At 36.1% G+C, this 72,089-nt stretch overlaps 2 protein-coding genes and 1 pseudogene across 2 annotated transcripts; 2 read left to right on the forward strand and 1 right to left on the reverse strand.

Annotated features, from left to right (window-relative positions):
* Positions 1-21,971: 21,971 nt before the first annotated feature.
* LOC113332446 lies at positions 21,972-26,391 on the forward strand. Its single transcript, XM_026579241.1, has 8 exons — positions 21,972-23,331; positions 23,488-23,579; positions 23,856-23,963; positions 24,180-24,831; positions 24,913-25,097; positions 25,473-25,541; positions 25,659-26,288; positions 26,371-26,391. Exons 1-8 carry the CDS (start codon positions 21,972-21,974, stop codon positions 26,389-26,391), a joined length of 3,117 nt encoding a protein of 1,038 aa, XP_026435026.1.
* A 16,799-nt stretch (positions 26,392-43,190) lies between these two features.
* Positions 43,191-47,248, forward strand: LOC113278877 (annotated as a pseudogene).
* A 927-nt stretch (positions 47,249-48,175) lies between these two features.
* Positions 48,176-48,650, reverse strand: LOC113333252 (blue copper protein-like). The gene is made up of 2 exons (XM_026579977.1): positions 48,473-48,650; positions 48,176-48,351 (listed from the first exon to the last, which is right to left on the reverse strand). The coding sequence occupies exons 1-2, from the start codon at positions 48,648-48,650 to the stop codon at positions 48,176-48,178; spliced, it is 354 nt and encodes a 117-aa protein (XP_026435762.1).
* Positions 48,651-72,089: the final 23,439 nt, after the last annotated feature.

The raw sequence follows: 72,089 nt of genomic DNA on the forward strand, positions 1-72,089 counted from the left end.
CCTTTTACGAGTTTTACTTGTTTTTGAAGAAAACAAAAATCTAACTTGATTTGCAAGCATCTTGTCCTATAATACAACTCGAAATTCTGTTTTAAAAACACACAAGAAGCGACCATCTTTCCGTCTTCTTTTCTTCAACTTCTTGCTTTTGTGACTTTGTGGTATTTTAATTTCCATCCATGTTGCTGAGTTCGAAGAGAGGGTAACTTGTGTTTTGCGAACTCAAGTTATATCGGGCAGTCTTATCCTGGAAAAATACATTTTTCAACCCATGCGGTATACGCGTATACCATACACCAAGTTCCTCTTCTACTCGGATTTATTTTTGGCGGGTTTCCTTTAGGAAATTAATAGTGAATATAATATTTTTAAGAGTTTTATTTTTTGGTAAATCCTTTTACGAGTTTTACTTGTTTTTGAAGAAAACAAAAATCTAACTTGATTTGGAAGCATCTTGTCCTATAATTACAACTCGAAATTCTATTTTAAAAACACACAAGAAACGACCATCTTTTCGTCTTCTTTACTTCATCTTCTTGCTTTTTTGAGTTTGTGGCGTTTTAGTTTCCATCCCCGTTGCTGAGTTCGAAGAGAGGGTAACTTTCCTTGTGATAACTCAAGTTATATCGGGCAGCCTTTTATACTGGAAAAATACATTTTTCAACCCATGCGATATACGCGTATACCATGAACCAAGGTTTTCTTCTACTCGGATTTATTTTTGGCGAGTTTTCTTTAGGAAATTAATTCCAAAAATATTTTTAAGAGTTTTATTTATGGGTAAATTCCTTTTACGAGTTTTACTTGTTTTTGAAGAAAACAAAAATCTAACTTGATTTGCAAGCATCTTGTCCTATAAATACAACTCGAAATTCTATTTTATAAACACACAAGAAACGACCATCTTTCCGTCTTATTTACTTCATCTTCTTGCTTTTTTGAGTTTGTGGCGTTTTAGTTTCCATCCCCGTTGCTGAGTTCGAAGAGAGGGTCACTTTCCTTGTGCTAACTCAAGTTATATCGGGCATTCTTATCCTGGAAAAATACATTTTTCAACCCATGCGATATACGCGTATACCGTACACCAAGCTCCTCTTCTACTCGGATTTATTTTTGGCGAGTTTTCTTTAGGAAATTAATTCCAAAAATATTTTTAAGAGTTTTATGTATGGGTAAATTCCTTTTACGAGTTTTACTTGTTTTTGAAGAAAACAAAAATCTAACTTGATTTGCAAGCATCTTGTCCTATAAATACAACTCGAAATTCTGTTTTAAAAATACACAAGAAGCAACCATCTTTCAGTCTCCTTTTCTTCATCTTCTTGACTTTGTGAGTTTGTGGTGTTTTACTTTCCATCCCCGTTGCTGAGTTCGAAGAGAGGGTAACTTGCGTTGTGCTAACTCAAGTTTTATCGGGCAGTCTTATCCTGGAAAAATACATTTTTTAACCCATGCGATATACGCGTATACCATGCACCAAGTTCCTATTATACTAGGATTTATTTTTGGCGAGTTTTCTTTAGGAAATTAATTCCAAAAATATTTTTAAGAGTTTTATTTATGGGTAAATTCCTTTTACGAGTTTTACTTGTTTTTGAAGAAAACAAAAATCTAACTTGATTTGCAAGCATCTTGTCCTATAAATACAACTCGAAATTCTATTTTATAAACACACAAGAAACGACCATCTTTCCGTCTTATTTACTTCATCTTCTTGCTTTTTTGAGTTTGTGGCGTTTTAGTTTCCATCCCCGTTGCTGAGTTCGAAGAGAGGGTCACTTTCCTTGTGCTAACTCAAGTTATATCGGGCATTCTTATCCTGGAAAAATACATTTTTCAACCCATGCGATATACGCGTATACCGTACACCAAGCTCCTCTTCTACTCGGATTTATTTTTGGCGAGTTTTCTTTAGGAAATTAATTCCAAAAATATTTTTAAGAGTTTTATTTATGGGTAAATTCCTTTTAGGAGTTTTACTTGTTTTTGAAGAAAACAAAAATCTAACTTGATTTGCAAGCATCTTGTCCTATAAATACAACTCGAAATTCTGTTTTAAAAACACACAAGAAGCGACCATCTTTCCGTCTTCTTTTCTTCAACTTCTTGCTTTTGGGACTTTGTGGTATTTTACTTTCCATCCATATTGCTGAGTTCGAAGAGAGGGTAACTTGTGTTTTGCTAACTCAAGTTATATCGGGTAGTCTTATCCTGGAAAAATACATTTTTCAACCCATGTGATATACCCGTATACCATACACCAAGTTCCTCTTCTACTCGGATTTATTTTTGGCGGGTTTCCTTTAGGAAATTAATAGTGAATATAATATTTTTAAGAGTTTTATTTTTTGGTAAATCCTTTTACGAGTTTTACTTGTTTTTGAAGAAAACAAAAATCTAACTTGATTTGGAAGCATCTTGTCCTATAATTACAACTCGAAATTCTATTTTAAAAACACACAAGAAACGACCATCTTTTCGTCTTATTTACTTCATCTTCTTGCTTTTTTGAGTTTGTGGCGTTTTAGTTTCCATCCCCGTTGCTGAGTTCGAAGAGAGGGTAACTTTCCTTGTGATAACTCAAGTTATATCGGGCAGTCTTTTATACTGGAAAAATACATTTTTCAACCCATGCGATATACGCGTATACCATGAACCAAGGTTTTCTTCTACTCGGATTTATTTTTGGCGAGTTTTCTTTAGGAAATTAATTCCAAAAATATTTTTAAGAGTTTTATTTATGGGTAAATTCCTTTTACGAGTTTTACTTGTTTTTGAAGAAAACAAAAATCTAACTTGATTTGCAAGCATCTTGTCCTATAAATACAACTCGAAATTCTGTTTTAAAAATACACAAGAAGCAACCATCTTTCCGTCTTCTTTTCTTCAACTTCTTGACTTTGTGAGTTTGTGGTGTTTTACATTCCTTCCCCGTTGCTGAGTTCGAAGAGAGGGTAACTTGTGTTTTGCGAACTCAAGTTATATCGGGCAGTCTTATCCTGGAAAAATACATTTTTCAACCCATGCGGTATACGCGTATACCATACACCAAGTTCCTCTTCTACTCGGATTTATTTTTGGCGGGTTTCCTTTAGGAAATTAATAGTGAATATAATATTTTTAAGAGTTTTATTTTTTTGTAAATCCTTTTACGAGTTTTACTTGTTTTTGAAGAAAACAAAAATCTAACTTGATTTGGAAGCATCTTGTCCTATAATTACAACTCGAAATTCTATTTTAAAAACACACAAGAAACGACCATCTTTTCGTCTTCTTTACTTCATCTTCTTGCTTTTTTGAGTTTGTGGCGTTTTAGTTTCCATCCCCGTTGCTGAGTTCGAAGAGAGGGTAACTTTCCTTGTGATAACTCAAGTTATATCGGGCAGCCTTTTATACTGGAAAAATACATTTTTCAACCCATGCGATATACGCGTATACCATGAACCAAGGTTTTCTTCTACTCGGATTTATTTTTGGCGAGTTTTCTTTAGGAAATTAATTCCAAAAATATTTTTAAGAGTTTTATTTATGGGTAAATTCCTTTTACGAGTTTTACTTGTTTTTGAAGAAAACAAAAATCTAACTTGATTTGCAAGCATCTTGTCCTATAAATACAACTCGAAATTCTGTTTTAAAATCACACAAGAAGCGAACATCTTTCCGTCTTCTTTACTTCATCTTCTTGCTTTTTTGAGTTTGTGGCGTTTTAGTTTCCATCCCCGTTGCTGAGTTCGAAGAGAGGGTAACTTTCCTTGTGATAACTCAAGTTATATCGGGCAGCCTTTTATACTGGAAAAATACATTTTTCAACCCATGCGATATACGCGTATACCATGAACCAAGGTTTTCTTCTACTCGGATTTATTTTTGGCGAGTTTTCTTTAGGAAATTAATTCCAAAAATATTTTTAAGAGTTTTATTTATGGGTAAATTCCTTTTACGAGTTTTACTTGTTTTTGAAGAAAACAAAAATCTAACTTGATTTGCAAGCATCTTGTCCTATAAATACAACTCGAAATTCTGTTTTAAAAATACACAAGAAGCAACCATCTTTCCGCCTTCTTTTCTTCAACTTCTTGACTTTGTGAGTTTGTGGTGTTTTACTTTCCTTCCCCGTTGCTGAGTTCGAAGAGAGGGTAACTTGCGTTGTGCTAACTCAAGTTTTATCGGGCAGTCTTATCCTGGAAAAATACATTTTTTAACCCATGCGATATACGCGTATACCATGCACAAAGTTCCTATTATACTAGGATTTTTTTTGGCGAGTTTTCTTTAGGAAATTAATTTCAAAAAAATATTTTTTTAAGAGTTTTATTTATGGGTAAATTCCTTTTACGAGTTTTACTTGTTTTTGAAGAAAACAAAAATCTAACTTGATTTGCAAGCATCTTGTCCTATAAATACAACTCGAAATTCTGTTTTAAAATCACACAAGAAGCGAACATCTTTCCGTCTTCTTTTTTTCAACTCCTTGCTTTTTTGACTTTGTGGTATTTTACTTTCCATCCATGTTGCTGAGTTCGAAGAGAGGGTAACTTGTGTTTTGCTAACTCATGTTATATCGGGCAGTCTTATCCTGGAAAAATACATTTTTCAACCCATGCGATATACCCGTATACCATGCACCAAGTTCCACTTCTACTAAGATTTATTTTGGGCGAGTATTATTTAGAAAATTAATTCCAAAACATTTTTTTAAGAGTTTTATTTATAGGTAAATTACTTTTACGAGTTTTACTTGTTTTTGAAGAAAACAAAAATCTAACTTGATTTGCAAGCATCTTGTCCTATAATTACAACTCGAAATTCTATTTTAAAAACACACAAGAAACGACCATCTTTCCGTCTTCTTTACTTCATCTTCTTGCTTTTTTGAGTTTGTGGTGTTTTACTTTCCATCCCCGTTGCTGAGTTCGAAGAGAGGGTCACTTTCCTTGTGCTAACTCAAGTTATATCGGGCATTCTTATCCTGGAAAAAATACATTTTTCAACCCATGCGATATACGCGTATACCATGAACCAAGTTCTTCTTCTACTCGGATTTATATTTGGCGAGTTTTCTTTAGGAAATTAATTCCAAAAATATTTTTAAGAGTTTTATGTATGGGTAAATTCCTTTTACGAGTTTTACTTGTTTTTCAAGAAAACAAAAATCTAACTTGATTTGCAAGCATCTTGTCCTATAAATACAACTCGAAATTCTGTTTTAAAAATACACAAGAAGCAACCATCTTTCAGTCTTCTTTTCTTCATCTTCTTGACTTTGTGAGTTTGTGGTATTTTACTTTCCATCCCCGTTGCTGAGTTCGAAGAGAGGGTAACTTACGTTGTGCTAACTCAATTTTTATCGGGCAGTCTTATACTGGAAAAATACATTTGTCAACCCATGCGATATACGCGTATACCATGCACCAAGTTCCTCTTATACTCGGATTTATTTTTGGCGAGTTTTATTTAGGAAATAAATTCCAAAAAATATTTTGGTAAGAGTTTTATTTATGGGTAAATTCCTTTTACGAGTTTTACTTGTTTTTGAAGAAAACAAAAATCTAACTTGATTTGAAAGCATCTTATCCTATAAATAGAACTCGAAATTCTGTTTCAAAAACACACAAGAAGCGACCATCTTTCCGTCTTCTTTTCTTCATCTTCTTGCATTTGTGAGTTTGTGGTGTTTTACTTTCCATCCCCGTGGCTGAGTTCGAAGAGAGGGTAACTTGCGTTGTGCTAACTCAAGTTATATCGGGAAGTCTTATCCTGGAAAAATACATTTTTCAACCCATGCGATATACGCGTATACCAAACACCAAGTTCCTCTTCTACTCGGATTTATTTTTGGCGGGTTTTCTTTAGGAAATTAATTTCAAAAAAATATTTTTTTAAGAGTTTTATTTATGGGTAAATTTCTTTTACGAGTTTTACTTGTTTTCGAAGAAAACAATCATCTAACTTGATTTTCAAGCATCTTGTCCTATAAATAGAACTCGAAATTCTGTTTTAAAAACACACAAGAAGCGACCATCTTTCCGTCTTCTTTTCTTCATCTTCTTGCATTTGTGAGTTTGTGGTGTTTTACTTTCCATCCCCGTGGCTGAGTTCGAAGAGAGGGTAACTTGCGTTGTGCTAACTCAAGTTTTATCGGGCAGTCTTATCCTGGAAAAATACATTTTTCAACCCATGCGATATACGCGTATACCATACACCAAGTTCCTCTTCTACTTAGATTTATTTTTGGCGGGTTTTCTTTAGGAAATTAATAACAAATATAATATTTTTAAGAGTTTTATTTTTTGGTAAATCCTTTTACGAGTTTTACTTGTTTTTGAAGAAAACAAAAATCTAACTTGATTTGCAAGCATCTTGTCCTATAATTACAACTCGAAGTTCTATTATAAAAACACACAAGAAACGACCATCTTTTCGTCTTCTTTACTTCATATTCTTGCTTTTTTGAGTTTGTGGCGTTTTACTTTCCGTCCCCGTTGCTGAGTTCGAAGAGAGGGTAACTTGCCTTGTGCTAACTCAAGTTATATCGGGCAGTCCTATCCTGGAAAATACATTTTTCAACCCATGCGATATACGCGTATACCATGTACCAAGTTCCTCTTATACTCGGATTTATTTTTGGCGAGTTTTCTTTAGGAAATTAATTTCAAAAAAATATTTTTTTAATAGTTTCATTTATCGGTAAATTCCTTTTACGAGTTTTACTTGTTTTTGAAGAAAAAAAAAATCTAACTTGATTTGCAAGCATCTTGTCCTATAAATACAACTCGAAATTCTGTTTTAAAAACACACAAGAAGCGACCATCTTTCCGTCTTCTGTTCTTCAACTTCTTGCTTTTGTGACTTTGTGGTATTATACTTTCCATCCCTGTTGCTGAGTTCGAAGAGAGGGTAACTTGTGTTTTGCTAACTCAAGTTATATCGGGCAGTCTTATCTTGGAAAAATACATTTTTCAACCCATGCGATATACCCGTATACCATGCACAAAGTTCCACTTCTACTCGGATTTATTTTTGGCGAGTATTATTTAGAAAATTAATTCCAATTTTTTTTAAGAGTTTTATTTATGGGTAAATTACTTTTACGAGTTTTATATGTTTTTGAACAAAACAAAAATCTAACTTGATTTGCAAGCATCTTATCCTATAAATACAACTCGAAATTCTGTTTTAAAAACACACAAGAAGCGACCATCTTTCGGTTTTCTTTTCTTCATCTCTTGCTTTTGTGAGTTTGTGGGGTTTTACTTTCCATCCACGTTGCTGAGTTCAAAGAGAGGGCAACTTGCGTTGTGCTAACTCAAGTTATATCAGGCAGTCTTATCCTGGAAAAATACATTTTTCAACCCATGCGATATACGCGTATACCATGCACCAAGTTCCTCTTCTACTTGGATTTATTTTTGGCGAGTTTTCTTTAAGAAATTAATTCCAAAAATAATTTTTGAAGAGTTTTATTTATAGGTAAATTCCTTTTACGAGTTTTACTTGTTTTCGAAAAAACAATCATCTAACTTGATTTGCAAGCATCTTGTCCTATAAATAGAACTCGAAATTCTGTTTTAAAACCACACAAGAAGCGACCATCTTTCCGTCTTCTTTTGTTCTTCTTCTTGCATTTATGAGTTTGTGGTGTTTTACTTTCCATCCCCGTGGCTGAGTTCGAAGAGAGGGTAACTTGCGTTGTGCTAACTCAAGTTTTATCGGGAAGTCTTATCCTGGAAAAATACATTTTTCAACCTCTTCGATATACGCGTATACCATACACCAAGTTCCTCTTCTACTCAGATTTATTTTTGGCGGGTTTTCTTTAGGAAATTAATAACAAATATAATATTTTTAAGAGTTTTGTTTTTTGGTAAATCCTTTTACGAGTTTTACTTGTTTTTGAAGAAAACAAAAATCTAACTTGATTTGAAAGCATCTTGTCTTATAATTACAACTCGAAATTCTATTTTAAAAACACACAAGAAACGACCATCTTTCCGTCTTCTTTACTTCATCTTCTTGCTTTTTTGAGTTTGTGGCGTTTTACTTTCCATCCCCGTTGCACAGTTCGAAGAGAGGGCAACTTGCCTTGTGCTAACTCAAGTTATATCGGGCAGTCTTATCCTGGAAAAATACATTTTTCAACCCATGCGATATACGCGTATACCATGAACCAAGTTCTTCTTCTACTCGGATTTATATTTGGCGAGTTTTCTTTAGGAAATTAATTCCAAAAATATTTTTAAGAGTTTTATGTATGGGTAAATTCCTTTTACGAGTTTTACTTGTTTTTGAAGAAAACAAAAATCTAACTTGATTTGCAAGCATCTTGTCTTATAAATACAACTCGAAATTTTGTTTTAAAAATACACAAGAAGCAACCATCTTTCAGTTTTCTTTCTTCATCTTCTTGACTTTGTGAGTTTGTGGTGTTTTACTTTCCATCCCCGTTGCTGAGTTCGAAGAGAGGGTAACTTGCGTTGTGCTAACTCAAGTTTTATCGGGCAGTCTTATACTGGAAAATACATTTTTCAACCCATGCGATATACGCGTATACCATGCACCAAGTTCCTCTTATACTCGGATTTATTTTTGGCGAGTTTTGTTTAGGAAATTAATTCCAAAAAATATTTTGGTAAGAGTTTTATTTATGGGTAAATTCCTTTTACGAGTTTTACTTGTTTTTGAAGAACACAAAAATCTAACTTGATTTGCAAGCATCTTATCCTATAAATACAACTCGAAATTCTGTTACAAGAACACACAAGAAGCGACCATCTTTCAGTCTTCTTTTCTTCATCTTCTTTCTTTTTTGAGTTTATGGTGTTTTACTTTCCATCCCCGTTACTGAGTTCGAAGAGAGGGTAACTTGCGTTGTGCTTACTCAAGTTATATCGGGCAGTCTTATCTTGGAAAAATACATTTTTCAACCCATGCGATATACGCGTATACCATGCACCAAGTTCCTCTTCTACTCGGATTTATTTTTGGCGAGTTTTCTTTAAGAAATTAATTCCAAAAATAATTTTTGAAGAGTTTTATTTATAGGTAAATTCCTTTTACGAGTTTTACTTGTTTTCGAAGAAAACAATCATCTAACTTGATTTGCAAGCATCTTGTCCTATAAATAGAACTCGAAATTCTGTTTTAAAACCACACAAGAAGCGACCATCTTTCCGTCTTCTTTTGTTCTTCTTCTTGCATTTATGAGTTTGTGGTGTTTTACTTTCCATCCCCGTGGCTGAGTTCGAAGAGAGGGTAACTTGCGTTGTGCTAACTCAAGTTTTATCGGGAAGTCTTATCCTGGAAAAATACATTTTTCAACCTCTTCGATATACGCGTATACCATACACCAAGTTCCTCTTCTACTCAGATTTATTTTTGGCGGGTTTTCTTTAGGAAATTAATAACAAATATAATATTTTTAAGAGTTTTGTTTTTTGGTAAATCCTTTTACGAGTTTTACTTGTTTTTGAAGAAAACAAAAATCTAACTTGATTTGAAAGCATCTTGTCCTATAATTACAACTCGAAATTCTATTTTAAAAACACACAAGAAACGACCATCTTTCCGTCTTCTTTACTTCATCTTCTTGCTTTTTTGAGTTTGTGGCGTTTTACTTTCCATCCCCGTTGCACAGTTCGAAGAGAGGGTAACTTGCCTTGTGCTAACTCAAGTTATATCGGGCAGTCTTATCCTGGAAAAATACATTTTTCAACCCATGCGATATACGCGTATACCATGAACCAAGTTCTTCTTCTACTCGGATTTATATTTGGCGAGTTTTCTTTAGGAAATTAATTCCAAAAATATTTTTAAGAGTTTTATGTATGGGTAAATTCCTTTTACGAGTTTTACTTGTTTTTGAAGAAAACAAAAATCTAACTTGATTTGCAAGCATCTTGTCTTATAAATACAACTCGAAATTTTGTTTTAAAAATACACAAGAAGCAACCATCTTTCAGTTTTCTTTCTTCATCTTCTTGGCTTTGTGAGTTTGTGGTGTTTTACTTTCCATCCCCGTTGCTGAGTTCGAAGAGAGGGTAACTTGCGTTGTGCTAACTCAAGTTTTATCGGGCAGTCTTATACTGGAAAATACATTTTTCAACCCATGCGATATACGCGTATACCATGCACCAAGTTCCTCTTATACTCGGATTTATTTTTGGCGAGTTTTGTTTAGGAAATTAATTCCAAAAAATATTTTGGTAAGAGTTTTATTTATGGGTAAATTCCTTTTACGAGTTTTACTTGTTTTTGAAGAACACAAAAATCTAACTTGATTTGCAAGCATCTTATCCTATAAATACAACTCGAAATTCTGTTAAAAAACACACAAGAAGCGACCATCTTTCAGTCTTCTTTTCTTCATCTTCTTTCTTTTTTGAGTTTATGGTGTTTTACTTTCCATCCCCGTTACTGAGTTCGAAGAGAGGGTAACTTGCGTTGTGCTTACTCAAGTTATATCGGGAAGTCTTATCTTGGAAAAATACATTTTTCAACCCATGCGATATACGCGTATACCATGCACCAAGTTCCTCTTCTACTCGGATTTATTTTTGGCGAGTTTTCTTTAAGAAATTAATTCCAAAAATAATTTTTGAAGATTTTTATTTATAGGTAAATTCCTTTTACGAGTTTTACTTGTTTTCGAAGAAAAAAATCATCTAACTTGATTTGCAAGCATCTTGTCCTATAAATAGAACTCGAAATTCTGTTTTAAAAACACACAAGAAGCGACAATCTTTCCGTCTTCTTTTATTCATCTTCTTGCATTTGTGAGTTTGTGGTGTTTTACTTTCCATCCCTGTGGCTGAGTTCGAAGAGAGGGTAACTTGCGTTGTGCTAACTCAAGTTTTATCGGGCAGTATTATCCTGGAAAAATACATTTTTCAACCCATGCGATATACGCGTATAGCATACACCAAGTTCCTCTTCTACTCAGATTTATTTTTGGTGAGTTTTCTTTAGGAAATTAATAACAAATATAATATTTTTAAGAGTTTTATTTTTTGGTAAATCCTTTTACGAGTTTTACTTGTTTTTGAAGAAAACAAAAATCTTACTTGATTTGTAAGCATCTTGTCCTAGAAATTACGACTCGAAATTCTATTTTAAAAACACACAAGAAACGACCATCTTTCCGTCTTCTTTACTTCATCTTCTTGCTTTTTTGAGTTTGTGGCGTTTTACTTTCCATCCCCGTTGCTGAGTTCGAAGAGAGGGTAACTTGCCTTGTGGTAACTCAATTTATATCGGGAAGTCTTATACTGGAAAAATACATTTTTCAACCCATGCGATATACGCGTATACCATGAACCAAGTTCTTCTTCTACTCGGATTTATATTTGGCGAGTTTTCTTTAGGAAATTAATTCCTAAAATATTTTTAAGAGTTTTATGTATGGGTAAATTCCTTTTACGAGTTTTACTTGTTTTTGAAGAAAACAAAAATCTAACTTGATTTGCAAGCATCTTGTCCTATAAATACAATTCGAAATTATGTTTTAAAAATACACAAGAAGCAATCATCTTTAAGTCTTCTTTTCTTCATCTTCTTGACTGTGTGAGTTTGTGGTGTTTTACTTTCCATCCCCGTTGCTGAGTTCGAAGAGAGGGTAACTTGCGTTGTGATAACTCAAGTTTTATCGGGAAGTCTTATCCTGGAGAAATACATTTTTCGACCCATGCCATATACGCGTATACCATGCACCAAGTTCCTCTTATACTCGGATTTATTTTTGGCGAGTTTTCTTTAGGAAATTAATTTCAAAAAAATATTTTTTTAATAGTTTTATTTATCGGTAAATTCCTTTTACGAGTTTTACTTGTTTTTGAAGAAAAAAAAAAATCTAACTTGATTTGCAAGCATCTTGTCCTATAAATACAATTCGAAATTCTATTTTAAAAACACACAAAGCGACCATCTTTCCGTCTTCTTTTCTTCAACTTCTTTCTTTTGTGACTGTGTGGTATTTTACTTTCCATCCCTGTTGCTGAGTTCGAAGAGAGGGTAACTTGTGTTTTGCTAACTCAAGTTATATCGGGCAGTCTTATCTTGGAAAAATACATTTTTCAACCCATGCGATATACCCGTATACCATGCACGAAGTTCCACTTCTACTCGGATTTATTTTTGGCGAGTATTATTTAGAAAATTAATTCCAAATTTTTTTTTAAGAGTTTTATTTATGGGTAAATTACTTTTACGAGTTTTATATGTTTTTGAACAAAACAAAAATCTAACTTGATTTGCAAGCATCTTATCCTATAAATACAACTCGAAATTCTGTTTTAAAAACACACAAGAAGCGACCATCTTTCGGTTTTCTTTTCTTCATCTTCTTGCTTTTGTGAGTTTGTGGGGTTTTACTTTCCATCCACGTTGCTGAGTTCAAAGAGAGGGCAACTTGCATTGTGCTAACTCAAGTTATATCGGGAAGTCTTATCCTGGAAAAATACATTTTTCAACCCATGCGATATACGCGTATACCATGCACCAAGTTCCTCTTCTACTCGGATTTATTTTTGGCGAGTTTTCTTTAAGAAATTAGTTCCAAAAATAATTTTTGAAGAGTTTTATTTATAGGTAAATTCCTTTTACGACTTTTACTTGTTTTCGAAGAAAACAATCATCTAACTTGATTTGCAAGCATCTTTTCCTATAAATAGAACTCGAAATTTTGTTTTAAAAACACACAAGAAGCGACCATCTTTCCGTCTTCTTTTGTTCATCTTCTTGCATTTGTGAGTTTGTGGTGTTTTACTTTCCATCCCCGTGGCTGAGTTCGAAGAGAGGGTAACTTGCGTTGTGCTAACTCAAGTTTTATCGGGCAGTCTTATCCTGGAAAAATACATTTTTCAACCCATGCGATATACGCGTATACCATGAACCAAGTTCTTTTTCTACTCGGATTTATATTTGGCGAGTTTTCTTTAGGAAATTAATTCCAAAAATATTTTTAAGAGTTTTATGTATGGGTAAATTCCTTTTACGAGTTTTACTTGTTTTTGAAGAAAACAAAAATCTAACTTGATTTGCATGCATCTTGTCCTATAAATACAACTCGAAGTTTTGTTTTAAAAATACACAAGAAGCAACCATCTTTCAGTTTTCTTTTCTTCATCTTCTTGACTTTTTGAATTTGTGGTGTTTTACTTTCCATCCCCGTTGTTGAGTTCGAAGAGAGGGTAACTTGCGTTGTGCTAACTCAAGTTTTATCGGGCAGTCTTATCCTGAAAAAATACATTTTTCAACCCATGCCATATACGCGTATACCATGCACCAAGTTCCTCTTATACTCGGATTTATTTTTGGCGAGTTTTGTGTAGGAAATTAATTCCAAAAAATATTTTTTTAAGAATGTTATTTATGGGTAAATTCGTTTTACGAGTTTTACTTGTTTTTGAAGAAAACAAAAATATAACTTGATTTGCAAGCATCTTATCCTATAAATACAATTCGAAATTCTGTTTAAAACACACAAGAAGCGACCATCTTCCCGTCTTCTTTTCTTCATCTTCTTGCTTTTTTGAGTTTGTGGTGTTTTACTTTCCATGCCCGTTGTTGAGTTCGAAGAGAGGGTAACTTGCGTTGTGCTAACTCAAGTTATATAGGGAAGTCTTATCTTGGAAAAAATACATTTTTCAACCCATGCGATATACGCGTATACCATGAACCAAGTTCTTCTTCTACTCGGATTTATATTTGGCGAGTTTTCTTTAGGAAATTAATTCCAAAAATATTTTTAAGAGTTTTATGTATGGGTAAATTCCTTTTACGAGTTTTACTTGTTTTTGAAGAAAACAAAAATCTTACTTGATTTGTAAGCATCTTGTCCTATAATTACGACTCGAAATTCTATTTTAAAAACACACAAGAAACGACCATCTTTCCGTCTTCTTTACTTCATCTTCTTGCTTTTTTGAGTTTGTGGCGTTTTACTTTCCATCCCCGTTGCTGAGTTCGAAGAGAGGGTAACTTGCCTTGTGGTAACTCAATTTATATCGGGAAGTCTTATCCTGGAAAAATACATTTTTCAACCCATGCGATATACGCGTATACCATGCACCAAGTTCCTGTTCTACTCGGATTTATTTTTGGCGAGTTTTCTTTAGGAAATTAATTCCAAAAATATTTTTTTAAGAGTTTTATTTATGGGTAAATTTCTTTTACGAGTTTTACTTGTTTTTGAAGAAAACAAATATCTAACTCGATTTGCAAGCATCTTGTCCTATAAATACAACTCGAAATTCTGTTTTAAAAACATACAAGAGGCGACCATCTTTCCGTCTTCTTTACTTCATCTTCTTTCTTTTGTGAGTTTGTGGTATTTTACTTTCCATCCCCGTTGCTGAGTTCGGAGAGAGGGTAACTTGCGTTGTGCGAACTCAAGTTATATCGGGCAGTTTTATCATGGAAAAATACATTTTTCAACCCATGCGATATACGCGTATACCATGCACCAAGTTCCTCTTCTACTCGGATTTATTTTTGGCGAGTTTTCTTTAGGAAATTAATTCCAAAAAATATTTTTTTAAGAGTTTTATTTATGGGTAAATTCTTTTTACGAGTTTCACTTGTTTTTGAAGAAAACAAAAATCTAACTTGATTTGCAAGCATCTTGTCCCATAAATACAACTCGAAATTCTGTTTTAAAAACACATAAAAGTCGACTATCTTTCAGTCTTCTTTTCTTCATCTTCTAGATTTTTTGAGTTTGTGGTGTTTTAGTTTCCATCCCCGTTGCTGAGTTCGAAGCGAGGGTAACTTGCGTTGTGCTAACTCAAGTTATATTGGGCAGTTTTATCATGGAAAAATACATTTTTCAACCCATGCGATATACGCGTATATCATGCACCAAGTTCCTCTTCTACTAGGATTTATTTTTGGCGAGTTTTCTTTAGGAAATTAATTCAAAAAAAAAATATTTTGAAGAGTTTTATTTATAGGTAATTCCTTTTACGAGTTTTACTTGTTTTTGAAGAAAACTATATTCTAACTTGATTTGCAAGCATCTTGTCCTATAAATACAACTCGAAATTCTGTTTTAAAAACACAAAAGAAGCGACAATCTTTTCGTCTTCTTTTCTTCATCTTCTTTCTTTTGGTAGTTTGTGGTGTTTTACTTTCCATCCCCGTTGCTGAATTCGAAGAGAGGGTAACTTGCGTTGTGCTAACTCAAGTTTAATCGGGCAGTCTTATCATGGAAAAATACATTTTCAACCCATGCAATATACGCGTGTACCATGCACCAAGTTCCTCTTCTACTCGGATTTATTTTTGGCGAGTTTTCTTTAGGAAATTAATTCCAAAAATAGTTTTTAAGAGTTTTATTTATGGGTAAATTTCTTTTACGATTTTTACTTGTTTTTGAGGAAAAAAAATTTCTAACTTGATTTGCAAGCATCTTGTCCTATAAATACAACTCGAAATTCTGTTTTAAAAACACACAAGAAGCGACAATCTTTTCGTCTTCTTTTCTTCATCTACTTGCTTGTGTGAGTTTGTGGTGTTTTACTTTCCATCCCCGTTGCTGAATTCGAAGAGAGGGTAATTTGCGTTGTACTAACTCAAGTTATATCGGGCAGTCTTATCCTGGAAAATTACATTTTTCAACCCATGCAATATACGCGTATACCATGCACCAAGTTCTTGTTCTACTCAGATTTATTTTTGGCGAGTTTTCTTTAGGAAATTAATTCCAAAAATATTTTTTTGAGAGTTTTATTTATGGGTAAATTTCTTTTACGAATTTTACTTGTTTTTGAAGAAAACAAAACTCTAACTTGATTTGCAAGCATCTTGTCCTATAAATACAACTCGAAATTCTGTTTTAAAAACACACAAGAAGCGACCATCTTTCCGTCTTCTTTTCTTCATCTTCTTGCTTTTGTGAGTTTGTGGTGTTTTACTTTCCATCCCCGTTGCTGAGTTCGAAGAGAGGGTAACTTGCGTTGTGCGAACTCAAGTTATATCGGGCAGTCTTATCCTGGAGAAATATATTTTTCAACCCATGCGATATACCCATATACCATGCACCAAGTTCTCTTCTACTCGGATTTATTTTTGGCGAGTTTTCTTTAGGAAATTAATTACAAAAATATATTTTTAAGTGTTTTATTTACAGGTAAATCCATTTTACGAATTTTACTTTTTTTTGAAGAAAAAAAAATCTAACTCGATTTGCAAGCATCTTATCCTATAAATATAACTCGAAATTTTGTTTTAAAAACACACAAGAAGCGACCACCTTTCCGTCTTCTTTACTTCATCATCTTTCTTTTGTGAGTTTTTGGTGTTTTACTTTCCATCCCCGTTCCTGAGTTCGAAGATAGGGTAACTTGCGTTTTGCTAACTCAAGTTATATCGGGCAGTCTTATCCTGGAAAAATACATTTTTCAACCCATGTGATATACGCGTATACCATGCACCAATTTCCTCTTCTACTAGGATTTTTTTTTGGCTAGTTTTCTTTAGGAAATTAATTCCAATTTTTTTTTTTAAATTGTTTTATTTATGGTAAATTCCTTTTACTAGTTTTACTTGTTTTTGAAGAAAAAAAAAATATAACTTGATTTGCAAGCATCTTATCCTATAAATACAATTCGAAATTCTGTTTTAAAAACACACAAGAAGCGACCATCTTCCCGTCTTCTTTTCTTCATCTTCTTGCTTTTTTGAGTTTGTGGTGTTTTACTTTCCATCCCCTTTGCTGAGTTCGAAGAGAGGCTAACTTGCGTTGTGCTAACTCAAGTTATATCGGGCAGTCTTATCATGGAAAAATAAATTTTTCAACCCATGCGATATACGCGTATACAATGCACCAAGTTCCTCTTATACTCGGATTTGTTTTTGATAGTTTTCTTTAGGAAATTAATTACAAAAATATTCTTCTTAAGATTTTTATTAATGGGTAAATTCCTTTTACGAGTTTTACTTGTTTTTGAAGAAAACAAAAATCTAACTTGATTTGCAAGCATTTTGTCCTATAAATACAACTCGAAATTCTGTTTTAAAAACACACAAGAAGCGACCATCTTTCCGTCTTCTTTTCTTCATCTTCTTGTTTTTGTGAGTTTGTGGTGTTTTACTTTCCGTCCCCGTTGCTGAGTTCGAAGAGAGGGTAACTTACGTTTTGCTAACTCAAGTTGTATCGGGCAGTCTTATCCTGGAAAAATACATTTTTTAACCCATGCGATATACGCGTATACCATGCACCAAGTTCCTCTTTTACTCGGATTTGTTTTTGACAAGTTTTCTTTAGGAAATTAATTACTGAAATATTTTTCTTAAGAGTTTTATTTATGGGTAAATTGCTTTTACGAGTTTTACTTATTTTTGAAGAAAACAAAAATCTAACTTGATTTGCAAGCATCTTGTCCTATAAATACAACTCGAAATTCTGTTTTAAAAATACACAAGAAGCGACCATCTTTCCGTCTTCTTTTCTTCATCTTCTTGCTTTTGTGAGTTTGTGGTGTTTTACTTTCCATCCACGTTGCTGAGTTCGAAGAGAGGGTAACTTGCGTTGTGCTAACTCAAGTTATATCGGGCAATCTTATCATGGAAAAATACATTTTTCAACCCGTGCGATATACGCGTATACCATGCACCAAGTTCCTCTTCTACTCGGATTTATTTTTTGGCGACTTTTATTTAGGAAATTAATTCCAAAATTATTTTTTAAGAGTTTTATTTATGGGTAAAATACTTTTACGAGTTGCTCATATTAATGGACGCCCAATTGGGCATTCTACCTTTGGAATATTGAAGCAATCATAAGTAGGGAGATGATAATCAAGCAAGATCATACAACAAAGTGCATAAAACTTTTTCAAAGGTTAATACTAGAAAATAGATTGCTCCAAAAGAAAATACAAAATGTTCAAATGCTTGAAACAGTTCCCCTAGAAACCATATTTTAAGGCTGATCGAACGCGATATGCGCACATCACAATATATCCCTACTTTCACTAGGAAACGAGAAAAATACAACGAATACATGACTGAGTCAATCAATCCTAATACACGTAATTTGATAATAACCGATGTTTTGACCTTGGAAACATTTTTTTTTTTGGAAAAATTCAATCTCTTTTTTTTTGCCAGTGGGAGTACAACTGATTAAACTAGCAGATTCGGTTTCTGAGTTGAAACTAAATCCTGAACAAGCCCAGATGTGAAGACTAACTGAGACGAACGAATTGGGGTAAAACAAAAACAGATATTAGTTTCTAAGAAAACTGTTGTCCAGGAAATCGAAGTTAATATTCTGAGTGAAGAAATCATAATCCTGTTTGTTGGTGGTGGTGTTACTGCTTCAATTGAACCACCGCTTGTTTCCGACATGACTTTTTTTTTCTTTTTTTTGTTGCGGCTGGTGAGAGGAGTGAACTGATTGTTTTTAGGGTTAGGGTTTGCTCATGGAAACAAGAAGGCAGCAAAAAACTACGCTAGTTATATAGGGTAATAGATCTGCCTGTTTTGAGTTTAGAATTAGGTTTTTAACGTTGATTTTCAGATCCAACGGTCCTAAAGTATTCCTTAACTGACCGAACTCGCTGATCGGCATATGTGTTGATAGACGACTGTGATGTGTATTTGATATGACTCGAACTAAAGGCAACAAACCTCATAGGCACAGACATGATTCACAAAAAAGGATCGATAGTTTTTCACTCATTATTCAAGCTCATAGGGTCCTTCTATACATAGTTTGATTATTGCAAAAAAATTGTGGCAATGATGGACCAGACTTGGGTCACTAATCTTGGGACAAACTTCGGTATGTCTAGCACCAACTCTAAGAACTACTGAGGTTGAGATTGTACCAGAGACTAAATTATCTACTACCTGGCAAACAATCTGCCTCAACTGTACACTCTAGTTTATTATATGAGAAGTGGGTGTACCACTATGCCGTGCAGTACATTGTCTACCACACAACACAGATTGTGCATACTGAAGGATGCCTAATTGGACCTGCCATCATTAGAAAATTTAAGCAATCATGAGTAGCCAGATGATAATCAAGCAAGATCATACAACAAAGTGCACAAAACTTTTTCAAAGGTTAGGATTCCATCAAGTGTTATATATTAAGAAAGTAACCTTTTCAAAAGTTGAGGATTCCATCAGGTGGTAAACTTCAACAAACTGTACGGAAAACCTGATGTCATTTTATACTAGAAAATAGATTGCTCCAAATGAAAATACAAAATGTTCAAATGCCTGAAACAGTTCCCCTGGAAACCTTATTTTTAAGCCTGATCGAACACGGTATGTACATCACAATATCCCTAGTTCACTAGCAAACGAGAAAAATACAACGAATACATAACTGAGTGAATCTATCCTGATACACGTAATTTGATAATAACTGATGCTTTGACCTTGGAAACATTTTTTTTTTTTTGTTTTTTCATGTGTTGGGGTTTTTCTTTTTTTTTTTTGGGGGGGGGGGGGGGTTCTTTTGTTAGATTGAAACCGTTATTGGCCAATGTCGTCAAGACTAGTACCAAGCGAGCAAAGAATAACAATTTGCTGGTACAGTTTGGGACACTTTACTTCTTTTTTGACCTCATCAGCCATATCAGTCACAGCTAAAGCAAGAAAACCTTATCCTATCAAAACGGTTCCTGGTAGTTTCCCTAGCACTTGGACTTGGTTAGTTGCACCACTATCAGTACCTAAATGGCAAACATAGTCACTCTGTGACTCAAACATACTTCACTTTTTCATCTTCAAAGCATATCCTGTTCCTAAGGAACAATAGTTCCATCATTGTTATTGAAGCTACCAGGATCCATAAATCTTTTACAGCTCCACTTTTATGTTTAGCAAAATAGATCACATCCTCATAAGACTTAGGGTTGCAAAACAAGTTCCATTCATTCTGTCAGTTCTTCTTGGTCCTTGCACAAACAGTGGTACTATATTGTAGTGCATATTATAGATACCCTAGGTTTGCTACTCAAGTCTAGCATTTCTAACCAACTTGTATGTCTAGGGGAAATTTTAAGGCCAATTTGGTGACAAATTTTTCACGCCCACTGGGATTGCTTCACTGAATTATATGATATGTGCTTCTTATTCTGCATCAAATGGAATGGCAATTCATTTTCTTTTTTTAAGACTGATACATCCAGATTATGAACAAACAAAATTAAAAATAAATAAAATGGGAATGACATTACTTCTCCACTTAAAAATTTGTTTATTTATAATGGGTTCAACACATACATAACAATACATAAATGTACTAAACTTTGGAGATGAAGATATAGTGACAGTACAACGGATTAAGGTAGCAGATTCCGTTTCTCCGTTTCTGAGCTGAAACTAAATCTTGAACAAGCCCAAAAAGAAGATAACAACGAGGAAAATTCAAGAAAAAATGTTCGAAGAAGATTGAAAAGGAGTACAGGATGAGAATTCAATTGTGCAACAGATTTCTCTGTTGTTGTTATTGGACCTAATGCATTTTCTAGAGTTTACTGAGTACTAAAAATGTAAAACTAGAAGTCAAGTGTGAATGAAGTTCGGTCTAGTCCTTGTTTAGATGATTCTGTTGTTAGTCTGGATAACTCCAGAGTGTGCCAAGTAGATTAAGAAATTACTAGAGACTGTAACAAGTTGTAAAAGTGGTCAGCTGGTCAAATACTTATATGCTAAGTAAAGAAAAGTCTAGAACGAGAACAAACTAGAACTGTGACCACTAAGGTCGGTTAACACTGCCTACAAATAGGCACTTGTATCAGTTTGCTATGTAAGGAAAAGAAAATGAAAAAAAAGAGAGAAATGAATGAAAAAGAATAGAAGTTCAGAGAAAAGTGAATAAATACTAATAACAGCAATTCAAACAACAATAGCATAAAAGCTCCCACCATCCAACAGTTGTTGGTGATCCTAATGAACCATAATGCTTGTTTGTGATAATCACAGATTGAAAAGGAGTACATGAAGAAAAAAGGTTCGAAGAAGAAGATTAACATTTTTGGGAGGAAAAATCATAATGCTTGTTTGTTGTTGGTGATCCTACTGAACCGCCACTTGTTTCTGACATGATTTCTCTGTTGCATTCGGTGATAATCACAGATAGATTTTAGGGTTAGGGTTTGGTAAAAGAAACCAAGGAGGCACAGATTGGATGCCCTAGAAGAAAACTTCACAACTATATAAGGGTAAAGAGATCTGCCCGTTTGATCCAACAGCTCTAGAGTATTCTATGACTGACCTGGGTAAGTGATGATGGACGGCTGTGATGTGTATATTTTATGTGTATCTATTTTCTAAGTACACCACAGAGATGTAGGGGGAAAAAAGGATTTGCCGGTACGCTTATTCCGGGCAACTTGACAAAGTTTGGTTTAGCAAGCAGATTTTTGGCCAGGATGCAAATGTTGGATGGAGGCTTTAGCTCATAGGGACTTCTTCTTCTTTTTTGGCTATGTGAGTATGTGATAGACTTGGGGTCACAGCTGATTTTTCCCAGTTATTTTACAGCATCAATGTAGAACTCGGAAATAACATGGGTTACTGAGGTACAGATTGCACCAAAGGCTAAACTGTCTACTACTTGGCCAACAATCCGCCACAAATGTACACTAGTTTCATACTTGAGAAGCAGTGCATAGTCACACAACATAAATTGCGCATGGTGAAGGATGCCAGCTGAACCTGTATTAGGAGATACGTAGTATGCATAAGATGTTATGCAGTGTATTAGGAGATACGTAGTATGCATAAGATGTTATGCAGTATGCATTATGCATTAGGAGATATGCAGTATGCATAAGTTGTTATGCAGTATGCATAAGATGTTATAAATTAAGTCGGTAGGTCTAGGGTTTGTGTCTTGGAACCCAAGTTTGGTCTTGTATAAATTAAAAGGTGATGAATGAATGAAGAACAGAACTTTACCGAAACTTAACATGGCATCAAGAGCCGGTTAAGAACCCTAAAAAAAAAAAACAATGGATGGTGAAACAGATTCATCCAAAGGGAAGAATATAGAGTGTGATATGCAGAAGAAGAATCCAGTCTACCATCTAGGATCGAGTGATGGTCCAGGTATCATCATCACGCCGATTGTTCTAAAGGGGACTAACTATGATGAATGGGCTAGAGCCATAAGAATATCATTGATAGCTAAAAGAAAGTTTGGTTTTGTTGATGGAACTATCACAAAACCTGAATATAGTGATCAGTTGGAAGAGTGGATTGTTGTCCAGTCAATGCTTGTTTCATGGATTAGCAACACGTTAGATTCATCAATCAGATCGAGCTTGGGATATTATGATAACGCAAACTTGCTGTGGACACAGTTGAAGAGACGATACTGTGTTGTAAGTGGAACGAGAATCTGTCAGCTAAAAGCTTCGTTAGCCGAGTGCAAACAAAAGAAAGCAGAAGGTGTAGCAGATTACTTTGGGAGATTGAACAAGATATGGGATGAGATGGTAACATACATCAAGGTACCTCAGTGCAAGTGTGGAAAGTGCACTTGTGATATCGCGTCACAAGTAAGTATGTTGAGAGAAGAAGACTTGCTGCATTATTTTTTGATTGGATTAGACTCTGTGTATAGTTCCGTGCGTGAACAACTATTGGCTAGATACCCGTTGCCATCAACAGATGTAGCATACCAGACAATGGTGAATTCGGAGAGTCTGCGTATAGGAGAAGTATCTATGTTTACGCAGGTACATGACAATGTGATGGCATTCAGAGTACAATCTGATCAACGTCAACTCAACAATACGTATGATCCTAACAAGCATTGCAAGTACTATAGTAGAGATGGACACTCAGAGGATGGGTGTTTTCAACGTATTGGATACCCAGAATGGTGGGGAGACATACCTAGAGGCGGAAGAGGATCTGGTCGAGGAGGAAGAACCAATGGTAGAGGGCGTGGTGGCACTAACTTTGCTGGTGGCAGAGGAGGCCGCGGACAAGGTGCAGTCAACCAGGTTCGAGCACACAACCTTAACATATCAGACATAAGGCAGTCAGGTGGAGCGTCCTCATCAGAAGCTTCAGGTTTGACTGGAGTCACAACAACTCAGCTTCAACAGGTGCTTGAGTTTTTAAACTCAAGAAAATCTACGCCTCAACTTCAAGGTAACAAGAACGAAACTGTTTGGATTGTAGACAAGGGAGCTACAAATCATGTCACATATAAAAGGGACGACATGATAGAGATAAAAGATATTAAGGCATGCACTATTGGACTTCCAGATGGGAAGTATGCACTTTCTGAGAAGATAGGAACTGTTATCCTTCCTGGGGATTTGAGACTAGAAAATGTGCTTTATGTGCCTCGGATAACTTGTAAATTAATTTCGGTTACACAACTTATTGATGAGAAAAGATGTATTATCCAATGTACTAACATTTTATGTCTTATACAGGACCGGTTGACGAGGAGGATGATTGGAGTGGCTGAGAGACAAGGTGGACTATATATTTTCTGTGGTGTGCCTCAAGTTGAAGTTATGGCTGTTAGTGGAGATTCGTATGAGCTATGGAATTGGCGTATGGGACATCCTTCAGAAAAAGTTTTGCAGAAGTTACAAGGAGTAAGTAGGTTAATAAAGAAGAATAATGATGCTTGTGATATTTGTCCACGAGCAAAACATCATAGGAGTAGTTTTGCTAGTAGTATCAGTAGATCCAGTTGTAATTTTGAGTTGGTTCATATAGATTTATGGGGTCCGTATAAGACTCAGTCATCGTGTGGAGCACATTATTTTTTGACAATAGTAGATGATTTTTCAAGAGGTGTGTGGATTTATTTGCTTCGAAACAAAACTGAAGTTGAACAAACATTTCTTAACTTTATTGCTCTTGTGAAGCGTCAGTTTAATAAAGATATCAAAATTGTTAGAAGTGATAATGGAACTGAGTTCAATGCATTGCGTGGATACTTTCGAACTAATGGGATAGTGTTTGAGACATCCTGTGTAGGTACACCACAATAGAATGGAAGAGTTGAGAGAAAACATCAACATATCATGAATGTGGCAAGGGCTTTGAGATTTCAAGCCAATTTTCCAATAAGGTTTTGGGGGGAATGCGCATTGACGGCTGCGTATTTAATCAATCGTACGCCTACACCTATTTTAGGTCATAAAACTCCTTATGAACTTTTTTTTGGAAAACAACCTCCATATCATCAGTTGAAGGTATTTGGATGCCTGTGTTATGTGCATGATCAAAGTAGTAAAAGGGATAAATTTGCGAGCAGAGGAAGAAGGTGTGTCTTCCTTGGTTATCCGTTTGGTAAAAAGGCGTGGCAAGTTTATGATTTAGACACGAAAGAATTTCGGGTGTCAAGAGATGTCAAGTTTTTTGAACATCAATTTCCGTTTAAGATTGATGGTGAATCAAGTAAGAGGGCGAATGAGATGATGCAGTCGAGATTTACCGCTTCATCTGCGACTAATGTGCAAGGTGTATCGGCTGAGAGGGTTCAGTTCAGTCCTGATGAGTACTGGAGTGATGATGAAAACAGCGAGGAAGCAGTATTAGCTCCTCAAAGTGGAGTTCCAACAGAGACAGATGATGCTGGGGCTTCAGCCGAGACCGAGGAAGCTGGTGTTTCTACTGAGACTGACGGGACTGGTAGTTCAGCTGAGTCTGAGAGTATGGGTCAGAGAATACAATGTGATGTTCCGGAAAAACATGAAGACAATATGGCTTCTCGCAATGATGACATGGGTAAAGGAAAGCGTCAGAAGTTTCCGTCTAGCAGACTCAAAGGATTTGTGACGCACACCATTAGAGAAAATAGTCTACCTCATCCTCATTCTACACAATCATCAGCCTCAGGTACGCCTTATCCTTTGACATATTATGTTAGTTGTGATAAATTTTCTGCTGTGCATAAGAAATACCTTGCAACTATAACAGCTGGGTCTGCACCGCGTAACTTTAAAGAAGCCATGAAACATCCAGGGTGGAGGAAATCCATGGAGGCAGAAATCCGAGCTTTGGAAGAACAAGGTACATGGGAATTGCAAGAATTACCGCCGGGCAAGAGAGCCCTTGGGAGTAAATGGATTTACACGGAGAAGTATGATGAAAATGGGAAGTTGGTACGATTAAAAGCACGATTGGTGATCTTTGGAAATCATCAGGTTGAAGGGTTGGATTACAAAGAGACATTTGCACCAGTTGCAAAAATGACAACGGTACGTACTTTTCTAGCTGTCGCAGCAGTTAATCATTGGGAAGTACATCAAATGGATGTACATAACGCATTTCTTCATGGAGAGTTGGAGGAAGAGGTGTATATGAAGATACCACCTGGATTTGCCAAAGGTAAGACAAATATGGTGTGTAGAATGAAGAAATCGTTATATGGGTTAAGACATGCTCCTCGTTGTTGGTTTGCCAAACTGTCCACAGCCTTGAAGAAATATGGTTTTCGGCAAGCATACTCAGACTACTCTCTTTTTACTATGACCAAGGGAGACATGCAGCTTAATGTCTTGGTTTATGTAGATGATTTGATTGTTGCAGGGAATAATCTAGTGGAGGTTCATAAATTTAAATCATACTTGGGACAATGTTTCAAGATGAAAGATTTGGGAAAACTGAAATATTTTCTCGGCTTGGAGATAGCTCGCAGTAAGCAGGGTATTTATATGTGCCAGCGGAAGTATGCATTGGATATTATCATGGAAACGGGTTTATTAGGAGCTAAACCTGCTGAGTTTCCAATGGAGACTAACCATCGTCTTGCTTTGGCGCAGGGAGATTGGTTTGCTGATGTGGAGAAATATAGAAGACTAATTGGTAGACTGATTTATTTGGCAGTGAATCGACCTGATCTTACATACTCGGTGCATACATTGTCTCAGTTTATGCAAAAACCGAGAATGGAACATTGGGAAGCTGCACTTAGAGTGGTTCGATACTTGAAAAAGAATCCTGGGCAAGGCATTTTGTTGCGCTCTAATAGTAACCTAAGTTTGCAAGGGTGGTGTGACTCAGATTGGGCAAGTTGTCCTTTAACTAGACGTTCATTGACAGGATGGTTTGTTTGTCTTGGGAGTTCCCCGGTGTCTTGGAAGACAAAGAAGCAACCAACTGTTTCTCGGAGCTCAGCTGAAGCAGAATACAGGTCCATGGCGGCAGCAACCTGTGAGTTAAAGTGGTTGAAACAGTTACTAGGTGATTTCGGAGTTCGTCATGCGCATGGAATGAAGCTCCTGTGTGATAGTCAATCAGCGTTATACATTGCTCAGAATCCAGTTTTTCATGAACGCACAAAACATATTGAGGTGGACTGTCATGTTATTAGAGATGCTATCCTGAAGAAGATTATATCACCTTCTTACACTCCTACGGCGGTGCAATTGGCAGATATCTTCACCAAATCCTTAGGGAAAGCTCAGTTTCATGGTCTTTTGTCCAAGATGGGCATTTGTGACCTACATGCTCCGTCTTGAGGGGGGGTATTAGGAGATACGTAGTATGCATAAGATTTTATGCAGTGTATTAGGAGATACGTAGTATGCATAAGATGTTATGCAGTATGCATAAGATGTTATGCAGTATGCATTAGGAGATATGCAGTATGCATAAGTTGTTATGCAGTATGCATAAGATGTTATAAATTAAGTCGGTAGGTCTAGGGTTTGTGTCTTGGAACCCAAGTTTGGTCTTGTATAAATTAAGAGGTGATGAATGAATGAAGAACAGAACTTTACCGAAACTTAACAACCTGCCATCGTTGGAAAATTCAAGCAATCATAATTCATAAGTGGTGGGACGATAATCAAGCAAGCTCATACTAAAAAGTGCGCAAAACTTTTTCGAAGAGGAAAGTGATGGAAGGATAAACTTCCTTGAGTAATCCCTTAATCGGATTCTCAATATATATTATTATCATATGAAAGTCATTAACTACAGAGAATAATATCTTGACCGGAAATCAGGCCAATAAGGGAAATAATATCTTTTACACCCCCTTAGTCTTAGCGTGAGAGGAGCAAACGCTTAGACTAGAACGAAAGCGAATAAAGAGTTGTCTAGGGAGACCCTTGGTGAAGATATCGGCATATTGATTCTCAGAGGGAATGTGCAAGACACGAATATCACCAATACGAACGCGCTCACGAACAAAATGTATGTCAATTTCCACATGTTTAGTACGTTGATGCTGAACCGGATCACCAGACATGTATATAGCACTCACATTGTCACAATAAACCAAGGTGGCACGCCGTAGTGGTATTTGTAACTCAAGAAGAAGATTCCGAAGCCAGGTTATTTCAGCAACAGCATTGGCAACCCCTCGATATTCTGCTTCAGCACTAGAGCGGGAAACTGTTGCCTGACGCTTGGAGGACCAAGAGACTAGGTTGTCTCCAAGAAAGATACAATAACCAGAGGTAGACCGACGTGAATCTGGACAGCCCGCCCAATCAGCATCAGAGTATGCAGTTAAGCCGGAAATATTGGAAACGGAGAGAAACAAAACGTGATCAATAGTACCCTGAAGATAACGAAGTATGCGCTTGAGAGCGTGCATGTGAGGCTCTCTAGGATCGTGCATGAAAAGACAAACCTGCTGAACTGCATAAGATATATCTGGTCGAGTGAAAGTGAGATATTGTAATGCCCCGGCTAAGCTTCTGTATAACGTAGGATCCGTAACTGAAGGACCAGATGAAGCACTGAGCTTGGATTGAGTGTCGACCGGAGTAGATACCGAATTTCAATTCGTCATGGATGCACGAGCAATGATTTCCTTCGTATATAATGACTGAGATAAAAATATTCCTGAGGATGAGCGAGTAGCAGAGATACTCATAAAATGACGTAACGGACCAAGATCAGTCATAGAAAATTCTCGTTTCACCATGTCAATAAAACGGCACAGAACAGCATCAGTGGAAGCAGTGAGGACAATATCATCAACGTATAACAGTAAGTACGCGGTGTCCAATCCTGACTGATAAATAAAAAGTGAGGGATCGCATATACTACCACGAAAACCACAGCGAGTGATGAAGCTCGCAAATCTCTGGAACCACGCCCGAGGCGCCTGTTTGAGACCATAAAGGGATCTGCGAAGACGACAAACATGGTCAGGGCGAGTTGGGTCAACAAAACCTGGAGGCTGATGCATATACACTGTCTCGGTCAAATCCCCATGGAGAAAAGCATTCTTGACATCCAATTGGTGTATGGGCCAAGATCGCGAAGTAGCTATGGTGAGAATAGTGCGAATAGTTGCAGGTTTAAACACGGGACTAAAAGTCTCAAAACAATCAACCCCAACCTGTTGAGATTTACCATTAGCAACAAGTCTAGCCTTATATCGTTGCAGGGAACCATCAGCATGAAATTTGTGGCGAAAAAGCCACATGGATCGAATAATGTGAGCACCAAGAGGTCTCGGTACTAGATCCCAAGTGTTTGTTTTTAACATAGCACTGTACTCATCTTGCATAACTTGACTCCAGTTAGGATCCCTAAGGGCATAGAGAAGAGACCTAGGTAGACTGGATATGTTCGTTTGAATGTGAAGATTTAGTTTTTGAGTTGGTCGGAAGATACCACGAGAAGCTCGTGTTACTGGACGAGAAGGAGTAGAGGTAGGTGCTGTAGGTAAGATAGGAGTAGTGGTAGAGCGTGTCACTGGACGAGAAGGAGGATAGGTAGGTGCTGTAGGTAGGACATGAGAAGATGATGTAGGTGATACAGGAGAAGATGATGCAGGTGATGCAGGAGAAGTTGTAGTGGTAGGTGCTGAATTTGCTGTAGGGAGCAAAGACGGAGTGACAGCAGGAGATTGGAGGGTGCTGTCGTTAGGAGATGATGCAGCGGAAGTAGTTGGAAAACGACGATGGGGGGGAGTATACAACTGTTGAGTAGTGGGAGAATGAGGTCCAGAAGAGGTGGAGGATGGGTAGGCCAGAGATGCCGGAATTAAGGGCGAAGTAGGTGACAGAGAATCATCGGCAGTGGAAGGATTACTAAGAGAAGATTCACTAAACGGAAAAACGTTTTCGTCAAACGTTACATGGCGAGATAAAATAATTTTGTTGGTGGATAGGTCGAGGCAACGATAACCACGATGGTGAAGAGGAAAGCCAAGGAAGACACATCTAGATGAACGAGGAGCCAGTTTTTGTGGGATAGTAGCGGAAAGATTGGGATAGCAGAGACAACCAAACGTACGAAGATGGTCATAGGTTGGTTGGCGTTGGTAAAGAATAGAAACGGGGGAAGTGAAGTTGAGCACTTTAGAGGGGAGAATGTTGTGGAGATAGACAGCCATATGAAGAGAATCGGCCCAATATTTAGAGGGTACGGAAGCATGCGACATGAGGGTGCGAGTGATGTCATTAATACGACGAATCATTCGTTCCGCCTTCCCATTTGAGATGAAGTGTGAGGACAAGAGAATCGAAAAACCAAGCCATTTGTTTGAGAAAAATTAAGAAAAGAGGAATTATCAAATTCACTACCCTTGTCGGATTGAAAACATTTTATATCCGCTCAAATTGAGTTTTGACAAAAGAGCGAAATTCTAAGAACTTGGTATAGACTTGAGATTTTAGTTTTAAAGGATATACCCATAGATAATTTGTATAGTCATCCAACAAGATAAGGTAATAGCGAAAACCAGTCTCAACATGTACGGGACAAGTCCATAAATCACTATGAATAAGAGAAAAAGGAGAAAAAGTCATGGAATTTGATTCAAAAAATGGGAGACGAACATGTTTACTAACTTGACAAGAATGACAAAGTTTGGTAGACTGTTTCTTATTACACTGAATATAAGAATTGGAACGTAAATTATCTAGAATAGCATGGCCGGGATGGCCGAGGCGTGCATGCCAGATATCAGACGAGCACACAGCAAGAGACAGGGGAGGAGATGCGGATGATTTTGAAGGTGACACGGCAGAGATGTTGAGAGGATAAAGATCCCCAGAGCTATTACATCGAAGAAGGATCGCCCTCGAACTCAAATCCTTCACAGAAAAACCAGATGGATCAAATTCAACGGACACATGATTATCAGTGGTGAATTTACGAACGGAAACAAGATTTTTGATTATATCAGGGACAACAAGGGTATTTTTTAGGTTGAGAGTTCGGGAAGGGAGATTTATAGATTTAGTGCCTCTGGCTGTAACTGGGATGGAGTTGCCATTGCCAACTAAGATGGATTGTACATTACTAGTGTTAAAAACAGTGTGTAGCGTACCTGAATCCGTAGTGATATGAGAAGTCGCACCAGTATCCATATAGAATGTATCATCAGTTGGCTGTAAGGTCATCGAGCTGTATGCTTGAGCAAAGTCAGTTGGCTGTAGCAGCTCGTTGGATGGAGCAAGGTAGGCTTGAGGCTGGTCGTAAACAGGGGGCCTAGGACGACTCCGAGCAGCAGAAGAGCGACCATGTGTTGATCCACGTGGGGAGAAAGATGACTGCCAATGAGGAGCTGTTGGGTAAGGACACGGAGGAGCTTCCCAGTAAGAGTTCCATTGAGGGTAATACGCTGCTGGAGGTCTGTATGCTTGGCGGAATTGCTGCGGTGTTGGCAGTAGGGGTGGATCCATCGACGGAGAGGCTACTGTATGAACAGGCTGTGGTTGTCGAGGTCCGCGTTTGCCTGATCCTGAACGGTGGCTACGGTGAGTCCCACGATCAGTCGATGAGGCTGTGGAAGCAAGAGCAGCTGATGACGACAGACTATTTTGTTGTGCACGACGAATCTCCTCAGTGCGCAATTGAGAACGAGCAGCGTCAAAAGTAGGCATGGACTGTTGTATAAAGGATGCAACGGTGTTGTATTCCTTCGGGAGTCCATTGACAAGTTGGATAACCAATCGTTTGTCGTTCATGGGGAAATCAAGATCGGTCAGTCGATCCGACAACGATTTTAGTTTATCGCAATAGTCATCGACGCTAGCACAATCAACAAACTTTAGATTGACAAATTTACTTTCAAGGGTCGCAGCACGATTACCTTTGTTATCTTGAAAAAGCTTCTGAAGGTGATCCCAAAGTTCTTTAGCAGTTTTTCCCGATTTTAGAACCGTGAGCATTAGATCCTTGGCCATGGTGGAGAACATTCATTGACGGCAGAGAGCGTCTAGTTGTTTCGAGGTATTGGCGTCAATTTCTGTTGGTGTTGCTGATCCGTCGATGAGGAAAAGGAGTCCGTGAGCCTGGAGATGGAGTTCGAAGAGAAAAACCCACAATGAGTATTCATCTTGTTTGATATCAAGAAGAATGGGGATTAGGGTTTTTATGTTATTGACAGTAAAAGCTGGATGCAGGGATTTTTTATCACCTGTCATGGATTTTTTTTTTAGAAGAAAATAGGGTTTGAAGAAGAAGAAGGAGAAGGAGGATCTCTTTTAGGATGATACCATGATGGAAGGATAAACTTCCTTGAGTAATCCCTTAATCGGATTCTCAATATATATTATTATCATATGAGTCATTAACTACAGAGAATAATATCTTGACCGGAAATCAGACCAATAAGGGAAATAATATCTTTTAGAAAGGATTCCATCAATTGTTTCTTGTACACTAAAATGTACAGAAAGTATACAAAACACAATGTCATTTTCATACTAGACAATAGATTGCTTCAAATGAAAATACAAAATGTACAAAAGATTTTCGCTGTAAGTGCCTATTATTTTAAGAGGGAACAAGAAAATTAGAAAGCAATCTGAAATTGTGTAAATCTATGCTGATACACATGATGTGATAATAAGTGATGTTTTCAAACTTGGCAACAGATATAGTATTCTTACTTCCAATGTTCTTACTGGCAGAACCCGGTGTCAAAACGTTTAACCCAGCAACTGTTCTTACATCTCGAAACATTCTTTTTGGATGGTTCACCATGAAATGTACAAGAAATTTGGATTGCTTTTCACCATTTGTCTGCGAAGTTAGAAATGGATAAAACAGATTTAATGAACACCCATGATGTCTACCATTATTGCAAAGCAACTAATCCGAGAATAGTTCAAAAATGCTTTTAATCTGTCTTAGTGTTAAGCCTTCTTACTGGTATTTGATGCAGAACAGACCTAGTATAATGATTATAATCGGATTGAATATCTCAAGCATAAAATATTTAACTTTGTTCTCTGAAGAAAAAAAGATTAATAAACCGAAAAGGACGGGGGATGTTATTCAACCCTCAAATGTCACTGGCTGTCTTCTTTTCTTTATTTCCTATTGTATTCGGTCTTGCTCACGTTTTGCTTATTTCTACTCACACAGTTCCACTTGCTAGAGTTAATTGCCATTAAAAAAGGAAGAATTAAACAGGTGTTTCAATATTTATGCTCATAGACACCTACTTTAGTGGCTTCTTTATCGAAGAAAACCCACCTAACTCTATGATTAAATGAAATCCTACTTGGTAAGTGGTAAACTCAATGGACACTGATGTAGTGACATTTATCCTCCATTTTTTCACTAGCACCATCTGTACATTCCCCCTAAAATGGACTTTTGGAAAGTGATACTCATATAGTGTACCAGAAATGGACTTATGGAAAGTGATGCTCATATAGTCAGGGGCGTATCCACAGGGGTGCACCTGGGGTCGCCTGCCCCCACAAGTTTTATTAAAAAAAAATCATATGTATTTCTCGGTGGTTGTATCTCAAATATCCCCAAGTATTTATACCTTCAACAACATAACAACGAAACTAACTATCTCTTATTCCCATCACTCTATCTCACTCCCACGAACTATCGAACTACCTTAAAATCAAGGATATTTTCTACCCAAAATCCCTAGTTTACTGATAACAAAGGTGACTTCCTTAAGATGAGAGATTATACATCAACATATAAAGATAAATCAGTTATCCCTTCATCGATTTCAATTCCAGTTGCTACTGCCACCATAGAAAGGGTATTTTATGCTATGAAAATTGTAAAAAATCGCTTGCGTAATATAAATTGGGAGACGAATGGATGAATGATATTTTGATATGCTACATTGAGAGATTCATATTCAACGGAGATGATGTTGTCATGAACATGTTTAAGAATATGAAGAATCGCCACGGGCAGACATAGAATTTGCATATTTCGTTTGAGTTTTATGTAGTGACCTAGGTAGTTCAGACTTTCTTTTCTTTTGAAGTTTTATCATGTCTTTCGAGTTTTATTTGGTGACTTAGAGTGATCAGACATTTCTTTACAAGTTTTGTGCGATTTTATACGTATTTTTCCATTTTGATGTTTAGTTTACTAATTACTTCTATATTGGCATAAGAAAAAAAAAATAGTTAGATTTTTTGCTATGATCTTCGAGAATAAGTTGTGCCCCATTGAACTTTTGTTCTGGATTCGCCACTGCATATAGTGTACCAGAAAAATGGAATGCACTAGAGATTGTAAAAAGAGCCCCGGTGAAAATGGTAGCTGCGATGTTAAGATCCAATACCTCAACACGTAAAATGCATATTTACAAATTACCAATCCTAATCTAGTGTGCGTTAGTAGACACCGGGTACGCACATAGGATTACGGGAAGGGACGTACAACAACATATTTCTGTCAGGAAACCGATGTTACGTTCATCTCGAACGACATGTTTCCATAAAAGTCAATTCCATGAAACATCCTACTTTAGATAACTTAGCTCGAATTCGTCTCTTACATTCTTTAGATTAGCATGATCGGATAATACTAGCAAGAATATATAATCAATAGGATAATAGACAATCACACACGACACAAAGATTACGTGGTTCACCTTTGGAGGCTACATCCACGGCCAAAACCACCCCAAGAATCTTCATTACCATAACAAGTTATTACATCGTCATACATCATATAATCAACTAGTTATATAACTCATTAGCGCTAAACGTTAGAAACAACAAGACATACTACGATGAGTTTACCTCTTCCTTAGTTCTTCTTCTTCCATAAACCTCCACCGCCATGTTTGCTTCGACTTTAGACAAGAACATGAAGAACATCATGAATTCTAGCTTCCCCCATATGAACCTAGAAACCCTAGATTTCTCACATACCCGTTATCACTACAAGTATCTCTCCACACATTGATTTTACCCCATCACCAACCATCGTAGGACACAACGGTTGTGACCATCAACCACTCTCGTTAAGAGAGGATTCTACAAGAGAATAGATTTCTACTCACAATATAAGTCCTCTTATATAGTAGACAAATCCTTGCTCCCCAAGTCTTCTACAACTTCTAAGAATGGTCTTAAACCTTAATTAGGAAACCCTAAACTTGGAAAACGCTCTACCAAACCGTCATACAAGTTTCCTAATTCTAGTAAACCTCGTAGACATTCCAAACCCGAAACTGACCTTTAGCCACGGTTTTAACAGCATTAGATCACTGTTTTCTGCTGCAAAACTGTTACCTAAAGTTTGTTTTCAGCCATATGGTTTTGTATAGGAAACAAAACCCCCAACAATTTCGACATGGATACAAGAGAAATAAATCAACAGAACTAATCATAAAAACCCAAGGTGACCAAACTTGTGGTACAAAAACCTCATTTAAATGTTGGGATCAATTAAAACTCCATCTTAAACAAAATTGATACAAAACCCCCCAAATTTTTAAAAAGTGATAGAAAAACCCCAAATTTCAAAATTGGTTTCATCAAAATTCTTTGGGATTTTTGTGTTACTTTTGTTTTGATGGGGTTTTTGTGTTACTTTTGTTTTGATAGGTTTTTTATGAATGGATAGTGACACCTTTGGGGTTATAACTCGCGGACCGATAAATCAATTGTATATATGTTCGGAGAAGAGATATTTACCTCGAAAGCAAAACGGCCCACCAGACTGCAACATGCAAGCAACTCCTTCACAGAGATGAAGAAGATCATCTCTGTGAAGGCCGTTTTTTTCAAATACTAACTGCTCCTGTTTTTTCGCAGAAGGCCGTTTCCCGTTAACTACGGTTATTATTTTCATTTGAATGAATAAAAGGATCAATGTGGGCCCACCATTTTTCACCTAATCTTTTTCGAGAGACGAGTTTCTGCCGTTGGATTATTGCAGCACGGATGGACGCATTTTGATTTTGGACAGTTGTGGACGTGGCGAATAGCTCTTCTATTAAAAATACCAAAATGTTTTTTGTTTCGTGCCGGAATTTTTAACTTTTCTACTTGCCGTATTGTCGGTGAGAAGAGGTTTAAGTTAATTTTTGTATTTTTAGAAAATTGTTTGTTTAATAAAAAAAAAGGACAAAATGAATAGTTTGGTGCGGTTTGTCGGGTATCCGAAACCATTAAAACTAGAAAAAAATATTTAGCAGCCAAGCAGAGACCATTAAACATTTATTCGAACACAAAAGGAATAAAAATTTAAGAAAATTGATTTTTGTTCTTGACAAAAGCACCTCGGATGGAATGTGCAAATGTTCCTAGCTAGTAAGTAAAGAACAACAAGATAAGCATTTAAACCCCGAAGATAAAATTTGATCACCACGGACATTTTTCAAAGCTGATATTACTTGTTGTTAATAGGAATCCACTGAGCTACCCATGATGTGCTATATAAGTTAGCCGGAATCCAGGCGTCTGATTAAGTATGGTGTGCGCTTTGAATATGGCCATTGTTTTCTCACAATATAAATATTGAAGAACGTAAATTTGGAGATATAAAGTCAAATAAAAAGGGAAAACACCAAGTAGGAGGCTGCAGCAAATCAAGGGAAATGGCGGCTGACCGAAGCTGATTGGTTTTATTTTACGATGAGAACAGGGAATTATGGATTCAGCGCTTAAACCGGAGAGTTAATACCGGAACATTACTTTCCAGCCTTCGTCACTTTTCACCAATAAATCACAATTTATAAAGAGGATATCAGTATTATTTGGGAATACTAATCCATATAAAACAAATAAATGTTAACAGATCCTGACCGTCGAATCGCTGAATCGGTATCACCCCGCTAATAGTGGTATCCCCTTTATAAATCATGGAATAAATATTTTATGGAATTATACTTTTATTTGTTGGTTTGTAAAGCAAAGAAAATTTTGAGAGGAGTCCTTCTTAATCAGCAATATTAAATTTAGTTGAAACTGAAAGCTCATTACCAAGGCAATTACATCTGAATGCGTTTGCACAAATGAGAGAGCGAAAGTGCTTAACTGATTCAACAGCAAACTCATTCCAAATGTTCATGAATTTGCACACAAAATTGTTTCTTTTGTGCATTCACAAATGTCATTTTACATGTAATTTTTGTGGGTGAACAACATTTTCTGAGATTTGGTATTTAAGAATCCTATTATTGGACTTTAAACGACTGGGTTTTTTGGGTTGTATAGGGTCATGAAATATCAATTCATAGAGCCCCTTATCCACCTATTTTCAATAATACCTAATGTACCCTTAATTAAATTAGTGTTAATTAGGATGACTAACTAAATTAATTAAGATTAGTGAAAGGATTATACTAATTATCAGATTAAACTTTTGAAAATCAAAACTATTGTGTTTTGTTTTTGTGGATTTGTAAGAAGGATACGAAATCTTTTGAAATTTTTTGAAGAAAGTGATGAAATATATCCTTAAAAATAGTCAAGAAAACCTTATAAACATGTCCCCATAACAGTTTTGATTGATTCAAATCCGTTAAAAATCATAAAAATTCTGAGTTTTTGTAGGGGTTACGGTTGGGATATGTTATCGATCCAACCGAAATCAACACTTTACGATGGGAAATAAAGAACTCCCCAGCCGAAATTATTCTTTTTGAATTTTCAAAACAAATTACGGCTGGGAATGATAAGTTACGTCCGGAAAAACCTTGCCGTAACACAACCTTTGTTTTTTTTTTTCATTTTTTTTATGATAATCATAAGTACATACGGCTAGGAATTCTATGTTTACGTCTTGGATTTTACCGTTTCTCAGCCATATACCTGTTTTACGGCTACATATTCAACATTTCCCAGGTGTAAACTTTTTTTTACGACTAAAAACATAGCATTATTCCGGCCTTAATGAGCCTATACTCTATATGAAAAATTTGTATATAGTTGAACTCGTTTTAAGGTTGAGTACATACTGATACTCATAAAATGAGTAGACCTCAGAATTAGTTTCACTTCATACACGATTTTAAATCGAGTATAAATTTGTACTCTTTTGAAATCGTGTGTAAAGTGATACTCATTTTAAAATCGAGTATTAACTTATACTCATTTTGAAATATATAACTTTGTACTTATTTTGAAATCACGTATAGCTTTATACTCATTCTGAAATAGAGTATAAATGTATCATTTTGGAATCGGTATAAAAGCATGCCCATTCTTAACTTTGATATGAATAACAAATATATATGATTTGTATATATATAAGATCAAAACCGTCTATAACAAAAATCCTGGTCAGCAATCATGGTCAAGCAGTACTTGTTAGCCATCAGATTCTACAAATCAACGCTTACAAGTAACCCTAATTCTAATTCTAAACGGGAAGATCTCTCCGACTTTATAGGTAGGAAAGTGTTGCCTCATTCCATGCATCCTCCGCCGTCTCTCTAGTCTGCGAAAGAAAGAAATCCTAGAATTCAAATCTCTCCCTTTGATTATGAGAACAACAAGTCATGGCTGCCGATTTCAACATCTTCAACAAATATATAACATTATGTCAGCATAATGATTTTTCCTCTCACAAAAATAACAAAAATAATTTTGGAGAAGCTGTGTCACGTTTTCTCATTGTTTGAGTTCCGATTCTGATGCAAAGGTTGATAGAAGTCCAAGAGTGAAACCAATAGTAAATTCCAATAATTTCAATCAAAATTAATTCACATCCATGTGAAGAAAGACTGTTATATCTAGCATTTGGGCTGTCTATATTAGTTGTATCTCTCATTTCACCCTGGACACGTGGGGCAACTAGAAAAGCCCCCATTCATTAACTAAAATTTGTAAAATTAAATTTTGAAATAAATAATGTGACATTTTTGTGTAAGAAGAACACGAGTGAATGTGTAAGTGACGGTGTGAGCATGCAAGGAAACTGCACACAAGGTCTGAACAGAGAATTTAAGAGGAGACACTGATGATGATCATATTATTTGATTTCTAGTTATGTATGCTGTAACAATGGTTCGCATTATCAAGTCTCAACTCTTGATGGAAATTTCTTAGCTTGATCATAGCCCCACATTCCACATTATCTCATATCTTGCAATCATACTGGTTCTGACACTGCATGCAGTTTCTAAGAAAGAATGCAGAATGTAGCACTTTGTCTGGTGGTCCATTGTTTATGAATGCGTATGTAACAATATCTGCTTAATTGATTTTGAATCTTATGTAAGCATTTTTTTTTTGTAGTCGTGCTTCTCTTTTAGAAAACTGCTAATTGCTTATCCATAAACATGCCTCTAACATCGCCTTAAGATTATGAGAATCCATTAATCTACATCAGATGTCATGTAACTCGAGAATTTACAGGGATTCCCTTGTGAATTTCGTAATCTCTTGATAAAAAAGGAAGGTGCAGAAAAAAAAAATGCATATGCTTGTTCACATTCTTTCATAATTTAGCTTGAACACACTTTGGACCGATGAAATAAACATCCTTCTCATTTCAGTTCTGGATCTAGTTCCCCGCCAAAACGCAATGTCAAACGTAGTACAAATCCTTTTCTTTACCTAATCCTTCTTTTATTCACTTTTGCATTCCTCTTAACATGCATGTTTGATTCTTACGGGTTAATCTTTCATTCTGTAATTTGTACTAGAGATTCTGTAAATTGCAGGAAATTCTCAATGATGTTTCAGAAAGAGACATCTGAACATATCTAGCGTGTTTAAGATCACAGTCAAAATAAATTTATGTTTTCTTTGAAATATATTTAAGAATCATAATGTTTTCTATAAGATGGACATTGTTTATGTTGTTGTACTTGTAAATGTATCTTTGAATCATTTTTAAGTGTACATGTTCAAAGGAATAATTTGATGCTTACAAAGCGGAACAAATTCCTTGATTAGAACAAAGCAATGCAGCATTTAAAGTTTTTATTCTTTTAATCTTAAACACCAATACTTATATAAAGGGATTAGATTAAGAATATTTTGAATTAATGAATGATGGTCATTAGAGTATGACATAAAAATTCTCTGTGAAAATGCCTTTACGTGTTCCAAATGGAAAAACAACTCAATTGTACTAGGTTCAACAAGTGCGGCAAAGAATAAGGGCCTGAGTCAATGGTACAAGCACTTAGTGTGTAAGATCAGTGGAAATATTACATACAACCTTATTGTAACCATGGAGAATATGGTAAATTGGTGCCACTCTCGCCGGTGAACTGCAAATCTGCAAGCCGAAATTTCAAGTTTTGTTGGTCGCCACGGTGGGAATAAAAACTTTAACTTGATGGGGTACGGATCGAGAGGTCCATGATCTAAATTTGCTCCAGGAATTAGTCAGGTGATCTAACCCTCGCCTCTGAGTTTTTATTGTTATAAATTAACCGATCAACCATGAAGAACTTTAGAAAAAAAAGGTTATGAGTTATAACTATTACCATGTCTGTTTTTATTTCTGGATTTGATCTGGGTCTGAACGAAATCACCTAATTCATCTGAATATGACTCGATATGTTTGTATTTTAAATCAGAATTGGCTCACCTGATTCAAATATGCAAGTCGGTGACTTAGTTTCATGAGTCACATTATTTTGTTACCTTACTCATTTAAGTCCAAGTCACCATGATTTATAAAGGGGGATACCAGTTCTACTAAGTGCTGATACCGTTTCATATAAGACAAAAAGATCCTACCTATCCTGACCGTTGGATCGATGAAATGGTATCAGTACTTAGTAGAATCGGTATCATCCTTTATAAGTCGTGCAAGTCAGTGATCAAAATAAAAGTGAAGTGGTAGCATTAAAAGTTGATGGTAACATTCAGTCGGGGCTTGATGTATGTTTGGTGGTACTTGATTAAAAATCCTGAAATGGACTACACACAACAGTAATAATTGCTTTTTCTAGTACAAAGTAACTTCTTTTTGGTGTATTCATATCGTTCATGCCTAGCTGTGAAGCATAGACATACCGGTATTGGCATCGTGTCCAAGTTAAACGCGCGACCGACACACGACGCATGTGGGACACCGACACGACATACGTGAAGAAATATATACTCCATTTTAGTAGTTTGGTGACCTAGTGTGTCAAGGAAATAATTATAATAGTTAATTCTTTTATATGTGAGCTAACCTAAAGGCATAAAATAGAGTTTTTTCATGTATTTGCGTGATTAATGTGTTTGATATACTATAACACTATGATCTTAGTATATAAAAACCATTTTATTAATGTATATATAGACGTGTCCGTATCCTGATGATTTTGGATTTTCGCCGATCCCTGTATCCTTGTCGTGTCGTATCCATGTCCCGCATCAGTGTCCATGCTTCCCAGATAGTGCTGAACAGAAACCGAACCGATAACCGTAACCGCACCGATAACCGCATAACCGAACCGTAACCGCACCGAACCGATAATCCAACGGTCGGTAACGGTTTTCATTTTAATAACCGTTAGATCTACGGTTCGTTGTACGGTTTTACCCATAACCGCACCGAAAAACCGATTAATAGGGACCGTCGATTAGTTTTTATCTTGATTAAAGCCTATACCATATATATTTCGGAACCCTAATTTTTTCAGAAGTTTTCATCTCGTTTCTCTTCTTCTCGGCTCTCGCTCTTCAGTCTGAAACCCCAGTCGCCTCCACCACCAGTAGAACCACCACTTTGATCTTTTAAACCACCTCCATCAAGAGCACCACCACCTCCTTGGATCTATTTAGTAAGTAAATAGATCCCCTGTTCTATTTCTCATTCTCGTTTCGATTGATTTGTTTGTTTTTCAATTTCTAGGGTTTTTTTTTTTAATTATTCTTCTGTTAGGACTTAGAGTTTCTTTCTTCGAAATGGTTTGCTTGTTGTTTTGTGTTTATCAATCAATTTCTTTTGTCAAATCTTATTTTTCTGATTACAGTCATGGGTTTTTTCTTTTAGGTTTTGGTTGAGTTGAGGGGAGGAACTCAAGAAGGAGTTTGAAAGCTATTATCATTCAGTTTGAGTTAAGGGAAGGAAGGAGTCTGATTACAGGTAACTACTAACTAGTTCAATCTTCATTTTGACTTGTTCTGTTTGATTGATGTTTTGAACTTAGGGTTTGTTATTGTGAAAATGTTTTGAAAAAGGTCAGTTGATGTAAAATGAAGTGATTTAGGATCTGTGATTTGATATGGTTGAGTACTGATATGGTTTAATGTTGAATGATGTAAATTATTTCGAAAAAGGGGTTCAAATTTTTAATGGGTGTCGAATGTTGATATGGTTGAGCACTCTGAAATTGTTGTTTGTGTGCAAGAAGAGAACATTGAGGATATGCTTGAGTCGAGGAAGAAAAGGCGAAGAATGAATGTTCACAATACTCACCCAAAGTCAGAGCTTGAAAGGTATTTGCTTGATGACTGTGAAGCATCTACCAAGGAGTTTGATATTCTAGCATGGTGGCAGGCTAATAGTACCAAGTATAAGGTATTTGCTTAATCAACTCTTTTAATAAATTTCTTAAACTAGCATGGTGGCAGGCTAATAGTACCACGATCTTGGTGATGCTTCATTTTCTTAAACTCTTTTAATAAATTTCTCCATTTGTCAGTACACATACTTGGTGATCTCAAATTTATTAATAATCTTGTTTCTTCAGAAACCCATGTTTCTGCTCTTTTCTTTGGAGGTCTCATTTCATGATCAGACCCACTACTGTCAGCTAAAACCATTTGCTGTTGTGGTTGTTTAAGGTACTATCACTAATGGCAAAGGATATTTTAGCAATACCAGTGTCTTCCGTTTCTTCGGAATCTGCATTCAGTACTGGAAAACGCATTCTTACTCCATGGAGAAGCTCGCTATCTTCCAGGACAGTTGAAGCACTTCTCTGTACGCAAAGCTGGTTGCAGAAACCTATCTCTCTTGATTTCCTATGTGACTACGTACCTGATGACAATTCCAACGTTGAAGATGGTAATGGAATCCCTTCTCTTTTGACTTGAAATTTGAATGAGTGTATCTTCTTTTATCTGTTAGTTTCTCACCTGCTGTAACAACAACAGCAGCAATCATAATTCATATTCAGCCAAGTGTTTGTATTCTTCTTTGCATTCTTGTTGTTTTTCTTCTTATCTGTTAGTTTCTCTTATCTTATTTCTTCTTGTTTTTCTTGTTGCAGAAATTTTGGGGAAGGATGAAGATTAAGGAGATTGGCTTGAGAGATGGATGGACTGCAGTCTTTTAGCTTTGGTTAACTTGAGAAATGAAGATCAAATGGATGACTGCAGTCTTTTTATGTTATTGGCAACATCGTTTTCTTTTAACTTTCGTTTCATCAGACTTTGGTTATCTTTTAGACTTAAGACTTTGGCTAACTTGTTTGTGAACTTCAACTTTGGTTATCTGTAGACTATGGTTATATTATCAAGATTTTAAGTATGGCATGTAGTATCAGTTTATTAAGAATTTCAGAATATATTTATATACAGGTGCAGCGTATAGGTGAAAACCGAACCGAACCGTAACCGAACAGTATCGGTGCGGTTAAAAACCGAACCGAATACTGAACAATTCGGCTACGGTTTCAATTGTGATAACCGCACCGAACACGGTTAGTTAAACGGTTTTACCTATAACCGCACCGAACCGAACCGTGTGCAGCCCTATTCCCGGATGCCTAGAAGGCATGTGCAGTGAGAAATGAAGGAGAGTCAAACAAACAAAACAGGGGACATTATTGTCACATGACATTGTGAGAAACCGAAAAACACTTTTTTGACTGACCTATAATCTCCTATTACTGTACACATTGCTTTTCTCATCATTTATAAAGGGGATACACTCCACTTTAAATCAAAACCCTACTTTAAAATTAAAGTTTAAGCTTAATCAGTAAAATAATGTCATATGCAGTGTACTTGTTTTCATGGCCGTAATAACTTCCATTTCAACCACCGGAAAATTGGAATAAACACCATAGTCACGGTGTACTGTGAAAAACAACCATCATACCGTTATTAAAACAACCTATGTACCCTACAGCCTTCATTTATTACCCTATCCACCGACCCTCCTCAGCCCTATGCTTTTTAGCCTGCAGGTAAATACCAAAAGTAGCCCACATGAGGGGTCACAAGCTCCTCATTTTCCTCCAATCTCTTGTTCATTCTCAGAAAACAAACACTAGTTCCTTCCTCTGTTCCATTCTTTTTTCTTGGTTGGTTTTCTTCATCAGAAGTTTTGACTGATAAAAACCATACCAACATTGCCCCCATTCATTCTTTCAACTAATTAGCCCTTAGAGATCCCTGATCCTTTCTACCCTGTTGTTTGCTCTTTCAAAAGTTGTTGATAATGGAGAAATTACAGAAACCCATTGTGTTAGATTTGATGTTTTTACACGTTCTGAGTCCTTTGCTGGTTGTTAGTGCTGGTCATGATTATGGTGAGGGTTTGAGTAAGAGCATTCTGTTCTTTGAAGCTCAAAGGTCTGGTGTTCTTCCAAATAACCAGAGAGTCAAATGGAGAGGTGATTCTGGTCTTAATGATGGCAAAGCCAGTGGGGTAAGAATAAAAAAATCTCTCTTTCTCACTCTGTAAACTCTAAAAACAAAGGGTTAGCTTTTGATTTTGGAATGGAGAACTGAAATTTCTTGATTTTTGCGGGTGAATCTAGTGGGAGGATATCATGATGCAGGAGATAATGTCAAGTTTGGATTACCAATGGCATTCACAGTAACAATGATGTCTTGGAGTATAATTAAATATGGTTCACTAATGTCTAAGAGTGGTGAATTAGGACATGCCATGGAAGCTGTCAAATGGGGTACTGATTATTTCATCAAAGCTCACCCTGAACCCAATGTCTTCTACGGAGAGGTAATAAAATCGAAAACCCATTTTTCAAATGTACCATAGATCTGTAAATTGGAGTTCTAAAGTGCAAAATCTTGGATTTTTGTTGAATAGGTTGGAGATGGAAACACAGACCATTACTGTTGGCAGAGACCAGAAGACATGACGACTGACCGTCAAGCTTACCGGATTGATGCAAGCAGACCTGGTTCTGACCTTGCCGGTGAAACTGCGGCAGCAATGGCAGCTGCATCCATTGTGTTCCGTCACTCTAATCCATCTTACTCTAAATTGCTCATTACTCATGCTAAACAGGTATAATTATTATTAATCTCCCTAATTATTACTCATAATTAGAGTCATAAGTCTCAGTAAATTATTACAGTCATTATCACTCTCACTGGAGTGACTAGTAGGGTTTTGGATTTCACATGGGGTGCGCATGTTAGCCGTTCAGCATGAATTTGTATAAGCGTGATTATAGGTCTAACGTGCGCCTGTTTTGTCGGGTTTGCTATCAGCCGTTAATCTAGTTGACTTTTGATCATGATTTGGATTTACAGAAGTTTGATGCAATATTGGCCGTTGATGTATGTGACTTTAAATTTGAGAATCTTTTCTCAAAAGTTTGTTTGAAACTGCTTTTTGAAATAGTGTCGGTGCCTTTATCAGAATGTCGAAATTGCCCCTGATGCCCTACAACTTCAGGGTCCTCTTACACGGGCCAGGGTTTGTTTTTTTTATGGGCCTAACAATTGGATTTTAGAGGGTCCATGTATTGTTTGACTGGTTCCTTTTCATTTTTGTTTGTGTGGTGTGGATGATTTTTTGCTACAGAAATTGGAATTAACCATTCTACTTTGCTTATTGATTTTTTCAGCTGTTCGATTCCGCCGACAAATACAGGGGTAAATATGATAGCAGTATTTCGGTTGCTCGTAAATACTACCAGTCATTCAGTGGTTAGGGAGTAAGTAAATTCATCCATATGTATTGCAGCATAATGTGTTCAACTTCAATATGGACCCTTTTGCAGTATACTGACTGACAAATGTTGTGATGTTTTTTGTAGGATGAGTTGTTATGGGCTGCAGGATGGATGTATCAAGCAACTAATGAAGATACTTACTTGAACTACTTCGCTAGTAATGCTGATAATTTGGGAGGAACTGGTTGGGCAATGACCGAGTTTGGTTGGGATGTCAAGTACCCTGGAGCACAAGTTCTTGGTGCCAAGGTATAAGTTCTAAACTCAAATTGCATTATGATGTTCAGAAAGTCAGTCATCTGTTTCATTGGATCTAAATACTTGATTTTATTTTATGTGCAGTTCTTATTGCAAGGGAAACCTAAAGGAAATGCTGAAGTGTTTGAACAACTCCAAGAAAAGGCAGATTACTTCATGTGCGCGTGCCTTGGAAAGGGTAGCCGAAATGTTCAGAAAACTCCTGGCGGCCTTCTCTTCCACCAGAGATGGAACAATTTGCAGTTTGTTACAAGTGCTGCTTTCTTAATGACCGTCTATGCTGATTATCTTACAACTGCTGGGAAAAATGTCCAGTGTCCTCGTGGTACTGCTACTCCAGATGAGCTTCATGCCATGGCCAAGTCTCAGGTAAAAATTCGATATAGAATTCAGTTAGGCTCGATGAATTGAATTCATGAAACAGCTTGTGATCAGACTGTTTTGATTGAATTATAATGAATATTTGATTTTTCATTGATTTCAGGTGGACTACATTCTGGGAAACAACCCAAGAGCCACCAGTTACATGGTTGGTTACGGAAACAACTTCCCACAGCAAACTCACCACAGAGCTTCTTCAATTGTTTCCTACAAGGTTGACAAATCTTTTGTTACTTGCCATGGAGGTTATGCTACATGGTACAGCCGTAAAGCTAGTGACCCAAATGTGCTTACTGGTGCTATTGTTGGTGGACCTGATGCTTATGATAACTTTGCTGATGAACGAGATAACTACGAGCAAACTGAACCAGCTACATACAACAATGCTCCACTTCTTGGTGTTTTAGCTAGACTCAATGGTGGTAATGGAGGATATAGTCAGGGTGCAGTGGCAGTTCGATCACCTAAACCAGTCGTCACTAAACCAACTCCAACTCCAGCTCCAAAACCAAAACCTACACCAGTTCGAAAACCAAAACCAACTCCAGCTCCAAAACCAAAATACACACCAGTTCAGAAGCCAAAACCAACTCCAGCCAAAGGTATACTTTCTGACATTTCAACCAATTCATAGTTTTTACATTTAACAAATACTAGGATTCGTTTAAGATTTGTTCGGTTTTGGATTATTGATCTTTGTTAGCTCATAATTTTTATTTTCTTGTTTGCAGGTTCATCATCAAAGATCAGCGTCACACAGAAGGCAACAACCACATGGAACGCCAAAGGAAAAACATACCACAGATACTCCGCTACGGTAACTAACAACTCTGGAAAAACATTAAAAGAACTAAAACTGTACATAGGCAACCTCTACGGTCCAGTTTGGGGACTTACCAAGTCTGGCAATGCATACACATTCCCATCCTGGCTCACATCCTTACCAGCCGGTAAAAGCATGGAATTCGTTTACATCCACGCAAACACTCCAGCTGCAGTGTCCGTCTCAAGCTACACTCTGGCTTGAAAACACAGCTGATAACAGAGCTCGACGAAGTTTTTAGAGTAAGTAAGAAAAAAGAAGTTTACTACTACATGGCTTGTTTTTCTTGGGTTTGTAGTGTAAGAATTGTGCAGTTATACGACAGTCCAGGGAGAATCTTTTTTTTTTTTTTCTTCTGTTTGAAGCATTTTGAGTGTTTATGGTGAGGGGAAAGAGGAGGGAGGGGGTTTAAGTAAACAAGACAACAAGAGTGGAAACTTAGGGACAGAAAAGAGTGAAGAGATTGTATCAGTGCTCATCCTCTTTCTGAAAACCCTTTCCACTTTATTTTGTTATACATACTAAGAATTTGAGAGAATGATAAAGAGAGACAGAATGGGAGAGATAGTGAGAGTTGAGGGGTGCATATATTATTAAGGTGCCTCTCGATTGCAATTTCACGGAGTCTTTTAGTTTAGCTTTTCACTGTATTTAATTAGTTTTTTTATTTTGATGTTGTGAGCTCTACAACAGTCTCTTGTTTTACTCCACATAGATTACAGTTTGTGAAATGGAAGTATGGTTTATTTTCTCTATTGGTATCATGTTTGCGGTGTTTTTCTTTTTCACTGACTGCGAAAATGAAATCTAATGCTGATCTAGTCTTGTTCTTCTTTTATCATGAGATTCATTCTTGTGCCTTTTGATAGGCCTGTTATCTCTTTTGGTTCTTTTGCCGACGCTTAAAAACTATAATTGGTGTTTCCACTTACGATTTTGGATTGTAGGGTGTCCGCAACGACCACCTACAAGATGATATAATTGGACAGTATATTCATTGCCCCAGTATTCTCTGCCAAATATCAAGGTAGTCGTAATACGACAATAAGAGATCTTTTTGGGTGCAAACTGGAGCTGGACATGGTAAAATTCTTTCTGGCCAATGCTGGAGTTTTTCAGACAATGACTATCACGATTCCTAAACGATTATCTAAAGACTATAAGAAGCAAATGCAGATTGCATCTGGATTACCCAAGTTTCCAAGATATTCTGCAGGTTGTGTGCTTGAGTTCTTCACCCCAGAGTATGTGTAGACCGTCTTTGTATGATTCTCGTCCTCCAATCATTTTTATAACTAGAAAGGCAAACCACTAGTTAGGGACATGCGGGAGTTGTTATTCCTATCTTTTGCTAATTCTGGCAGTTCTCTTTTGTCAGAACCAGTTATTATTCTGTTTCTTCTTTTCTAGAAAATCTGAACCAAGTTGTATTATTAGCAGATAATTCATTTATTGCCTTGCCTCTGGTAAAGGAAAACACAAGATGCAGAACCTGCCTGTCTCAGGGAAGACACATAAATAACTAAACCCATAAATTTTATTCATAAAAGTGAAACAACAGCAACTGACTCTCGAAATAGGACTCGATCGTGCACAATAACCATAGTAAGTAAACCGTAACAGGACTCTACATAAGAACACAGTTTACTAGTCATTGATCATTAGACTGATTATAGTAGTTATAACAAACTGATTGTTGTTCTTCCCTGAGCCAGACGAGTGTGTTGAGTTAACAACTATCTTTGCCTTTAATCCAGCGCCGCAATGACCATAAGTTCCACAAATGAATATCTAGTACCGAAACTGTCAAGAGTGACAGTAGTATTACCATCATCGGCTACACTGATCGGGTCGTCTGAGGCACAAGCGTTGTATCCAACTTCGTCCACTTCCAGCACATTGTGAACAGGTGTATACACGAACACTGCAATTCAACATTAAAAAAAACTTATAATTCAGAAGCATACAAAAATATATAATCAATTCAATATAAGATATAATAAACAATCAAATTAGTGTAATCGAGTGATTAAAAGAATTCAAACCTAGTGTATCTCCTACACTAAAGTTACGTGAAGAGCTCCAAGTTTGGATATCAGAATCCAAATCCCATCCCAGTTCGCCACCAACAGTGTAATTAGTAGCAGATGAAGCATAAATAAAAAGCGATAACAGGATCGATAACTTCATAGCAGTCTCAAAAACCCATACTTGGTAATTCATCTTCATAAGTTCTGAGTAATTTTTCTTCAGTGCAAGTAAAAGATACTAATAATAATATGTGAAGGCTAGAGACAAAACAAGTGATAAATGAATTTGCTTCGAAGTAAACATATTTATAGGTGTGAAGAACAACAGATCAGATTGGGGAAAGCTTGGAATGAAGAGACACTAAAGATGAAACGCAGATCACCCGAGGCTTGTGAATAATGCAAAAGTTGCCGATTCCCCAAGGTGGTACGGGTCTCAACAGGGTGTGTGTCAGTACAAACTTAACAAATTATTTCATGCATGAATTCTGAAAGAGAGCAGTACTCTATTTTGAACCGAATGCACAGAGATTTTGTAACCGAATTCTTTTTTGTTGCTGGTCAAAAAAGTTCCACTACATAACATAAGATCTTGGTGGAATATCATGGCTGCTGATGGGAGATACTAATTTGCTCGGAGGTGTATCATATTTGGTATCAGACAAAACATTCCTTAGATACACCCCTTGTTAGCAAATCGGGACACATTAAGAGAGTTCGGATTCGCTCAAAAGTCGGTCAACGGTTCGTGAGATGTGGATTCGGTTCAGAAATTTGGCATACATTAAAAAATATAATTTTTCAATAAGGTTAGAATGATTTTGTTGTTTAAATGTTTAATTTCACGTCTTAAATAGATTATAAAATATGTATAACAAGGTCTTTTAATGCCCGTGCAGATGCATAAAATTGCTTCCGGTTCATAGGGTTGGTGTCACTTATGCGTGGTTAACGACAAATCTGAACGTTGAATAATTAGATTTCTTGAAATTTTGGAGTTGCATCATGTAAATATTATCTAAGGGATGCTGGTTCACGTTTAGGTTGTTCGAGATATTTCTTTAGAGAGCTGTTCATTATGTTGTTGCAATTGATTTCTCTATCATTCATACCAAGGCATTATTCAGTTATTTTCAAAGCACACGTAGTATGTAATTTAGATGTGAAGTTGGCATAGTTTTACAAGCTTGGTATAGGGGCGGCAAGGAATAGTAGAGGGCGGCAAAACTAATAAGACAAAAAGGGTTATTAGGTGGTAATTCAAGTGCCCCTTATCCAAAACAATATGGAAATGACCAATTAATCCTTATTGTTAATAATCAAGATTAGTGATTGATAATCAAGTTTAGTGATTGATAATCAAGTTTAGTGTTTGATAATCAAGATTAGTGTGATAACTAATTTTCACTTATAATAACTCTAAAATCATATTTTTAGAGTTATGAAAATTTAAAAAAAAAAAGTTTAGAGGAGAGAAAAAAAAATTTATGTGATATTTGTGAAACCCTAGATTTTGATTCACTCAACCAAAATGAGTGATTTCAGTGGCAACTTTGAGGTGGGTGAATCTCTATATGATAGAAAAAACAAGTACTACATACCTCTTGATGGAGATCCTGATATGGAGTATTTGTTAGATGTTGTAGATGTTTTAACCCAAAGTGATGGTCAATCTCAACCAATTGAAGAAATTGGCCAACAAAGTGGAGAACCAAGCACTGAAAAATGACCAGGTATACTTCTAAACTAGTTCCCATTAGTTTTTTGTTGCTCAAAATTCTCTGAAGTACGTAAAAATATCAAACTTTTAAAATTTTCAGAAGAACATACGGTTGCAATTGAGCTCATTACCAAGCGTACCTAGTGGTTACGGTTGCAAAGGTATCAGTTACCAACCGTATGTTCTTCAATTTTGGGGAAAAGTATCAGTTACGGTTGGTTGAGAAATTTCGATACCAACCATATCTAATCATCCTTTGCATGGCGGTATTTACTGCACCTAGTACGGTTGGTAATGTAGAATTAGTTACCAACCGAACCTATCCTACGGTTTGTTATGTATTTTCGTGACAAACCGTATATTACTCTGTATGGTTGTACGGTTCGTTAAAATTTTCGAATAACCAACCGTACCCGAGGTTCGGTTGCTAAGTTTTTATCGTTACCAACCTTACCTGTGTACATATATTTTTTTTGTGGCCTAGTTTAGACTAATGTTGGTATATTTTTGTCCAGCTCTTTATTGTACCTCCTACAATGGATGACCAACCTTTAGCAAATCAACTTCTCACCAAAGATTCTAGCTCTCACTATTTAACCGAGGAGACATGGGAGGAGAAAGACGATGCAAAGAATTGGGCTAGAGAACGAGGCAAGTTGATTAGGTGTATCATAGTTTGTAATGGTACCACTAAATATAGTGCCTTTCAAATGGTTTGCGAGTGTAGTGGAAAACATAAAATTCACACAAAAAAGGATACCTTGCAAGCAGCAAAGACAAAGAGGAAGAATACTACTTTCAGTAAGAAGACAGGACGCCCCTTCAATCTTCAGTTTAAAAGGAACAAGGCAAACAAGTGGTTTTTGGAGAAAGTTGTATGTGGTAGTCATAACCACCCTATACCCGAGAGTTTTCTATCACACGCTTATGCTGGACGCCTTACCAAAGAAGAAGAGAATATCGTATAATCACTGACACAAATTCGTATGAAGCCGATTGATATCCTCGCTCACTTAAAGGAAAGAAACCCTCAAAATGCTTCTAATTTGGATAACATCTACAATGCAAGAAAAAAATACAAGGCTAAGAAATGGGAACAAAGGCACGAAATGCAACAATTAAAGCATTTGGGGGAGATGCATAACTACTCCATATTCAACGATGATGATGAGAAAGGACGAATAGGAAATATTTTGTTGGTTAATCCCGAGTTTGTGAAGTTGGCACGGTGCTCTCATCAAATCCTTCTAATGGATTGCACATACAAAACCAACAAGTTTGAGATGCCGTTGTTGAACTTTGTCGGGCAAACTTCTACCAATGCTCCTTTAGTGTTGGTTTTTGCTTCTTGAAAGATGAGCTCGAAGAGATCTATGTATGGGCATTGAACCAAGTGAAGCTATTCTACGTAGAGGGATATACTCCAAAGGTCATTATTACCGACAAGGAACAGGAGGGTTTTCCCGGAAGCTCATAACCTTGTTTGCACGTTCCACTTGTGGAAAAGTATTGAAACTAAGTGCATGCGCCTTGTCCGTCCAACCAAAAAGAGCGAAATGGAAAGAATAAAGAAGCTACTGTTACATCAACAAAAGGATGCCAAAGAGAAGTTTAAGAAGGATGACAAGTTGGCGGAACAAAAATGGGAAATTTTTAAAACGGAGTGGAAAGCCTTGACCTATTCTATCACCGTGGATGAATATGAGGATAGAGCTCGTATGTTAGTGGCTCAGTGGAAAAAAGGTTATCCAAGTGTTGTGAAGTATTTGTTGGATAATTGGTTGGATCCACACAAAGATAAATTCATATCGGTGTTCACTAACCAATATAAGAACTATGACAACCAAGCTACAAGTACGGTGGAGTTATCTCACAACCGGTTGAAGAAGAAACTTCATAGTTGTAATGGTGGGTTAGTTACGTTATTCGAAGCCATGCATTCGTATTTCCTCCGTGATCACAATAGAGTTACAGAGTCTTTTAAAAAAAGCAAGTGCAAGCAACACACCAGATGGTTAGACAATGAGTGTCTAAGTGGAATTACACATCAAGTTTCGCACAAAGCAATTGAGAAGATAATGTATGAAGTCCAACATTATGAATGGGGCGATTATGAAGAAGAGTGTGTTTGTCCAAACATGACAAGTTTTGGAATCCCATGTCAGCATGTTATATCCACGTACCAAAACAAAGTGATCCCTATTCAAGATGTTGATCCCTTTTGGAAACAATTATCCTTCCGTGAAACAATTTTTGATGATTAATTTCTAGGAACGTTTGCCGATACCGAGATTGGAAGAGCTCTAGAAAATAAATATGCTTCACTATGTCAAGGCCAAAGGCAAATATGGTTGAGTAGCTTGAGAGATTTCGTATATCCACAATTTAGGTATGATATCAAGGAACCACCAAAGGGGACGATTAAGGGGAGGCCTCCTACCAAAAAAAGAGGTACGTAGGAAATAAAAAAGCAAGAGAATTGGCGGAAGAATCAAAGAAAATGGATCCTTGTGGTTATGAATGGTTGCGAAAGGAATATGAAGCGTAGGATGAGATGGAAGAGGATGATGTGCAAGGTAGAAACAAACGAAAAAGAGGTCAAGCGGATAAAGGGGAACCAAGCCGTCGAAATGTACAACAAAGATGTACCTAGCTTCCTACTCAAGAAAGTATGACAAGCAAAATTGATGTTAAAGGAAGAGGTCCGGTATATCGCTCTAAAGAACAACAAAGAAACAAAGTTGATGATAAAGGAAAAGGTTGCAAAGAAAGTGGAGAAAAAGACGATGAATTTAAATGTAAAGGTTCCAATGTCGGTCCCGAGGTTTCCTCCCAAAATAGTTTAATAAAAAGGTTTGTTGGTACAGTTGGTGTTAAACAATTAGAAGGAACAATGGAAAGAGTCTGATGGTTGAAATAATTCCGTCAAGTGCTGACAAGGAGAAGGAGAGGATTCATCTAAAAGGACTGCCTAAAGCACCACCTAGAGATGAGAATGGTCGATATAGCCGGAACCATTACATTCCCTATGAATATTACCTTCGTTTTTTACCCGATTATATTCGTGGTTATATCAAGGCCACGGAGGATGTTCATGGTGATGGGAATTGTGGTTACCACGTCTTCGTGGATCAACTTGGACCCTTTGAAGACGCGATAGGGTGGGGTTGTGACCAAGTTACTTACGTAAGGCAAAAAAGCTTAATGGAATTACGTGGTTACCGCGACTTCTATAATCCGATGATGAGAGTTGAAAGAAACGAAACCGATGAGGTGTTAAATGAGAGCTTGAAGGAAATGGAAAAGCGGTTAACCGGCAACATATGTTTGACAAGTGAATATTGGATGCACATGCCTATATGTGGCCAACTACTCGCCAACGCATTCAATTGCGTCATTCATTTAATCTCCAGAGACTTGAGCATTACATTTGCACCAACAAGAGTTCCGTTTGACGAAGACTTGTCAATTAAAAAAACAGTTGTAATGGGGCATGTGGAAGGAAATCATTACATCGGCCTCCGATTGCATGAAGGAAGTCCATTACCTACATTGTGTAGGGAATTTTGTTGTGACGGTGAACTCCCCAAGACTTGGTGCAATCGATTTGAGGAAAGGATTGAATTATGGAAGGCCATCACTCAATCTATGCCGAAGCAATTCCTACTTATGAGCGATGATGAAGAATGAATGAATGAAGTATTATGTTCAAAGTAGTTCAAAGAATGTTGAAAGTATTTTTTATTTTGACTAAACCAAGAATAAATGAAGTATTTTGTTCATTACTAAACCAACATTACAACCATGAAACCATTACAAATATAAATGAAATTACAACTCATTCATTCATGCGACTTAAAATGATACTAATATCCGGGTCTAAGAGTGCGATAGAAGTCTTTAAGGATGTTGAAATGAGGTAAGTATTGAAAACTCGACCTTTTCCATCGCATCCATTCTTGAATAGAGCTCTCTAAAACTTCAGCGTCAGTTTCACCCCTTCAACGTATTTCACCCATGATACGAACTAATGCCATAAATTCTTGAACATTATCCCGAATAGTTCCATAACAAACATACAACATAATTGCATTGCAGTTATTAGGGTTTCCTGTTTCAGAACAAAATTTTTCAAATAGAGTACTCAAATAACTTGTACTCACAAAACCACATCGACGTCGTTCTTCTCCTCTTTTTGGATAGCATAGAACAAAGTTGCGGCAAATACATAAATCTTCTTCCAAAGTGAATTCAAGATTTGGAGCCATAATATAGCTTAAGGTTAGAGATCTATTTTTGGAATTCAAGTGGAGGTGTAAGTCCAAGCAAGTAGGATAAGCATATATATATATATATAAATAAAAGTCTTCAATAACGGATCTATGTTTTGAAATTGAAGTTATTGATAGTCTCAACGGATATATTTTCAAAAAAGTCTTCAATAACGGATATATTTTCAAATTGAAGTTTGAAATCCAGAGATACGGTTGGTAACTTTTTCGGACTTTCCAACTGCACCCAACTTCGGTTGGTAATTCAACAAAATTTTGAAACCGAACAACTTCAAACATACACAGGACAATATACGGTTGGTAAAGGAAAGACAAATATGAACTGTATGTCTGTAAATATTTTGATTTCCTGAGTTACGGTTGGTAAAGGAAAGACAATTACTAACCGTATGTCTGTAAATTTTTTGATTTCCAGAGTTACGGCTGGTAACTAGCAGAAAATTACCAACCGTACCTCTGAGTAAATTTGAAATCCAGAGACACGGTTGGTAATTCAACAAATTTTTGTAACCTAACAACTTCAAACATACACAGGACAATATACGGTTGGTAATGTGCTTTAAGTTACCAATCGGACCCCGGTAGGGTTGGTAAAGGAAAGACAAATATGAACCGTATGTCTGTAAATTTTTTGTTCCTACAAAATGGTGGGCGTATGATCAGTCGGGGTTAGGTCATTTCCTCTCTTTTTCTTCCTACACAAGCATAACAATTGATTGATTTACTAAGGGTAAAACAAATAATATAGATGACAAAAAAACAAAACAAAATGGTGAGCCTGCATAGTTACAGTTTGTAACCAATGAACAGTTACCAACCGTACCACTCATACGGTTGGTAAATAGTGAATCGATATCAACCGTACCGAAGATACGTTTGGTAACTGATGTATCGATATCAACCGTAAGTTATCTTTGACCAAATACTAACATACAAGATGTTCTATGGTTAGTAATGGATGTTGAGTTACAAACCGTAACTCAAATACAGTTGATAACATTGATGAAATTACAAACCGTAAAAACCAAAAACATAAGTTACAGAACAATATACGGTTCGTAACTGAAGACACAACCGTAAGCCACATACGGTTGCAAATAAAAAACGTAACTGAACAATTTTTCTTAAATTCAATAACATACGGTTGGTATTTCAGTTGTTACCAACCGTATCTTCAACAAATATCATAGTTACGGTTGGAATTGGAGTATTTATCAACCGTACTTCACATATAACTGCTACAATCCAGTTTCAATTTTGCAACAAAACCCTAATATTTCATACAAAACTAACTTAAATCAAACTCAATAGACTAAACCCTAACTGGGTTTTTCGAAACATACCTTATGAAGGTTGAGGAGTTTCAAATTGATGTTCTTGACCTAATGGAGGATTTGGTTGATTAGAACTGCTACATTCTTCGTCAACCTTCTTCTTCGGCATCTCTAATATAGTTTTCAATCAACGATTATAAATTTTTCAAATCGCCGATGAATCGAAGAGGACGATAAATCAGTTTCAAATTTAATGGAGGAGAGGAGAAGAAGAGAAGAGAAACTGTTTTCAAACAATTTTGAATTTTCAATTTTTATTAGGGTAAAATTAGGGGAGGACAATTCTGTATTTTCAACCAAAAAAGTAAGGGTAAATCAGTCCATTTAAGGTGAAAAGGGTAATCTAGTCAATTAATATCTCCTATGGGTTACCTCCTAACCAATTAGAAGGACATTGTTATCATACTTACCGCCCTCTACCATTCCTTGCCGCCCCTGTAGCAAGGTTGTAGTTTTATGGGATGGTCAGTCCGCACCACCATCCTTCGTTGTAGGATGCATGATTCTACTTTGTCTGAAGCACAAACGTTAAAGACTGGTTTACTTGAAAGATCAGGCCTTATCTGGGTGATATGGACGACCTCTCTTAGTGAATTCTGTTCTTCTTCAGTTAACAATTTTGAATATTAATTCAACCTTGATTTCTCTTCCTTCCATAATCTGTAATATCATTGCCTCGTAATGCGAATTAAAGAAACCCTCTCCGGTAATGCCTACTTCCACCGGGTCTCATATGCAATAATGCAAAAACTGCATTGCGAGTGCAAAGATTGTTTGTAACAAATCTTCCACTGTGTATAAGAAATATTATTCGACTCCACATAATAATTCTCCAAGTCCTTTTATGCCTGCAGGGGCTATATGCATCTCTTTAAATTCTTGTACATGCCACTTGACTTTTACTTCTGTTTACTTAAACGGTCACAGATTTTCCATGTTCACAGCTTTGGTCCACACTGCGTTTTAGTGTAGTAGCATTAGAGAGGAGGGACGTGGTGCCGCCGCGTTGGATTTCGCATCTCTACTTCAACTCTTACCCAAGGCTCTTTCTCCTGTCTTTGCTTATGACTCTCCAAGGCTCTTGTCGTGTGTTTGCTTATGTCTCGTTGCTGCTTCTTTCCGGAATAAGTTTGGCCAAAAAAATAACAATGAGAAAGTTAACTATAAATCACCTGAAGCGAATGAAAAATGAGGATTTGCCAGTATTGGAAAATGACTTAACGCAACCAAAAAGAAAGTAAGACATGACCTAGAACAATGTAGGGAAAATAACTTCCTACCAATGCGCATAAAATGATGTACACAGAAATCAGCCATTAGAGTTTAACATTAGGGTCTAGTTTTAAACATTATCTTAGAGAGAACGAAAATTTCTGTTCCTCTTAGAATCTTATTATGCATACAGAATATTAAATTGGAACATACCTTACATGTGATTTATGGAAACAGATTAAGGGATTTGCATCCCTTTGAGTTTGATTTACCCTTGACATTAGGCGTTCCAGGATTGACATTGTTAAACTCAAGGAATGATGTAAAGGCATGTAAAATAAAAAATAATCCAGCCTGCACATTAAGAGAGTTGTCTAATGAACCTTAATGAGATCGTCTAGTACTCCACCCTGTCCCGCCAAAAACCTGGGAAAGGCATTATAACCATTAAATGTCTGATTATAAACAAAATTGTAGAAAATCTGTTATCAAAAACTTAATGAAAGAACTCAAAACTAAACTCAATTGGTGTTTTTCGACTCATGGCTCAGCAGCCTATTTATATGATTAACAAACTTGACTCTCAAGGAATGAACACTTTCCTAACTTAATCAAACTCTAACAAAGACACTTCTAGAAAAACTCTTACGTAAACAAACTCTAAAACTAAACTTCTAAATACCGTACCATGCGTCAACAACTCTTGTTGATCCATTCACTTCATGTCAACTGTACCAGTTGATCCAACGATACTCTATCAACTCTCATAGTTGATCCACGCTATTGTATCAACAATTCTTGTTGATCCCTTCAGTTTTCTTCATAGTATCTTGGTTTACTCTTCAACATCCTCCCTTAAGCCAAGATACTCTTTGCTAATCATTCCCAACTTTCCATGCAAGTAAATGAAAGTGTTAGACTTCAAAGACTTGGTGAAAATATCTGCCACTTGCTCTTGACTTTAAACAAACTCTACCGCTATCTCCTTGTTACTAACAAGTTCTCTAATGTAATGATACTTAATATCAATGTGCTTACTCCTTCCATGAAGCACGTGATTCTTAGTTAATGAAATTGTAGACTTGTTGTCACAAACTATTGTTGTTGGTGTCTTCTGTTCTTGAAACAATGACTTCAGCATCATTCTTAGCCATACAGCTTGTATAACACACTTTATAGAAGCTATATACTCAGCTTCTGTTGTAGATAATGCAACAACTTGTTGCTTCTTAGATGACCAAGAGAAAAAACAGTTCCCAGCTGAAATCCATAACCTGATGTACTCTTTCTTCCATCTGTATCTCCAACCCAATCACTATCAGTAAATCCAATTGATTTTCGATCTTCTGAAACAATATAGAAGATTCCCATGCTTGTTGTTCCTTTTACATACTTCAGAATATGTTTTGCAGCTTGTAAATGTGATTGTCTAGGAAATTCCATAAATCTACTAACCAACCCAACTGCATATATGATATCAGGTCTTGTAGCAGTCAAATATCTTAAACATCCAACAAGACCTTTAAAGTCTGTTGAATTCACAAGCTCTCCTGATCCATCTTTTGTCAACTTCAGTCTCTCTTCTACTGGTGTTAAAATTGGATTACAATTATCCATCTTGAAACGTTTAAAAATTCCTTCAACATACCTTTGTTGATTAATAAAAATTCCTTTTTCAGTTTGTTGTACTTCAATACCAAGAAAATATAACATCGAACCAAGATCTGTCATCTCAAATTCCTTCACCATACCCTCCCTGAATTCATTGATCATCTCAGAACTATTTACAGTAAATATGAGATCATCCACATATAAACATATTATAATATGATTGCCAGGAGTATCAGCTTTCAAATATAGAGTATTCTCATGTGGAGATCTTGTAAATCATTTCTTAAAAAAATAAGAATATATTCTTGTATACCAAGCTCCTGGTGCTTGTTTCAAACCATACAAAGCTTTGTTTAGCTTGTATACTTCATTCTCCTTCCACTCCATAATGTAACCAGCTGGTTGCTCTACATAAACTTCTTCTTCTAATACTCTATTCAAGAATGCTGACTTCACATCCATCTGAAATATCTTCCAATGCTTTTGTGCAGCTAAAGCAATGATCATCCTTACTGTATCAAGTCTTGCAACTGGTGCAAATACTTCTGAATAATCAACTCCTTGTCTTTTTATATAAACCTTAGCTACTAACCTTGCTTTTAGTCTTTCTATTTCACCATTTTTTGTAAACCCACTTAACACCAATAGGCTTCTTACCTGGTGGAAGTGTTGTTAGTTCCCAAGTATTATTCTTCTCAATTGACTCCAATTATTCATTCATGGCTTGAATCCAACCTTGTTCTTTAGAAGCTTCTTCACAAGCTACAGGATCACAATCTCCGAATAGTGCAAAATTCACTACTTCATCATCAATATCTTCATAATCTCTTGATATAACATAATCATTCAATCTAGGAGGTATGATGTATTTTTTTCTTGGTCTTGTATTTTCTTGTTGTGTTATTGCTTCAGTTCTTTATTCATCATGTTGTTCTTCAACATTGTCTTGAGCTTGCAATTCTTCCTCAACTACAGTTGGAAGTGTTCTGACAGCAGCAGGTGGATCAACATTCCTTGTTGATCCAATATTATGTGGATCAACATCCCCTTGTTGATTCATTCTTATGCGGATCAACACTCATTGTTGATCCATTGTGATGGGGATCAACACTTGTTGTTGATCCGTTATTCCAATTTCATTGTGAATCTTCATCAAATACACATCTCTGCTAATGACCATCTTTCCAGTTTCTGGGTTAAACAACTTGTATCCTTTTGTTACTGAGTTGTAACCAACAAGAATACATTTCTCACTTTATCATCCAACTTCTTTCCCATTCTTTTGTCACATGTTCATATGCAATGCACCCAAAAATTCTCAGATGTCTTATACTTGGTCTTACTACTCTCCATGCTTCTTCTAGTGTCTTGTTATTCAAATTATTTGTAGTACATCTGTTAAGTAGATACACTTATATATCAACTTCATAACCCCAAAAATTCTTTGATAAATATTTTGTTCTTCTTATAGTTCTCGACATGTCCATTATGGTTGTGTTCTTTCTTTCAGCTACACCATTCTGTTGAGGTGTATATCTTGTTGTTAGCTGATGTAGAATACCATGTTCTTCCATGAAACTATCAACAACATTATATTTTGTCCCTCTATCAGTTCTTAATATCTTGATGGTTTTACCAATTTGTTTCTCAGCATATGCTTTGAAACTTCTAAAAGCATGAAAAGCATCACTCTTTTGTTTAAGCAAATATACCCATGCTTTCCTACTAAAGTCATCAATTAAAGTTATGAAATATTTATTACCTCCATGTGATGTAACTTCTATAGGACCACACAAATCACTATGAATGATTTTCAACTGTTCATGTCTTCTTGCTTTGTTAACTGGAATGGATCTCTATGTTGTTTGCCAAAGATACAATTCTCACATCTTGACTCTGGAATTCGAATGAAAGGTAATCCTGACACCATCTCCTTATTTGAAAAAGTTTGCAAACTGTTAAAGTTCAGATGTCCCATTCTATTGTACCATAACCAAGTATCATTATGAACACTGCTACTGTAAAATCTTTCCTTTTGATGTTGCATGTTCAAAGGAAATAGTCTGTTTTTAGTCATCTCCACCCTTGCTATCAATCTTCTTCTTCTATCTCTGATGAAGCATAAACCATTGTAAATATTCATAGAATATCCTCTTTCAGACAATTGACCCATACTTAGCAAGTTTTGATGTAAACCTAGAACATAAAATACATCCATGATGTATGCTTTAGAACCATTCTTGAGAACAATTCCTATTCTTCCTTTTCCCATAACTGGAATAGTTAAACTATTTTTAAACTTCATTGTGGATCTTACAGACTCATCAAAGATTTCAAACAAATCTTTTCTGCCACACATATGATTGCTGCAACTTGTATCCAAGTACCGGTTAAGTTGAGGTTGTTCTTCTATTGTATGACATGCTAGTAGCATGTTTTCAGTCTTCTGCTCTTCTGTTTCTCCTACTTCTTGACTTTCAGCAATATTAGCTTTGAAATTTGCTTTATAGTTATTTTCTGTAGTGTTTCTGGGTTTTGAACACTTTGGAGCAAAGTGTCCAAAATCTACACAGTTGTAACACTGAATTTTGATCTATCAACTGGTTTTCTTCCTTGATAACATCCAGTATTAGATCTCCCTCTATGGATATATCTTCCTTGAAACCTTCCAGCATTAGGTTTGCCTTGATTGCTTCTCCATCTTACTTGACTTTGAAGTGCTTCTTCAACTTGTTTTGCAACAACTGTCTTCTCTAGTAGTCTTTGTTCATAGGATTGTAATGAACCCAATAACTCATTAAGAGTCATAGTTGCAACTGTATTTCATTCTTCTATAACAGTCACATTTGATTCAAATTTCTCAGGTAAACTTCTTAATGTCTTCTCAACAACTGTTGAATCTTCCACAATATCACCATTAGCCTTCATCTCATTGACAAGATTCAAAGTCTTTGAGAAAAAATATGATATTGTTTCAGTACTTTCCATATGCAATAATTCATAATTTATCTTTAGGGTTTGCAATCTAACTTTCTTGACTTTGTCAGACCCTGTGTAGTAGCTAACCAAACCATCCCATGCTGCTTTAGCTTGCTTAATATAGATAACTTTATCCATGAAAGATTCATGAACACCTTGATGAAGAATATATGTAGCTTTAGAATTCTTCTTTCTGTTTTTAGTTAATAAAGTTTGCACAGCTTCTTCAACTACAACTCCTTCTTCTGGTTCTACATAACCATCTTTCACAATATCCCATACCTCTTGGTATGTGAAAATATTCTCCATCTGCAACCTCCAGTGCTCGAAGTTTTTACCTTCAAATGCAGGTACCTTAATTGAAATTAAACTCGTCATCTTCTTCAACTCATACCCACAGTACTAGAATCTTATACCAGTGCTCTGATACCAGATGTAGAAAATCTGATATCAAAGACTTAATGAAAAAACACAAAACTAAACTCAAACAAACTTCTCTTAATTGATGTTTTTCGACTCATGGCTCAATAGACTATTTATATGATTAAAAAACTTGACTCTCAAGGAATAAGCACTTTCCTAACTTAATCAAACTCTAACAAAGAAACTTCTAGAAAAACTCTTATGTAAACAAACTCTAAAACCAGTAATACTTGTAAAACAAGTAAACTTCTAAATACCGTACCATGCGTCAACAACTCTTGTTGATCCATTCACTTCATGTCAACTGTACCAGTTAATCCAACCATACTCTGTCAACTCTCATAGTTGATCCACTATTGTATCAACAATTCTTGTTGATCCCTTCTGTTTTCTTCATAGTATACTTGTTTACTCTTCAACAAAAATGCATATGCAGAATTAACCTTTTCCTAAGACATTCGCTAATAAAATAAGAGAGAATTAATAAAATGTCCATATGGGGAAATGCATTTAATAAAATGCCCACGTTTTTTCAAAATTTAGTTAGTGCAAACGTGGCGATAAATTTGGCTGGAAAAAAGACTTAAAAGACTTGCTCCATACGTGGCGAAAAATCTGGTTTGTAAAAAGACATCTAAGCCCACTGAATCGTCTTACTAGGATTGCATTGGAATAGTGAACCAGTTTTGAATCGTCAACGGGTTAAGATTGAGTCACCACTTACTCGAATTAAATCAAAATTCAAATTAGTAAATCACTGTTCATCTTCTTCCCCAATTTTCTGTTAATTTTTTTTTTTGAAGGAACAAGGGGCTACACAGTGCCCCTGGAATTATATTAATAAAATGTTAACAAGTGATAGAAATTCATACATCATAGATAAAGAATAGTAGAAAATACATTTAATGAGAGACCCTAATACAAAATATCTAAGATACATTAAAGTATTGGGTACATATTCAAATTGAAATCAGATGTTTTCTCAGGGATGGTTTTTGTAACTCTTTCCAAACATTTGCATAACTTCTTCAAATCTTGATGCACCCATAGAAAGGAGTAATAAGCACATAACATCATAATCACGATTTGAACCGGTATCCATGGATCTTGTATCGAGTTGCAGAGATCTACGTCACGCCGGAGAAGATCGTTGTTAATGATATACATGAATATACCATCACATGTTAAAAAGTGCCATTAAGGCTATTATATTCTTCATAATGATAATAGTCATCCATTAGCAGACGATCAGGAGAGAAATATATACAAAACCTGAATCTAAAATCCTTGTAGAACAAGGATAAGTTTTATGTAAAGCATAAAAACCTAATTTTAATGTTACCCATATTTACCCTAATTAATATTAGAGTAAATCTAGGAAACACAAAGGAATTAAAGAATAAGAAGAGGTAGTTTGATTTTTTTTGGGATACTCAGTAGGAGAGAGAGAATGATATCCCAATTTTCTGCTAATAAAACCTAACAAATCTTTGGTATTCAGCAACAATTATTTTGAAATGAAATTTACACCATTTTTTTAATCCTGTTATAGGGGAGGCATGTTCCATTAGAGGGGCCACAAGTGTGATAGCAATGTCCATCTTATTGGTTAGGGGGTGTCCTATAGGGGGTGTAAATTGACTAGATTACTCTTTTCAGTTTAAATGGACTAATTTACTCTTGCTTTTTTGGTTAAAAAGAATGAATTGTCCTTCCCCATTTATAACCCAATTGAATCTCAAAAATCAAAACAGTTTCAAAACAGTTTCTCTTCTCTTCCCTTTCTCCTCCTCAATTAAAATCGAAATTTTCATCGTCCTCGATTAATCGGGGATTTGAAAAATTGATAATCATTGATTGAAAACTATATTAAAGATGCTGATGAAGAAGGTTAACGAAGATTGTAGTTGTTCTAATGAACCAAATCCTCCACTAGGTCAAGAACATCAATTTGAAACTCCTCAACCGTCAAAATCAAGCATAATGACTTATTTGAGGTATGTTTCGAAAAACCCAGTTAGGGTTTAGTCTATTGTGTTTGATTTAAGTTAGTTTTGCATCAAAAATTAGGGTTTTGGATCGAAATTGAAACTTAAATTTATGTGTTGCATGTGAGTTACGGTTGGTAGTAACCCAGATACCAACCGTAACTGTATATTTTGATGAACTTACGGTTGGTAACAACCCAAATACGAACCGTAACTTCTAAGTTTTGAGAATTAGGTTCAGTTACGGTTGGTATCGAAACCTTAGTTAGGACCCGTAATTCCTTTTGTATGTTTCAAAGTTTTTTTATGGTTTATATTTGCATCTCATTTACGAAACATAATTGTGTTAGGGTTTGTAACTCAATTAAAGTTACCAACCGTACATCATCCTTTATGTTAAGAATTTTTGAAGTAGTGATGTACGGTTCAAAAGTATAGTTGACTTACCAACCGTAGTTTAATTACGGTTGGTCTCGATTCATTACTTAGCAACCGTAATGTGTTACGGTTTGTAATTAATGTCATATTACGAACCATAAATAAACCTACTCACCAATGTTTTTTTGTTTTTTTTCTATATTATTTGTTCTACGCTTAGGAAATCAGTCAATTGTAATGCTTGTGTAGGAATCGTGATAGGGTGAAGAAAAAGAGAGGAAATGACATGGGGAGTTCACCGTCACAACCAAATTCCCCCCAAAATGGAGGTAATGGGCTTCCTTCATGCAATCGGAGGCCGATGTAATGATTTCCTTCCACGTGCCCCATGAAAACTGTTTTTGTTGTTGACAAATCTTCGTCAAACGGTATTCTTGTTGGTGCAAATGTATGGCTCATGTCTCTAGAGATTAAATGAATGACGCAATTGAATGCGTTGGCGAGTAGTTGGCCACATATAGGCATGCACATCCAATATTGGCTTGTCAAACATATATTTCCGGTTAACCGCCTTTCCATTTCCACGAAGCTCTCATTTAACACCTCATCAGTTTCGTTTCTTTCAACTCTCATCATCGGCTTATAGAAGTCTAGGTAACCACGTAGTTCCATTAAGCATTTTTTCTTTAAGTAAGTAACTTGGTCATAATCCCACCCTTTCATGTCTTCAAAGGGTCCAAGTTGATCCACGAAGACGTGGTAACCACAATTCCCATCACCATGAACATCCTCCGTGGCCTTGATATAACCACGAATATAGTCTGGGAAAAAACGAAGGTAATATTCATAGAGAATGTAATGGTTCCGGCTATATCGACCATTCTCGTTTCTAGGTGATAGTGACATGGGAGTCCCAAACTTGTCATGTTTGGAAAAACACACTCTTCTTTATAATCCCCCAATTCATAATGTTGTACTTCATACATTATCTTATCAATTGCGCGGTGCGAAACTTGATATGTAATTCCCCTTAGCCACTCATTGTATAACCATTTGGTGTGTTTTTTACTTCGGGTTTTTTCAAAAGAATTCGTAACTCTATCGTTATCACGGCGAAAATACGAATCCATGGATTCAAATAACGTAACTAACCCACCATTACCACTATGAAGTTTATTCTTCAACCGATTGTGAAGTGACTCCTCCGTACTTGTAGCTTGGTTGTCATAGTGCCTATATTGGTTAGTAAACGCCGCTACAAACTTCTCTTTGTGCGTATCCAACCAATTATCCAACAAATACTTCACAACACTTGGATAACCCCTTTACCATTGAGTTATTAACGTACGAGCTCTATCCTCATATTCATCCATGGTGATAGAATAGGTCAAGGATCTCCACTCTGTTTTGAAACTTTCCCATTTTAGTTCCGCCAACTTGTCATCCTTCTTAGATTTCTCTTTGGCTTCCTCTTGTTTATGTAACGGTAGTTTCTTTATTCTATCCATTTCGTTTTTTTTGGTTGGATGGACAAGGCGCATGCAGTTAGTTTCAATACTTTTCCACAAGTGGAACGTGCAAAGAAGGTTATGAGCTTCCGGGAAAACCCTCCTTATTGCATTTAACAAAGATTGTTCTTTGTCGGTAATAATAACCTTTGGAGTATATCCCTCTACGTAGAATGACTTCACTTGTTCTAGTACCCACACATAGATCTCTTCGAGCTCATCTTTCAAAAAGAAAAAACCAACACTAAAAGGAGCATTGGTAGAAGTTTTCCCGACAAAGTTCAACAGCGGCATCTCAAACTTGTTGCTTTTGTATGTGCAATCCATTAGAAGCACTTGATAAGAGCACCGTGCCAAATTCACAAACTCAGGATTAGCCAATAAAAGATGTCGTATTCGTCCTTTCTTATCTTCATCATGGAAAACCGAGTAATTATGCATCTCCCCCAAATGCCTTAATTGTTTTATTTCATTCATTTGTTCCCATTTCTTAGCCTTCAATTTTGTTTTTGCGTTGTAAATGCTAGCCAAAGTAGAAGCATTTTGTGGGTTTCTTTCTTTTAAGTGAGCGAGGATATCAATGAGCTTCATACGAATTTGTGTCATTGACTCTACGATATTCTCTTCTTCTTCGGTAAGGCGTCCAGCATAAGAATGTGATGGCAAACTTTCTCCAAAAACCACCTTTTTGCCGCGTTCCTTTTAAACTGGAGCTTGAAGGGGCATCGGGTCTTCTTAGTGAAAGTAGTATTCTTCCTCTTTGTCTTTGCTACTTGCACGGTACCTTTTTTTGCGTAACTTCTATGTTTTCTGTAAAGACCTTCAAGCTCGTCAACGCTATTAGACTAGTCAAGGGAAGTATTATCCAGTAATAACTCGATTATATTAAGGCGAACGATAATTAATAGGAATTAATTTAACAACGATCTAGATACGAAGCTAGTACTGTTGGTTAGATCTCAAAAGGTTACGATAAGTGGATTACTCGAACGTGGAATTGGGACATCGGACGAAGAAGATATCATCGGATTATTATGAAAGGCAGAATTGTCATTTTAATCTTAACCGCCTGACTTCCCCCTTATTATTTAGTCGGGTTCCTTTAACAATCTCGTCGGCCTTATCCCAATTTGGATCGAGAAGAAATTCATTTATTCTAAGGGGTTAGTCGTGGGAGAGTTTAAGATATTTTAATGTATTTAAATCCATAGGGATTTAGAGGGAGTGTATGAGAGTCTAGACAATTTGGGGGAGTTTAAACCTAACTCCCCAGAAATCTCTTGTTTTTTGAGAGATTTGGTCCAAGCACAAAAACATCATGAATCTCCCTTAAACTCCCCCAAACTCCACCAAATTGTAGAATCCCTATAACTCTAATATTTCATGACTAACAAGGAGTTTAAGAGATTCTAATCAAATATCTCACCACTAATAGGGAAGTTTAAGGGATTTTGAGGTAGTTTTAGAAACTCCCTAGAAATCTCTCACCACTAACAAAGATTTTAAAATATTTTGACAAACTCCCCCAGGATAAACATGGGATTTTCCAACTCTATTGAAATACATTGAAATCTCCCACGACTAACACCCTGTTCATTTCTTTTCTTCTGTCCTATTTTCTCTTCTCATTTCTTATTCCTTCTTTTGCTTCTCCCCTGTCTTTCATCTGGCGATTTTGGAGATCAAGTAAGAGTAGGAAAATCAAGGGTGGGTTATTGGTGTTGAATATTGAGTAAGTGTTTTTGATTCCGAATTAGAGAAGAGAATATTTGAGGAGTTTTATTTCTGTAAATAAGTTGGGGTTTCCTGGATTTGAAATTAAGTCTGTATAGAGATGTCGATGATGAGATCGATTTGATACTGGATGAAGAAGAAGTGGGTTGTTGTCTAATTGCTGTTTTAAGATTTTCAAAGGAGAATCAACGAATTAAGGTTTTGTTTTAATTAGGGTTTCGCTGAGTTCAATTCTAAGATGAATTCAAAGACGATGACTGAGAAAACTAGTAGATGGGTTTTATTGATTAGAAAAATTACGTTTTTGTTGGTGTTTGTAAAAAAACGGGGGTATAAAAACCACACCCAATAATTCGTTTGGAAATCTTTATGGACTAACTCCAATATACTTTAAAGAGAATCAACTAGACAGTCAGACTCAATCTTAAGAATCAACGAGCCCGATTGAATATAAGAAATAACTTGGACGGTATCAAAAACCAATATCCAAGTGTCAATCAATTTAATCAACAAGCAAAGGTTGGATTCCCAATTGATTGAACTTACGTACAACCTGTGATATTTCAGTTATAAAGATAAATAATATAATGCGGAAAAGAAATAACACAGACACCAGAAATTTTGTTAACGAGGAAACCACAAATGCAGAAAACCCCCGGGACCTAGTCCAGAATAAACACACACTGATTATAAGCTGTTACACCAATTTCCTACTACCTATTCGGACTAGATGTAATACCTTCTTCAGCACTTATTGAACTCCTAGCAGAATACCGATTCTCTTTATAAATTCTTCACACAAATCTTCTAGCAGAACCCAAGGTTCTCTTTAGAAGATACACCACAATGATTGATACGATTCGATATTTTGTTTGCACCAAACACCGATTTGATTTCCCTTTAGATGTGAATCAAGGTTTTGGAAATCTTGTGTTTATTTTGATAAAAACAATTACTAGGTAAAAGTAATATCAAAACAAACTTGTAGATTAGGGATTATCATACTTTTCAATAAAGGAAGAGAAACCTAATTATTCTACCACAAGAAAATCTAGAATAAATCTAGAGATATCTTGTTTAAAACTTCTCAAGGATTTTTACGAGATGCCTCAAAAGAAGTTTTTCTTTCTAGTTTCCGATTTCGATTAACAAGTGTTGGTATATGATCGGAAACTGAAATCTATCAAAACCTAGGGTTTATGATCAACAACTCTTGAATGGTTTTATATTAGAAGAGAAAACCTTAAAATAGACAAGAGGTGAAAAACCTAGATTACAAGTTGTATAATCAATCACGAAGATTTAATTCAATTTGGCTTTGTGATCCCCAATACAAAGACTTTTACCTCACTCTTGTTCACGAAGAACAGAATACATGGAAACAACCTGCAAAGCTTACGCCAATTTTTCAAAGGGGATAAAAAAAACGTGTAACACTCACGAACCCTTATTTATAGTGAAACATAGCTTGAAAACTAAGCAAAGCTATTTTCCTTTATCAAGACTCTCCTAATTTGGGAGTCTTTCCTAAGTTAGAACTCCTTAAAAAATAATTAAATAAATAATTAATTAGCAAATATTGTATTTATGTGAATAAATCACATTTTAACTTAGGCAGGAATTTAAAGTTATCACAAACACTTTAATATGGTAATCAAATATGTTTGGATTAATAGCCATCTTGCCTAGACAAGGAAACATCACCAATTTGACTAAAAATGACTCCTAGTCACGTAATTGGGCCCAAGTCCATGAACTGTTACAAACAGCCATGGATTGTTTCCTACTAACGAACTGTAACAGTTATAACAACTCTTATAACTGTTACTTTAATAAATCAATCATAACTTCATCGTTATAACTCGGAATTGAGTGATTCTTGGCTCGTTGGATTCATAATCTCATTCACTACAACATGAGACTATTTATAAAGATAAAGGTTATTGTCTCCAAGGTCATGAATCAAATAACCACAAGTATATATACATAAATGTACATTTACCGTCATTGGAATTGTTCCACAGAGTGAGCATTTATCTTGATATATTAGAAAGGTAGAATTTAACAAGATTCCAAATGAAATCAATCACATACCTTTGTTGATGAACTAATTGTTGATGTCTTCTTGTAGTCTTCAATCTTCAATCTTCATCCTTTTAAGGATAGCTTCGGTTCAACTTCTTAGACCTAACCTAGTTCGAAATTATCTTTAGTATGCTAAATCAAGAATGCATTTTGACAACCAAAATATAAAACTATCTTGACATACCAACGTTAGTGGGTACAACCGAGAAATGCTCTACCAATCTCCCCCTTTGTCAATTTTAGTGACAAAACCATTTTACATATGGATTGTTCTTGATAAAACCAAAATCCTACATGCTTGATTTCTTTGGTTCTTCAACTATGAGTGTGCTCAGCCTTTACTTATTGAATATCCATCATAGTATTATTACACACCATCAAAGTTAAATTGTATCGCAACTTTGACAATAATACTACGGTGATATGTATCACTCCCACTTAGTAAATACTCCATTTCAACATGAAAACCACTCCCCCTTACATAATGATTGGTAAACCACATGTATATGTAGTGTGAACTACAAAATAATTCTCCCCCTTTTTGTCAATATAAATTGGCAAAGGTAGGAAAACTAGCGGGATCCTAATGAAATTTTCATAGAGGAACTTGTTGACCAAAGGAAACATATCAACTTTAGTTTAGATGATATCACAGAGTCGAAACTTAGTGACTCCATCAAGGAGTTTATTAATATACAAGTTAACCCCTACATGTTCCACATCCGCTTCTCCCCTCAAAGATATAGCAATTAAGCACAAGTTCAATTAAGAACTCTCCCCCATAAGATGTCATTCCCGAAAGAACAACAAGAGTGACCTTACTCCGGAGATAAGGATATATTGGATTTTAGAAACCCTACAAGGAGATACGAGTTAAGAACCAACCATTGAAAGTCTCTCATGAGATAGTGTTACTAGAAACAATAGAACTATCTCATGGTAACAATATACAATATATAATCATGAATATCATGTATTGTGATCATCTTTTCTAAGATACACACTTGTATAAACAAGAATTGATATGCTTAGAAGGAAGAATAACCTTTTCCATAAGGATTTACACCAAGAATGGTTACCATAAGAGCATGAAAAATATTCTTTGACAATAAAAACCAACATCCAATGGCATTGATTATTGCTCCTAACCTGTTATACATAAGAATTTCAATCACACATCAAATTAGGTAATTAAGAATCATACGTGTGGCATTCAACCATATTCTTCTTCACCATAACACGTTCAAATGGCTCAAATGAACTAGTTAGAGAGTTGTTCAATTGCTTAGATATTATGTAACTACATAAGACACAATTTGATGCAGGGCATACTACAATTCCAGAAGATTCCGCTTAGAGGTTTGGCTTCCATGGTTTCCTAGTTTCAGTCTTTCTTATTTTTAGGATTCTTTTAGATTTCCTTTTAGTTTTCTGTTTCCTAGTTTAGTTATTCTTCAAACCTATATAAAGGCTAGATTAAGTCTTGTAAGAGCTATCTATTACTCAATCAAATTATTAAACACAAAACTTATCTTTTTCTTCTTGCTTGAATCTCTTCTCTTCTTGCTTATAGCAATCTAGTATTGCTTTCTTTTACCTTGTTCCACATTAGTTGGTATCAACCGCTTAGTTTTAGGTTTTTCATCCTATCACTTGATCCTTTACTTCGCTTCCGCAACACCTTTTCATTCCTTTTTTAAGTACACAAAAAAAAAAAACAAAAAAAACAAAAAACAAAAAACAAAAAATATGACTGCTCAACCAGTTACTCTAGCAGCAATCGAAGCTCTCATCAAATCTCATACCGAGATTTTGGCAAAAAACATTACTGAAACTCTTGAGAAGTCCATGGAGGAAAAATTAGGGTTAAGAGATAACAAGCTTGAAGCAATGCAGAATCAGCTTTTCAAGGTTGCAAAACACATAAATATAGATTTGGATATGCCTGAGCTTGTAGACTTAGAAGACAAAACTAAAAACGATACACTTCAGTTTTTACAGAATGATGAAGTACCTAAAGATGTATTGCGTACTTTAAACATTAAGAAACCGTATGAAGGGTTCATAGGTCATTCAAAGAAGAAGCTAGTTTCTCCTACACTCGATAGTGATGATGAAGATGAACGTGAGAACGATCTAGACAAGAATTGGATTGAAGAACGACGTTTAAAAACTGGTCACAACCCTTACAGTTCTTTACACGAATATAAGCTAAAAGCTGATATTCCCAACTTCTCTGGAAATTTTCGTATTGAAGAACTAACTGATTGGTTCTTTGAGGTAGAAGCTTTTTTTGAATTTATGGAAGTCCCTGAAGATTCTAAGGCCAAACTTGTGACTTACAAGATCAAAGGAGGAGCTGCAGCCT

Source organism: Papaver somniferum, chromosome 1 (assembly GCF_003573695.1).
Source record: "Papaver somniferum cultivar HN1 chromosome 1, ASM357369v1, whole genome shotgun sequence".
Taxonomy (NCBI): domain Eukaryota; kingdom Viridiplantae; phylum Streptophyta; class Magnoliopsida; order Ranunculales; family Papaveraceae; genus Papaver; species Papaver somniferum.

What these genes read in the sequence shown, in the direction of transcription:
- LOC113332446 (XM_026579241.1), top strand. Translation starts at nt 21,972, where the DNA reads ATGGATGGTGAAACAGATTCATCCAAAGGGAAGAATATAGAGTGTGAT. An exon ending in TTATGTGCCTCGGATAACTT is followed by an intron (nt 23,332 to 23,487) that starts GTAAATTAATTT and finishes GTGTGCCTCAAG; the next exon opens with TTGAAGTTATGGCTGTTAGT. An exon ending in CAGGGAATAATCTAGTGGAG is followed by an intron (nt 25,542 to 25,658) that starts GTTCATAAATTT and finishes TATATGTGCCAG; the next exon opens with CGGAAGTATGCATTGGATAT.
- LOC113333252 (XM_026579977.1), bottom strand. Translation starts at nt 48,650, where the DNA reads ATGAATTACCAAGTATGGGTTTTTGAGACTGCTATGAAGTTATCGATC. An exon ending in TAGTGTAGGAGATACACTAG is followed by an intron (nt 48,352 to 48,472) that starts GTTTGAATTCTT and finishes GTTGAATTGCAG; the next exon opens with TGTTCGTGTATACACCTGTT.